The sequence below is a fragment of the Chanos chanos genome, chromosome 1, assembly GCF_902362185.1.
Source record: "Chanos chanos chromosome 1, fChaCha1.1, whole genome shotgun sequence".
Taxonomy (NCBI): Eukaryota; Metazoa; Chordata; class Actinopteri; order Gonorynchiformes; family Chanidae; genus Chanos; species Chanos chanos.
This window is the reverse complement of record NC_044495.1, coordinates 15,492,208-15,563,301: the sequence shown is the minus strand read 5'-3', so window position 1 is coordinate 15,563,301 and position 71,094 is coordinate 15,492,208. Positions and strand designations below refer to the sequence as shown.

General features: G+C 41.1%; 1 protein-coding gene and 1 pseudogene across 1 annotated transcript; both read right to left on the bottom strand.

The window, feature by feature from the left end:
- Positions 1-11,750: 11,750 nt before the first annotated feature.
- On the bottom strand, positions 11,751-11,996 carry LOC115827060 (uncharacterized; annotated as a pseudogene).
- A 16,259-nt stretch (positions 11,997-28,255) lies between these two features.
- On the bottom strand, positions 28,256-41,631 carry mtpn (myotrophin). Its single transcript, XM_030774091.1, has 4 exons — positions 41,298-41,631; positions 37,224-37,337; positions 35,115-35,198; positions 28,256-28,634 (listed from the first exon to the last, which is right to left on the bottom strand). The coding sequence occupies exons 1-4, from the start codon at positions 41,367-41,369 to the stop codon at positions 28,548-28,550; spliced, it is 357 nt and encodes a 118-aa protein (XP_030629951.1). The 5' UTR covers positions 41,370-41,631; the 3' UTR covers positions 28,256-28,547.
- Between the last annotated feature and the right edge of the window lie 29,463 nt (positions 41,632-71,094).

Here is a 71,094-nt window from a genome sequence, read left to right as displayed (position 1 = left end):
GACTTAGAAAGTAATAATTTGCTAATATTGTAATATAAATGCTCAAAAAATTACCCACTAACTTTTTTTTACACAACTGACATTTCAGTTTGTGACATTTACTGGTCTTTAAAATTTTACAGCGAATTGCAACTTTTAATGATTAATGTAATAACCAGTAGGCGATTTCTAGGGGGATGAAGGGAGATGCCATCCCCCTTGTTACCAAAATGACCAAAATACATCCCCCTTGTTAACCTGCCATCCCCCTATATACTCTATAGAGTAGTGTCAGTGACCACTGGGCCATCCCTCCTGCTGGCCATTGGGCCGTCCCCCATATTAAAAAATAACAAATCACACACTGGTCATAACTAACAAAAAATTCAAAACGAGGTATACACACAATCTGAGCCGAGTGTCTTTGCAGTTAACTGCAAATTCTTTTAGAAAAAGGTTGTCATTATCAGCTTGGGCAACAGGTTCTGGAACCAAATAAAAATTGAAATGAAGGACTGCAAATGGCAATGCATTTTCCACAGATGCAATAATGAAAAAACTTAAATAAACTTTCTTGAAAATTAAACATTTCTGTTTAAAAAGCTTCCATTTGAGGGGACTTTAGTAGTCAGCCTGAAGTAATGGCAGAAAACTACTTGATATCTGGGGTACCTCTCTGTGTGAAGCAAGAAAGGAGGCAAACTGTCCCAGTCTCAGCGTGACAGACACAAATGTACAGTAGCATACACTTCAGAAACACACTAAATCTACCTACCAAGTGACCAAACTGTCCAAGCCTCAGCTGTGGGAGATAGAAACAGTCTTAATGACCTTCATGCAAAACTCAGAATGCAGTTACCTCATGAGCTTGGAGCTGCAATTTGTCCCCTGGTCCATGATGATCTCATCTGATATCCCAATTTGTGTGAAAAAATACGATGAGTTTTGAAGCCTCTGGGAACCTGTTTCTGTATGTACATATGTAGTGGTGCACTGCTGCCCTAATTGGTCTATAAAAAGCTGTTGGAAAGTGGTAATGGAAAAGGCTGAAATTGCATTACATTAGACTTGTATAACTTACATTGGAATGCTAACCTATGCTTGGCTATATAGCAATCCCCATTTGGACCAGCATGCACATTCCCTTGACAAAGTTTAGTTCCTAAGAACCTCTATTAGCAGTGTTGTCTTCTGGTTTTCCAAGGACCCTTAAAACACACTGTACAAAGAATAAAGGATGGGTAACGGCTCAAGACTGGCTGTAGCTTTGGATCTACTTTGTATTAGCTACAATTCTAAAATTTGCTTTTCCTGCAACAGTGAGTACGTCCGTCATCCAAACCTTTAACTGGAAGACATGGTAAAACATTTCAAATCTTAACTCAACCATAGGGTAACACTTGGTCACCGTGGACTCACTGCACATGTGCCCGATTGACATATTTGATATCTAATTGTCTAATCATGGAAAGAAATCTACCCACCCAGAAAGATTCACTTGACTGTGAGGGGGACATATGGATAAGGTGACCCAGCAGGGGGCCAGTCCTGCTCAGTCACTTGTCCCTGATAGGTTACATTACAAAAATTTCAATTCTCAGTTGTAGGTTTAGATAGCCCTGGTCTGGATTGAATGAGGGAATGAGGGAATGTATGTAAGGTTGTTATTATTATAGGTGGTCAGTTACAACATTGCTTGTAAAAAAAAAAAAAAAAGAGAAAAGAAAAAGAGGCTGTATTGAGCAAGCCTTGATCCACCCCCTGGGGTTATGGAGTCAGACAGCCTGGCTAGCTAGAGGCTTAAACTGTCAGGATGTGTTGTTAGGGAGAGAGGCTTGCCCATGGGCATGTCCCTCGATTGGTACATTTCCACTACATGAGAACCTGTGAGGCAAGAATAGAGCCTGGAGACATTAGGCCTCCTTCAAGAACACTATTCTTAGCTTAACTTTCTTTTTTTGTGTGTTTTTTTTGTGAGTTTTTTTTGTGACTCATATGAATGGAGTGCCATGTCACATACAACATTCACTCATAGCTTTGTGAAACTGCTGTAAATGACCTGCAGAAACATGATGAATACCGTATTTTTTGTAAAAGAGCATGCATTCAAGAGAACTGAAGAGACACCTATGGCAAGATAGCTTGCCCCATTTGTACAGCAGTATCATTCATAAAAATGGCATTCAAGAGTAAAAAAGAAGAACTTTATGAGTTCAAAGTTTGAAGCGCTGCTTTTGGAGATTAGTAAAAGAAAACACATAATTTTTAATGACGTCAGCAGGGGAACTGAACTCATGGAACAAGACAAATGCTGAAATTAGATTGAGGGGAAGCCCATGTATGAGAATATGAGGAGAATATATATGTGACAGGTGATGCTTCTAGTCAGTTTGAGATTTTGATATTGTAATATTATATGCTAGCTTCAATAGCCAATTTAATGTTAATAATACCATTATATTTAACAAAATTTGGATTACAATATGATTCAAGCAGCTGAGTAAAAGAGTCTAATACCACTGTCAGGCAGGATAACCTCAACATGATTATTCATTATGAAGTCAAATATATTCAATCTCAAAATTCCTTCAAAACTATGAATAAAATACAATTAAGTGGTCTGAAAGTTTCTTAGCCCAAGGGAATCGCAGACAGTACATGACTCAATTGACAGGTCAGGGTGACCTGTAAATTTTGTTCCTGCCTAATAGAAAATTCTAAATTTCTGAAAATTGGTGAACACAAAATTGGTGAATGTGACGAGTTATCTGAAATTGCTTGTATGAACCATTTAAAAAGAAAATATTCATAATAGTGAGTCTTGCACTAGGCCCATTGTGTAGAGAGAGAATAGTAGGGGAGCTCCAGCTGAGAGTGTGCATGGAGATGTTACTGAGCTTCTCTATGTGACCTTGTGAGAGCAGTCTTTCAGATAGGAAGCAAACCATGAGAGGACAGAGCCTGAAATTAGTATATCTGAGAGAGTGGAGTGAAATATAAGATGACTGACAACACTGAACGTCACAAAGAAGTCCATGGAGATAAGCACCGATGAGAGGAAGGCAGTTCTGGTAGAATGGTCTGCCTCTGTTACTGCATGGACAGCAGTCTCTGTTGATTACGCAGCTTTGAGACCTGACTGGCATGGATCCAGGAGGTAGTTCTGGGATAAGCAAGTAGAGGACTGACAGAAGACATCACGCTCCAAAGTCTTACAGAGTACTAAGAAAGGACAGGAGACTTTCTGGCCTGTAGTTTTTAAAGACAGTTTGATGTAAGGCTGGCTTCTTGAGGAGGGGCATGACTCTTTTTGAAGAGACAAGGGAAGATGCACAAGATTAGTAAAAAGTTTATAATAGCTGTGATGCAAGGGAGAATATGATTGAACGTGTGGAGGGGAGACAACAGCAGTGTTTTCAGAGGGCGGGTTTTGGGTCTGTTGGAACTTATGAGTTGCAGGACAGTATGAGGCGTGGGTAGAGAGGGTACAGCAAGATCAAGAAGTTGGTTAGTATGCTCAGTAGGGGAGTAATGGTACGCAAAAGTCACTGTGCGGTACGTAACTCGGTTTTGAAGTCACAGTTCGGTATGGTTTCGGTACAGTGAAAAAAGACTTGCAAAACATGAAAATTCTTTTCATTTATTATAAATTTACTTGTAAACGTATAAACTTGTACAAACTTGTAAACAATGGCAAACCGGCCACAATTTCCAGTTTGCTCCCCACTCTTTTTTCCTTGTACCAGTGATATTCACATTTGGATGATGCTGTCTCAAATGAGTAATCATGTTTGATGCACTGCCATCAACATACCTGATTTCAGCTGAACAATGCCGGCACACTGCCTTCGTCTTATCCACTTGTCTTTTCCCATTGCTATTGTAGTTCACTGGAAAAGCAACATGTTCCCAAACAGGAGACCTGAAGGATATGGGAGAGTCCAGCAGCTTCTCCTGGAACTGTGACACGAGACCGTGGACGTCTGTATCGCGGTCTCGGTTTCAGCCTCGGTCTCAGTTTCAGAACCATTACACCTTTAATGCTTAGTCTGTAATCTTGGGAGTGTGGGCAGAGCTGTGGATCTTGTCAACCTTCTGCTTGAGCAAAAGTGGCAAAATCTTCGGGAGGAAGGCTGGAGCAGATGCAGGAGGTGTCAGAAATTGGAAAAGTCAACATAAATTAGATGCAGAGGACTGGACTTTAGAAATGAGGGAATTAGACATTGCTTATGAAGATAGCAGAGGAGAAGGTCATAAGCAGACTGAAGAAAGAGGAGGTGTTCCGGCTCTGGCAGTGTAATGCACACAATGTGCACTGTCCTCTTTTTGTTCAGGAATTTTTTGCTCTTATTGGCTGAGTCACTGAGAACAGACAGAGAAGAAGCCAAGAGTTTCACTCTGATTTAAAAAAGCCGAACTTGTGCAAAACAGTTTTGAAGCACACACAGTAGTCTGGCTGTTCAAAATCAGAGACAAACTTTCAAATCAACCATGAAGAGTGTCCTCCAGTGATTGTTTTTGGGTCTTCAAACTTATGATGGCTTCAGGGTCTATGTCTCCAGAGTCCAATTCATTGAGGCAAAATTTTATTGCTTCTGGGTGGTTTATAAATTAACAAAAAAAACTATGCAGATGGTGAAAGTAGGTTTGAACAGCTGTTACAATTAGGCTTGAGTATTTTCCAACTGTGAAAAACTTCATTAGGTCACATACATTGATTTATACAGCTAACTGCTTAAAGGACTGATGCGTTTCATGCACAGTAAATACACCTAACTCACACCATACTATATTGTTCAACCTTGTTTTGCCATTTACACTCAATTGCACCAGTTGTTCATGAAAAACATTTTTCAGAAGCATATGGGAAACCTAGCTATGCTGATGCAGGTTTAACTCGGGCGCATACAGTGTTTTTAAATGAAGATTGAAATGTAGAAGTTCCCTCAGGCCGTGCACTGGCGCGCCTCCCAGTTGGTACCGTCACTGGCATTGAAGACAACAGATGGCTCTCAGAGAAAGTGAACAAATGTCCCACATGCACTTGGGGGCAGTTTCCATAAGGGTCAGAGTTCATGTTTACACCCATATACCTCAGACACTCTTCAGTACACTGACAGTCAATGGTTGTGTAAATCTTTTTTCTCTGCCAACAGAGGGCAGTGTTAGAACATAAATATTTGTTGTCCTTAAATTTTTATTCAGATACAGTTCAGTTCATTCACAGATTTGAAGCTTTTTGAATTTTGAATTTGATTGCTGAAAATGGGCTCAAGTTTTTAAAGGCTATTTTTGTTTGGATCCAGGTGGCAGCCCTTGAGAGCATTTTACTTTAAATCTAATATTCTTGACATTTTATGCCTCAGTGGTCTAAAGTGGTATGTCGTGATGCATCATTCTATCAAAGTAAACATTCATTTCTCCCTATTTTCAGCAGAAGCAAAGACTAAGAGGGAAGGAGGAAATGAACAGTAAATACAGAGAAGGAAAAAGAAGGACAGTGAAAAAAGAAAGAAAGAAAGAAAGAAAGAAAGAAAGAAAGAAAGAAAGAAAGAAAGAAGGAGTGTTTGAGAGCAGATGGCCAGCTAATTACATGACATCCTGTAGAAGCCTTTAAATGCATTAAAAATGAGTTCTGATCTACCTCTAGTCCTTGCGTACCTGATTCTCAGTCTCAGAGGTACAATCACTTCATTTACAACACCAGATACTTCCTCTATTCTCTGTCTGAACATGTTTATCAGATACCCCTTGAGCTCTTTGGGGTTTTAGACCTTGTATAGCCAACTGTGCAATAATACTGCATTGCTGGCAAAATGCCCAAATTGCATAATCAAATGTCAATGGCATGAACACTCTCAAGAGTTGAACAACAGTGTTAGATCATTCATCATTGTGTGACCATGGAAAGGGAGACAAGTTGCCCGGAATGGGAATTTCCACAGAGCATGCTTTAAAGCCTGAAAAAGTAGAAGTGATGTACCACTTACCATGAGCCACATACTTGAACTAATACATGGAACAACATAAAACACATTCTCTGAGTCTCTCTAGCTATGCTCTAAATGCACCAGCTACACAGCAACAAGCAATTAAACTTATTTCCAAACAGAACAAACACTGGCATTCCTGAGACTAAAAGAAACTTACATTACAGTAACTAGCCATTTTAACAAGAGTTGGTTTGTTATGCAAAGACTGCCAATACCCCTGCCAAAGAGATGTTTACAGTAAACTAGAGTGATCCTCAATCAATTTTAAATCCACCGAGTGGAAATGTGTTTTAAAGGTAGGGATGTCAGGATTTACCGAACAGTTCAGATACAACTAAAGGAAACACAATTGCATTTGTCTAGGCACATTTAACTCCACTTTGAGCATGGTTAAGGTTCTGAATGATATTGACAGTTCTCTGAATTGGGTCTGAGAGCAAGAGAATGAGACAGGAAGAGAGGGAGAAAGAGAGAGAGAGAGAGAGAGAGAGAGAGAGAGAGAGAGAGAGAGAGAGGGAGAGGGCGGGGGACGGAAAGAGAGGGAGAGGGAGAGAGAGAGACTAGAAGAGAGAGAGAGAAAGAGAGAGAGAGAAAGAGAGAGCGAGAGAGAGAGTGGGGGAGGGAGAGAGAGGGAGAGGGAGAGAGAGAGACTAGGAGAGAGAGAGAGAGAGGGAAAGAGAGAGAGCAGTAGGAGACTAATCATCTCCATCAGTATGATCAGGCATGTGCATATTTATCAATCTCAGCACAGTATGAATAATGAGAGTGGTGGAGGTCAGTGCCCTTTCTCTTTGTCTCACAAACACCTTTGTTGACACATAGACCCAACACAGAGAGACCCCCAGCCGGCAGAGACACACGCACACGTAAATCTGTACACAAAGGAAGACAGACACACACACACACTGAGCTGTCCATGCTAGGGCTCCAGAAAGACAGTTTGAAGTCTCTAAGCCTATGTAAGCCTCCCATACCAACATCCACCAAACTTATGTTCACTGTTAGACAAGCTGTGAGACTTTTCTGTTTAAAATTTCATACCAAAACTTTTACTTGAGAAAAAGTTTTTTTTTTTTTGCCTGAGATGTGCCATCCTCTCTGTTCTACTGTCAGCCCAACAGTGCATGTACCTACAAGGACTATCTGTTCTGTTTCTCTGTCACAGAGCGCGATAGGACATTTACAGTAAAAAATAAACATAATTCATTTTTCTTCTTATTTTGTATAATTTATGAGGCAGTATTTGCTCAGAGAATTGCCAGAAGGATTGAGAGATGAAGGAGATATTGAAATGCACACACCTGTTCAGGTGAGAATAGGCAAGATGGTCTCGCTGATGGGGTATCTAAGGTGGAAGAGAGTGTAGAATGACGTTTAATAGTTGGAGAAGCACTCAGGGGAGTGAACTGCGGTTATTGCTCGCTCACTGAAGAGATGAGAGAACACATCAAAGCAAAGGGAGAGCAGCCAGTACCGCAGGTGTCTAATGACAGAATCATCTCTGAATCCCTGTTTCGGTCATGAGAATGAAGCACATACTCATCCTATAGAGAAAGAAGCAGTGTGCACCGTATTCAGAGAGGAAATGAGAAAACTGGAGTGAAAAACTCCTCTCCGTGTCCTTTTCTGAAAAGAGGGGGAAAAAAGAACAGATAAGTTGGCAGATAAGTTGGCAGATACGTTGGCTATTCACTATGTCCTCAAAGACCAAGGCAAACATACTGCATTTAAAGAGTCTCAACAAACCACACTCCAAAATAAGACTGTCACCAACAAGATGGATGCCGAAAACTTGAAAATAACGTGAACATATTGCTGAAATCTTTCGGGGAAAGAGTTGATGCCATATTGAGTGTGGCATCTTTGTAGTTGTTCCTCTCACATATCACCCGTTCAGATTTTAAGTTTGGACACTTCAGTCTTGAATGAATTACAGAAATGTTTTGCATTACTCAATGGCAAGCAAGGCCTTTGATTCACTATCCTTTTTTGTGGCGACATTTTATGAAAGCAGCCCTCAGCTGTAAACTCATCTTTTTTGCACGTTCTCTCTACACAAACACATCAACTAAACATTCACAGCTTACATTTATCATTTTCTTCAATTCACACCAAGCTTTGTACAGCTGAGCCAAAAAGCCTATTATATCTCTCTTGCTGTCAGCCTGCATGAAACTCCTTTCATACAAAATACCTTGGACATCACCTCTTTGGATGAAGTACTGCACTGTACAAATATAAACAAACAGTTAAAAGCAAAAAAAGAAAGTTTGGGTCTTTGTCCAAGTGGGTTTTCAAAAACACACAACATGTTGGCAGATGCAATATGGCGTGACTCCGTTGGCCACCTCTGTGTCTTGTTGTCTACTAGCAGCCCCCCCCTCCCCCCTTTCCGCTCCCCGACCCCCGACCCCCGACCCCCAGTCATCTCATCATATAGTATGCTTCAAAAGCCTCTGTCATTGTTTAGTTACAGGGCTCAGTCTTTTTTAGATGCACTCTTGGCCAAACTCCACCTGTAGCTAGAACAAATGAACCAACAAAGCTACTATCTGAAGCCCCAGAAAAGACCTTTAGCAGATCAGAGTATAGGATTCCATTGATGGCATGTGTCCACACCAGCCTGTCTTTGTTACAGATGATAACTAGTATTTACACAACCTGCTGCTTTCGCTCCAGTCTTCACCTTCAAAACTCCATGGTGGGCTGGCGGGGTGTATGTTCTGAAGGGCTGTGCTAATCAGAAAACCTGTTTTGGGCTAAGATCAGTCTACTGTCAGAGTAAACTGGACTACTGGGTGCACTGAGTATAAGATCAATTGGACAGATGGATTGATGCAAACACAAAGTGGGCCAAATTGAGGGTCTAGCTTTGGTATTTGTGTTTGTGTTTCAGATTTGTATTTCTAAGATGTGACATTATCACCAGTGTTAGAGAGTCAGTGTTTGTGTATCCGTGTTATCAGTCCAGATGCACAGGCACATCTGGCTGGTGTTGCCGTCCTTTGCGCCAGCCTCAGGTCAACAGAGAGATGTGAATAGAGAAAGAGGCAGGGGAAGACAGGGAATAAAAAAGAAAGGTAGTAGTTTCTGTAGTTTTCTGTCTTTTCTCAGCTGAGAACTGGCATTCTATGGAAGTCTATATACTTACCATGCAGATAAGCAGTCCTCTGGATTGTACATACATACATACACATGCACACACACAAACACGCATGCACTCACACAAGCACGCACACACGCACACATGCACACATGCATGGACGCACACAGATTGTTGGTCTGTGGAGTTTTTGAATGGGGTGAATGACAGGAGTTTGGGAACAGGCAAGAACTGCTGATAGATACAATTTCTCTCTCTCTCTTTTACCTTTGACACTCCAGTTTTCAATGTCGTGCAAGGTTAGTTGAAGTAGAATTGTGGTTTGAGGTGGAAACAGCAGAAAATTTAAAAGCCATGTTATCCAGTTAAAATTTAACACTGTGATTACCAGTGTTGGGATAGTTACTCAAAAAAAGTAATTAGTTATACGTTACCAGTTACTTATTTAAATTGTAATGGGATTACTTTACTCGTTACTCCTTTTGAAAAGTAATTACACTACTCATTACTTTACTTTTGAGTTTCTCTCTAAAACTACAAATTCCCCAATTTACCACATAAAAATACAAGGACAAACACCATAATCCTTTCATTACTTTATTTTCAATGCAATAGCTTGCCGTCGTGCCTAAGAATGCCCCTGAGCTGCTCTAAAATATCTATAAAGCGCGGCCTCATTCATGAGTTCATATTTTTGACCAGTAAAAAAAAATAGAAACACACAAGCTCAGCCATCCAATGATAACTATAGTGTATCTACATCAATTGGGATGTTGTTTTTAGCTTGAGTGGTTAACTACTGGTAGTTTCTGAGGTAGTTAATAATACATTTTGGTATCATCATAAGCCGAAAGCTGCATTATCTATATTCTGAGATTAAAAGTAGCATTAAAGCTCTCAATATTATTGTCCTGGTTGGCGACACCATATTTTCGGGTTTTCTCAAATGTATTAGATGTCGCTAGCCAGCTATCTAACCAGTTGTCGGTCTTGTCCCATTTAACGGAAGCTGCTGTTAAGGACCCAATCTCTCCTTAGTGACAGTGGGTAGTCATATTATAAATACACAATTAAAGGTGAACAGGTGTGTGTTGGATCATAGCTGCCTCTATAATCATGTATTTGTATTGGAACACTGTATTGACCAACTAGCACCCAGTACGAAAAACATTCTTTTGAAAAGGTGTGTGTAATGCAGGAAAGGACGCTGTGATAATCCAGGAACTGTAATGCTTTACTTTGTCATGGAGGAAAGTAACATAATTACAGTAACATGTTACTTTGTAACTCGTTACCCCCAACACTGGTGATTACCCATATTATCCAGGTACCAAATTATGACTTTGACAAGACGAAGACAAAGGCAAAAGTTATAAATGAACTAAGACAAAACTATTTATTCGACCTTTAGATGCTATGCTTAAAATTGTGTAAGCGCACAGGATCACAATTTTTCATTTAAGGTGCAAGAGAAAGACCTGGTCCTCATCTATTTTACCTAGGTGGGATTACAAAGTCCCTGACCATCACTGACCTCACTCCGACCACAAACACAGCACAAATGAATACGAAAACAGATGGAAAAATGTCACCAGCAGGATTTATGGATTTTTCATCTGGCCTGCAAGCAAAAACCCAACCCCATGGGAGAGGAGGAGAGATGGGGCAAATTGATTACCTCTTCAGGTGCACAAACACAAATCAAAACACTGTTTGAATCTGTCTCTCTCATATTTCTTATATATAGCTCAGAGGAATATGAAGTACCTGTCCAACACACACCTGGGGTGGATGTTTGGGTGACTGACTTACAGAAATGCAGTCCAGTGCAATTTCAAATGACAATATAGACACAGGTATGGTGGAAAGAAACTTGCCTGTGGCAAGCAGAACCAAAATGTAAACATCCACCAAAAAACTGATGTAACATCTGTTCCGAATGTTTGCTTTAGTTTCCCAATCAGCTCACTTTCTTCTCCACAGGTCCATAGATTTTCTGGAATGATCGCTTTGGATTAAGCCAGAGATCTGTATAATTCCTGTTGTGGTCTCATAGCAGTCAGGTAAATATGAATTTATGGACTTTATCCAGTTTGTGTTGGAGAGGAAAGGAACCTGCTGCTGGTCCACAACTGATGTATGAACTTTTGGAGTTTTGGGAAAGTGAGGAAGAGCTGGAGGTTTTCTGGGTCCATTAAAGTCTTATGAGAAGCTCTCTGGCTCATGGAGTGCTACCTGTTAAGTCGTGAAGTTCTCTAGCCCACAACATGTTTACCAGCTTCCACTCACACCTTTACTCCCCTCAGATTCTTGCCAGCCCCAAAGCCTGTATAATTCATATACAGTGGATCGATGTATTGTGTGTCATGAACTTCTGCTCTTCGTAAACTTATTTCAAATTAGGGAACATTTTGGTGGGAGTTATTGTCGGAACTTCACTGCACTCCACACCAAAGATTTTCATAGAATAGAATCTACATGATCATACACACACTTTGAGCAGTGAGCAGTAAATTTAACCTCTGCATTTAACCCATGTTATATACCCAGTAGCAAGCACACACACACACACACATCAGACGCAGGAGCAGTGGGCAGCATGCCTGCGGCGCAGTTGGGGGTTAAGTGCCTTGTTCAAGGGCACATCAGCTGTGGACATTGAGGGAGGGGAAAGCGCTGTTCACCCACTCCCCCCACCCCCATTTCTTCCTGCCAGTCTAGGGGACTGAACCGGCAACCTTCCAGTCACATGCCCACTTCTCTAACCATTAGGCTACGGCTGTCCCCAAGTCACTTCTCTCTACTCGCTTCGCGCTCAGAGGGGAATATCGAACATCTTCATCGCAGCTAGGGAGACACAACACTTTCGAAACACATTTCCTAGTTAGGTACTATAGAAATGATCCCTGAAATTATCTCTTGACATTACGCTGAATGATGCTCCCTGGAAACTCAGTTGTAAGATCAGTAAGGTCCAAACTAATAATGGACAAAATAGTGTAAATTACAGATGTAGTGGCATCTTTTCCATTCATAAGTTTGAGCCAGTCATATGCACTAAGCACAACCACTCCCCCTCAAAAAAAAAAAAAAAATACTTAGAGAAGTACACAGTTGAGCAAATTAAGAAGAAGGAAAAAAACCCTCTCTGCCCTCTGAAATAAGTAAGAGCCTCCTCATCAAAGACTGAAATAAGACTTATTGTCACTTCCTCTAGTCTCTGTAAAGGAGCAGTTGCATTTGTATGCTTAGTTAGCCCTCACATTGGGTTATTTTTGGCTCTGTGAAAAATGTCACCGTTGACTTGGGATGTAACAGGGAGAGAGAGAGACAGAGAGAGGGAACGAGAGAAACATGTTTTGCCTTAATTCCTCTCCTGCCTCTATCTGTTTGACAGCTTAATTGCTGGAGCTGGGGCACCCTGTGCAATTAAAGCTGGAGGGAGGCAGAGGGGGATGCTTTTCAGATGCAGGTAGGGGGAAGATTGGAGGAACGGATGTCACAGCAAACAATCCCTCTCTTCAGGGATTCTCTCAGCATTTTTTCTGATGTGCAGACAAGAAGCAGTGAAGATAACAGATGTGAATCCCTGATAAAAAGTGGAAGAAATTACAGGCTTTTCCAAAAACAGCAGCAGGATCTAGAGGAACGGGAGGAAACGATTGGGTTGAGAGAGGGCTATTGGATGCTGACAGACACAGACAGTGAGAAAATGAGAGAACGTAAGAGAATTTTGATTCATGTTCACCTACAGAGGGGTTTGGGCACAAACCCTCAGCTGTGAATAATTGGTCTGAACAGTGAAGACAATGACCTGTTCTATCTGGACAGGTAGTTAATACCCCTGAGCCACTGTAGAAATGACCATGAAAGTAGACCCAGAGTAAGAATGACTGAATGTGTCTAAGCTCGGGTCATGTTGGGCCCAAAGGCACAGTGTAATGAGATGCCGGTGGAAGGATAGCTGACCTAGGTCAGCTCAGTGACAAACAGCATACTTGTAGTTACTCAGACGAGCCATAATGTGATGAATCCCTAACCCGACTTACTGGCGAAATGTTTTATATATATACACATGCACATACATACATACAGTGTGTGTGTATCTATCTATCTATATATGTGTGTGTATATAGTGAATTTGATTACTGTGTATTTCAAGAGAGAAAGAGAGTGGTGTGTATGCATGTAGGTGTGTGTGTGTGTGTGTGTATTTGTATATACACACACACACACACACACACACACACACACACACACCCACACACACACACATATATGGTAGTATTTAAAGTTTTGGAGTCAGTCAAAACGCACGAAAACCAAAATGGCTAACCTGCTGTGGTGCGGAGTTAATGAATGTGATTGGGAAAGATGTTCGTATTGAGTAGACTAATAATTTTGGCAGCTTGATTTTTAATTATCTTATTTAATCTGCTGTTGTGAATCGTTGGTGGGGTAGGTTTTACACGAACCCATGCGGTTAATCGCGATTAATTATTTCAATTGTTTGACAGCTGTAATATATGTGTGTGTGTGTGTGTGTGTACACACCACTCTATACACACACCATATATATATATATATATATATATATATATATATGTTGCTCTTTGCTAATCTGACAGAGAAGGGGAGCACTCTAATTGTTCCTAACTAATAGTTAGATACCCCTTTACTGAGTGATAGCCAATAAGCCTTCAGCAGAAAATCCCATCTTCTCAAAGATTCTCAAGTATTGTGTGTGTCTTCATACAAAACAAGCACAAATTTTGTTTCTTTTTCAGTGCTCAGGAAGGCATTTGGTTTCTAAAAAACTGAGCTCCTGATCATTCCTGTGATCTCCTCCATCCCACAAGACATCTCTGCCAAGACAGGTTTATCAGAAGTAAGACCCTCCAAAGAAGGTAATAACCTTTGGATGTACACTAGATAGCAATCTGACATTCACTGACCACATCACAGTGGTCATATGATCAGGCAGATATGCTTTCTACAACACCAAGGAGATTGGGCCACGCTTGTCAGAACATGCAGCATAGCCTCTGGTCCAATCATTGATCATTTCTTGTCCATGCTACTGCAATGCTCTCCTGGCCGGCCTCCCTGCATGCTCAGTCAATCCATTGCAAAGGATTCAAATGAAGCAGCTGATTTAGCTGATTTAGTTTTTAACCTGGCAAAATGCTTAGATGCCACTCATCTTTTTTTTCCCTCCCCTGGCTTCCTGTTGCCACCAGCATCAGGTTCAAGACCTTAATGCTGGCTTTCAGAGTGGCCAGTGGAACCACCCCTTTTTGCTTCTAAACCAAAACTTGTAAGGTAAATGAGCCATTAAAAAGTGAAATATTACATGTGAGCCAAAATACAGCAGAGAATGTGTCTTTGTGTGGTAAGATCTGAATCCTTCCCAGAACTTACCTTTTTTACTTAATTGCTGTTCTTATCATGTGCCTAATTGGGGCCCCTTTGGTGTAATTTATATTTGAACCTTCAGAGAGTGCTGGGGCATGACAAATAGGATATCCAATAGAATTGCAGGTTAACTGTTAGCTTAGCTCACTGAAAACCACACAAAGGTAGCTCATTTAGGAATCAGCAGACACTCTGTGGCCTATATGCTGAAGAGCTCCCATGGTCATAATGAACCACAGAGGACTATTAAAGCGTACTCTTGGCAACTTCAACAATCAGACCTGTTCTGCTTTTAATAGCAGCCACTAGAGCCAAATTGAAAAGTTGGCAGCAATAACTTCAGGAAGAACAGTGAACAGAGCTCCAGGAATCCAGACCTCCAAAGACCAACTAGCCAGTACTTTGCACAACAAGAAGGGAACGTGCTCTGAATCATAAAACATGGGAGAGCTTTACTAGTACATTATGCTTGTTCTGTTTTCCACTCCAGTAGAAATCAAGGTCAGTCAAAAGGACATGTGTTCACACCACTACAGCTATGTTTTTTTCTCCTCTCCTACTCATTAAATCTCACTCATTTTGCTTGCTGTCCCCTCAGGTTTATGTCCCCTTTACATTTCTTATCCCTTGAAAACCATGACCTTCCATGCATAGCTTTATTTTTTCATTCATCTGGTTGAGGAGACCAAATCCGTTCATTGTGTACAGCGCTAAGGTCTCAGAGTTTTTGCCCTGCCCTCTACACCCTGCTTAACATTCTACCAGTGCCTCAGCCCCAGGACACATTAATTCAGTGGCCTTTTCTTTAATAACTGCTGATTAGCTTCCCAATGACTTTATAATCTTCCTTCCAGGCAGATGCCTCAAATTCAGACACCATCAGACTATGTGTTAGCGCCAATCCTGCTCACTCAAGTCCTCTGGTCATAATGACGCCATCAAAGGCGTTTGAAGGCCACCTACGCTTCCCCAACCGACCCCTCCTGCCTCCGTACCTATTTGTGTGGTGTGATCAGAGGTTGGCTTGCAAGGATGATGTGAATTGGGCCACAGGGATTGTGTGAGGATGATGAGAATAGTAATGATTTTCGAATGGGCACACTTTGGAGCAATAGAGATTTTCTGCCGGAAGCTAATACATTGCACCAAAAAGTAAAAGAAGCAGTGAATAATTTTTACATCCAAAAAACGCCAGAGTGATCATCAAATATGGAGAAGTGCCAAAAAGTAGAGAAATTTAAACTGTCATCTCCTTCCTGACCATGAAACTTTTATAAAGTCAATTGTGAATATTTAATAACATTGGTTGCTATATCTCAGCAGGACCAACAGACTGGATATATGTATGTGTATATGTACATATATATATAAAATGAAGTACCATGTCTTTTTCTGGTTACTTTACTTTCAAGATAAATGTGCATTTTTTCTTGTTTTCAAGTTACACATGCAAAATGTCCTGTGGTGTGACTGTAATAGGTCTGATACAGAAAATGTAATCATCAGTAAAATAAATAATTATGCCTGAAATGGATTAAAAGGCCATTGGCATTATTTTACAGGGATTTTCCTGCATTATGCTCTCTGGTATCACGGAGGTCATAAGACATTTATCGCAGTTCATTACATTTTGTAATCAAAATCTAGTCCTGAAGTATGACCCATTTTCTTCTGTCCTGATGCATCTACATCATGAATATGAAAAGATTAACTGAAAAAATAATAGAATTACATAGAATGGGGCATATATAGCTAGCTACATACAGATGAACTGTTAGGAACAAGGTCTCAAAATGGCCACAAAGCTTTCAGTGAATGTCTTGAAGACGGACAGCCAGTAAAAATAACAAATGGACAAACTGTATTCTCCTTAATGACTTATTGATTGAAAAATTAAAATGAATAGGTCTGACCCCGAGACTGAAACTCAGAGCCCAGATGAAAAATGGCTGTGATTTTCAGTCACTAGATACATGCAGTAATCCCCAAACCCCAGAGCTTTACCCGCTGTGTTTTACAGACTCTTGAGAGCTGCCATCGTAATATTGGCTTTTTAATCTCTGTCTATTTCTGTTTTCCCTCCCTCTGTTCATTTCGTGCTCTCTGTCTTTAATGATAAGCTAAATTATCTTCTCCACCCACCCAAAGAGCTAGAAGTCAACTACAGCAGGCATTGGCTTCTGCTGACAGCCTGTCTGTCCATCTGTTTCCAGACAAGCAGAAATGTCAACACAGATTTGTTTGTTCCAGGAGAAGTGATAACGAGTGAAGGAAATAAAAATCCTCTGGAAGAATTTGGGGAGAGACTAAATCCTAATCAGAATTCTGATCAATGTACCCTGCGTATTCAAGTGTCTACTATATATACATATAACACCATGGACACACACACACACACACACACACACACACACACATATATATATATATATATATATATATATATATAGAGAGAGAGAGAGAGAGAGAGAGAGAGAGAGAGAGAGCGAGAGAGAGAGACAGAGAGAGAGAGACAGAGGGAGAGAAAATTTCCCACTCGCCTCTGTGGGTGGTCTTCTCTCTCCTTGAAGCTCAGGTCCTCAGGGTCCTGCACAGTATCTTAGCTGTTCCTAGGACTGCGATCTTCTAGACAGAGATCTTGAATGTTCTTCCTGGGATCTGCTGGAGCCACTCTCGCAGTTTGGTGGTCACAGCTCCGAGTGTTCTGATTACCAGGGGGACCACTGTTACCTTCACCTTCCACATCTTTTCTAGCTCTTCTTTATTTCTTGAGCTTCTCGTGTTCCTTCTTCCTGATGTTCCTGTCACTTGGGACTGCTATGTCTACCACTATGGCTTTCTTCTTCTGCTTGTCCACCACTACTATGTCTGGTTGATTAACCATAATTAGCTTGCCAGTCTGTATCTGGAAGTCCCACAGGATCGTAACCTGTTGTTCTCCACCACCTTCGGGGGTGTTTCCCATTTTGACCTTGGGACTTTCAGTTCATACTCAGCACAGATGATTTTGTATACTATGCCAGCCACTTGGTTATGGCGTTCCTTATACACCCTGCCTGCTAGTGTCTTACACCCTGCTGTTATGTGCTGGATTGTCTCAGGGGTGTCTTTGCACAGTCTGCACCTGGGGTCCTGCCTGGTATGGTAGACCTTGGCCTCTATTGATATTGTACTCAGGGCCTGTTCCTGTGCTGCCATGATCAGTGCCTCTGTGCTGTACTTCAATCCAGCCTTGTCCAGCCATCGGTAGGATTTCTCAATGTCAGCCACTTCCTCTATTTGACGGTGGTACATGCTGTGCAGGGGCTTGTCCTTCCATGATGGTTCCTGCTCCTGTTCTTCTTCCTTCAGAGGTTTCTGCTGCCTGAGGTGCTCACTAAGTACTTCATCGCTTGGGGCCATCTTCCTGATGTAGTCTTGGATCTTTGACGTCTCATCCTGGATAGTGGCTCTGACGCTAACTAGTCCGCGGCCTCCTTCACTCCGCTTAGTGTACAGTCTCAGGATGCTGGATTTGGGGTGAAATCCTCCATGCATTGTAAGGAGTTTTCTTGTTTTGATGTCAGTGGCTTATATATACTCCTTAGGCCAGCTTATTACTCCAGTGGGGTATCTGATAACCCGGCAGGGCATAGGTGTTGATAGCCCAGACCTAGTTTTTCCCATTCAGCTGACATCTCAGGACTTGCCTTACTCTCTGCAGGTATTTGGCAGTTGCTCTTCGTCATTCCTGTTTGCCTTTGGTACTTGTAGCTTTCCTCGACATCTGCTATGTTGCCCTCTGGTAGTACAATCCCCTCAGTTCTGACTACCTTTCCTCTCTCTCTCTCTCTCTCTCTCTCTCTATATATATATATATGTATACACACACACACACACACACACACACACACACATATATATATATGTATATATATATATATATATCATTCATAACTGTTCAGCCAGAACACTACCCCCCGCTGTCGGTTAACTTGCTATTTGATTTATGAGCACCATGACATCATCCTCATCATCAGTTTAACGAAGTCTATGCTGAGTTTTCATATGTCTCCAAGTGGCCCGGGAATGATGAATGAATCTTCAAAAAAATTCATCTGAAAAACTTGATCATGCTCACTGTCTGGAACTTTTGTAGTAGTTACTCCATTAAGCATTGATCAGAGGTGTCAGCAAAACAACATTCATTCATTCCTTCATTTTCTAAGCCACTTATCCTAACTAGGATTCAGGGAGGTGGGGATACTGGAGCCTATCCCAGTGCTCATTGGGCGAAAGGTGGGGAAACACCCTGGACGGGTTGCCAGTCCATCGCAGAGCAAAGCAGCATGCAGGCCAGAACTCCAAAAATCAATTGGACGAGTTGCCAACATCATGGAGAAACAAAAAGGACCAAGCAGAAAAAAAAAAAGAAACAAATCCACGGCTTGTTTAAATTTCTTGAATGTCATCATGACTGGAGATCTAAACAGGCAGGAAGATATACAGAAATAATTGCACTTATTAATAGTGTAGAGTCATACTCGGTAATGAAAAGTTTGTTACAACAATCATAAATAAGTTCCTCTCCATGCCTGTTTTACATTGATTCCTATACAGACCTAATACAGACGTAATAAAAATGACAGTGGTGGAGACCCATTGTATAAGGTACTCCGAGCTATTCTTGGATTGTCTTCACTTACTCCGTCCATTAAAAGATAAGGATACCTACAATGCATACCGCAGAGTCAAGGGCAATATAATTTGTGTTACATCAGACATCAAAGCAGTGAGTTACCTCAGAAGACCTTGTGTCTGATGCTGCTGCACTGATGAGGGAAAAAATCCTGCAGAGGAGCAGCTGATTAAACAGGGGATGCATGTGTCTACTAAAACCTCCAGAACTACCCAGTGAATGTCCGTCATTCTTTCATTAAAATTAACTAAAGGGCCTATCTCTGATTATCCTGCTCCGTCTTCCTGTTGCGACAGCGACGTCAGTCACAACAGCAGGGGATTAGATTAGGTGGTAGAGGTTTTTGTAAGAGGAATGTGGAAGAGAAGCAGCAGATGCTTACTTACCCTACACTTAAAATATCTGAGAAGCACTAGAATTCAGCCCAAACACCACACCTAGAAGGAATTCATCATCAGCTCACAGTGACTGAACCAGCGACAATAACTTGCTCTAAATTACGTTTCAGAGACATTTAAAATCCTTAAAGCATTCCTCAAGTTTTGATTTAGGATGGCTTCCATCATTTTCTTTTTCTTTTTTCTTTCGTTGTAATAGAAAAAAAAAAGGTAAAATAATTAGCTCCTGTAAAGTCAGAAAATATGAGAAAAGAAGATGAAATCAAGGTTAGTCTTGAACTGAGAGGACATAATGTCCCTGCACTGCATCCATTTGCAGATTGTCAGTAAATCAGTGAAATCCAGTCTGTTTGGTTTGGGTATTTTCCCTCTCTGAGCCAGAGCAAACACAGCTCTAGTGTTACCGCCTCTGCTGGTCCAAGCCAGAATGCCTAACAGATGCATGAGGACTGACAGTGTTGTTTTGACTTTGGCTGTTTGGCGGAGCAATTAATATCCTGTTTCTCAGTGCAGGGCTGGCCAAAATTCTCAGGTGTTTTGATAGTTTAAAACTCAATTGCAACAGAGGATTCAGAATGATGCATATGCACAAATAACAGCTTTGTTTGTTACTTTGCTGCTGGTGTGAACTCAAAGGCTAAAGATTTTAGTTCACTGTTGATCTTCACATATTGTCGAAGGTCATGAAAAGGTTAATTGAGGGCACATGATCCCATAACTTCAGGAAAATCAATTAAATTGCCCCCAGAGCTAAGATCAATATTGTAAACTCTAAGACAACAAAAAAAAAAAGGAGGCCGGGCATTTTGTTATTGCAGCATAATTTTTAAATTGAGTAATTAATAATTAATAATTGAGTATTTAATAGTTCTTAAGTTGAATTCACAAAGTAGGCAATAAATTCATTCCTCCCTCAACAATCTAACCTGTCTTGTGTGCAATGAGAGAGAGCAGTATTTTCGATCCTGTGTGCTTTCACTCATCATATTTGGACTGTCCTGTCCTTTGAATCAGTGGTCCAGCAGAGACAGACAGATGCAAACTCACATCAATGGCTCCCACAATACAGCTATTCCTGATCATATAAACAAGCAGTTTGGCTGTGAAATGCCATCAGTGTACACTACATGACCACTGAAAAAATGGAGAGGACACAAGACCTAGTAGTCATTTGGACCAAAGACAAATACATATAATTAGGCCTCTTTTGGCTTGTGCTACAATATTAGCATTCAGGGAGCAGAAACAAACAAGTCTTCGGGGTAAGACTCTTATCATCTCTTCAAAGCTGCTGCACTTGACGTTTCTCAATTATAGGACAGTTGGGGGAAAAAAGAAAGGGTGGTTTTAACAGTTGAAAGGCTGCCTAATTCAGATACTCCGCTCTCTTCCAGGGAACGTTGGGGCTGAAATGGAGAGAAGAGCAGAGACGGGCTACAAAATGTTAGGACTGGCTGCAGCAGGGGAGAGAAAAATCACACTGATTCTGTTATTACATTCTCCTTTAATAAAGTAAATGGGGAAATGATAAAAATCTTTACTATTCTTTCTTCACCGGGATGTTAAATGGAATGCGTGGTGTGACACCTCGTCTCACAGACAGTTCTGACCATTAAAATGCATCTCTCTTTATTAAAACAATACTAAACCAGGAAGCTGGCTCTCTACTGACCACTTAATGGAACGATCAATGAGGTGATGTATAGCTTCTCACTGTCTGTTTAGTATTCAGCCAATACAAAACACAGCCACCCGCAGACTACAGTCATTTCACATACCAATGAACTTAAAAATGACAATCAATGCACACACACACACACACACACACACACACATACCAAGATGTCCCGCTGTGGAGAGGCCAGAGTGGAGGGGGTAAGAAAGGAAGCAGCTCAATGGTATTCAATATGAACTATAACGATTCATCACTACGTCCATGTCTGGCTGTTTGGATTTGTTAGAGTGCACATTAATTAAGGGTGGCACAAAGAGCCTACACTAACTTATGACATCTTGAGGATACTTGACTCATTGGCAACCAGAACAGGCCTCAGGCTTTGACTGCACCTCAGTATCCCTGACCGTGACTCCGCCACATTCTGGATTTGACCAGCTGATATATGATTTGTTCTCTATATATTACTTAATGTACAGTCCACAAACCTTAACTGTGTCATAAAGAAAAAAGGAGCTCATATTTATTGATTAAATACTATATCTGAAGGACTATTTCTGTAATAGTTTTGTTATGTGGAGCATGCTATTGAAGTGGTCAGAAAGAAACGCAAAAAGCAGACAGTCAGTTAAATAGACAGTCTGGTGACATATGACTGTTGTGTGTCACAGACACAAGCACTGGGGACATCAATACTGTTTTATACGTTGTTTAGCTCAGAGGATCAGCCATCTCTTGTTTCTCATCATCTTTCTTTTCCTCTCTCTCCATTCCATTCTGTCAGCTTTGGTGGGAGTACACACTGCCTTCAGAAAATAAACAAACTGACAGAAAAAGAGAGAAAATCATAACAGACTTCAGACCACCACAGGCAACACTCAGTCACAATGATTTCTCAGAGCTTTCATCACCATTCATTTTGATGCCAGAAAGACAGTTTGGTTTAAATGGTTCAGGCTTGTAGCTCTTAAATTTCCCTACTTTCACACATTCATAGATAACCACAGCTAAAAAAATTTCTCCAAAACTTACTGAAAAGCAGTTCACCACTCACAACTGTCAGAGACATACGGGCACTTTCTTGCATTATATCTGTCTGTCTTTAAATTTTAATGAAATGCTTGCTGACTAGTGATCTGGATCAATCTTTCTCATTTAGTAAATTCAAAAAGAGCCTCCTCTTCCTGGCAAACTGACAATAATTAGCTGTGCTGCTTGGATGTTGACATTTACAAGAAATGACCTGCAAGGACGACCATTTCAAGGCTTCACACTCTGATCACTTCAGTGTTTGGAATGCATATTTGTTCTTAAATGGAATCTTGTGTGATTTGATGTTCAAAAGGTGAGCAAATCATAATGATTGACCTTTCCTGCACCTATGTCTCCTGTACCTGTGGCACAGACTCTTAATGATTAAGAGGATTAAGAGTTAGACTGACAGAGAGACTGAGTTACAGCTTGAGAAATATTAACATAATCATGTTATTCAAAATCATTCATCACAATGCAATAATAATCCCCCCAAACACACACACACAGACACACACGTACACACAAGTGTGCACCGCGCGCGCACACACACACACTAACAACTTAAGTCCTCTGAACAACAATAAAGCAAACTGATTTCCTTACAAGTGTTCTTTACATGTTGCAGAACATTTGTGTTTGTTCTGCAGGCATGCTAGCTCACAGAAAAAAACAAAAACAAAAGAAATGCCAAGTAAACAGCTTATAGGAAATTTACTGGATGACATTGTCCTGACACCCTGCTCAGATCCACATCAAGGTGCTGCTATGTCCGACAGGCCACCAGTCCCCTGTCAAATTTCTGCTTGAGTTACTCCGAAGTAGTGCAAAGAGAGGGAGAGAGAGAGGGAAAGAGAGAGGGAGAGAGAAACAGAGTCCTGACAGTCTATAATCCAGCCTCCCCCCTTCACTTTCTCTCCACAACCCCAGTTTTCCCTCCCACATTAGGCCCACTGCGCCTCTCAGTGACTGCTGGACTGAATCTTAATTAAAGTCTAGCACTGAAAATTCTCAGCGCTTATATGATTAGCCTTGATATGCCACCACCTATTCCTTATTCACGTCTCTACTTTCACCCAGACTGCTTTACAAATCAAATCTGCAGAGGACCGTCAAGAAATCACACACATGCCCACACATCCTCATGAAGGAACAAGGAGATGGACACAAAAGCCTGGAGAACTCTGAACTTGTGTGACACTACATATCAGCATTTATGCCATTGTTTTAGCTCAATGGTCTCCATGACATTTGCACTTAAATGCAAGATCAATGTAAAAGGCGACGGGTTTCCCTCGGGCAATGCATCTTTTCAGCTCCAGCCACCACAAATAATTTCTTAAAATTAAAAGGACAAACATGAACCCGTGGCTTTCGATATATGGGGCTTTGATTTAATGGTTGATTTCACGGCTGACTGAATGGCAGGCCAGGCAGTTAAATGAAGTACAACCAACGAAATAACTCATAGATTGGCTCAAAATTACTCACACAACTGTTCTAAGCTAATCAAATAGTGACACAAATCTAAAAAGACAGAGAGAAGGATAGAGAAAATGAGAAGAAAAGAAAACGAGAAAGAGGGACAGGAAGTAAGAAAGAGAAGGGGTGAAGTTCCTCCAAAGGCAATCACAGGCACAAAGACAAACAGTAATTTTTGTAATAATTTGGATTTGATACTTCATTAAACACAATTTCAGGCCGGCTGATCACAAGCCTTTATCAGCATGGGGTCGCTGTAGCAACTGTAAGCAGGGAAAAAAAACCAAAAAAAAAAAAAAAACGACAGGATGAGGCAGGAGTTGGGGAGTGTGTGCTTTATAATTACTACAGCTGGCAATTATGTCGGTAATATGGACACTTAGCAATCAATCTGTCATTGTTCTGTGGTCTGTCTGAGGGTGACCATGCATTTAGGTAGATTTTTTTTTATTAATCGTGAGGTTTTCAGATAGTATTAAAAAAAAAAGAAAAAAATTGGAATGCAAGTGTAACACCGGGGCAGGGACAGCGTATACTCACCTTCCCTGGGCCTCCAAGCTATGCAAGTTTAAGTTTAAACACTGTTTAGGAAACTATGGGGGTGGGGGGGGGGGGGGGGGGGGGGGGGTGATGTTCCCGCATAGGTTCTTTTTATCTGAGTTGAGCTGAAGATCCGTCATAGTGTTCATGAATCTCAGACAAATGTTTGGATACACCAAATCGTATTTTTTAGCACGAACGTAAAAGCAACATGTCGCTGTTGTTTTCAAAGGCAGAGGCACAGAGTGGTAGGGTGTGAAGCTGCCGCTGATTCTGCAGCGCTCTTTAGTCAAAAGCAGATGGCAGTAGAGTTCAAGGCAACGTCTCGAAGACTAAAGCGTCTTCTCCAAACTTAATAAAAATAGCCAATACGCTTTATTATTTTATTTTATTTTTTTTAAAAAGAGAACACGCAACTTCAAAGACGTGATTCATTAATCTTGCAGTGACAAAAAGAGAAAATAGGACTGAAGATAAGAAGACACCAAAATAAAACACAGCACTCACGCAGATTCATATGACCAGTCCTCTGAAATATTTTTGTTCACACACTGTTCATCAGAGCTGTTGCATAAATCTTTATTTTCAGTGAAAATGAGAGAAAAATAGGCCTACATAACATTTCACATACTCATTCCATGCCAAACACTGTCACAATCATTCTCAATATAAGGAATAATACTTGTGAGAGAGAGATGTACAGCAGAGAGGGAAAACGTCTGCACAAGCAGACAGAACGTACTTCAAAGCGGAGGAGACGCCTGTTAGTGCACACGCACACACACACACACACACACACACGCTGTACTCCAGCTGAGTGAACCAATCGAAGGGGGCAAATGAAAATATGCAGACGATGAATCATTTCTTGTTTATCATCAGCCTAAATCACAGGCTTTTCCCCGACGACATCAAGCGTATTTGCTGGCTCGGCAAAGACAAAAGAAAATGAGGCGCTTTAAATTCACAGAACGTCGGTGCCAATCAAGAAAGGCCTACCACTCGCCAGTGCGCTTTAAACTTTTTAATCGCGCGGGTGCCAATTGAGAGTGAGGCGAGCGTTAAGCAAACTTTGCCATTTGCGTTTATCTCGATGTTTCACAGCTCTTGAATAATTGATTTCTTTTTATTCTCTGAATGATGCAAACAGGTTTTAGAAGAACATTAGAGGAGTGACTCAGAGATCCTTACAAACTGCCCCGTTAAAATAAAGGTGGGGAGAATCTGTACCTCTGCACACAATACAACCTGACTCTGTCTTTACGCCTCATGCAACAGTTCCCTATTCACTGCTACAAGTCATTCTATTGACAGCAGAACAATGACATTCTCCACTATGTCTAAGATTCTACTTCAGCTGTAGAAAAAGGCAACATGTAATCACTAGATAGTCCTCTCAATCATATGAGCAGAGCCAGTTTTACTGGATAAGAGCAGTGTATAACAAATGATATGTATAAGAGGAAGCCATTTTCCTGTCTGTCACAATTTGAAAGGCCCCAATGGAAAAGATAGTATGGTGAACAACCCAGAGAACATACACACATCATCAAGCTTCACAGTATCAAGCGTTCAATACCTAGAAGCCCTCGTTCCACCATGCTCACCTCTTCTCTGTATCTGTGGGTGTGCTGCATAGCATACATCAAACAGCTGAGTCTTACCAAGCACTGCACCAGGACAGAGCATCTCTGTAACTCATCCTGGTGTTAGGGTAAACACTGCAGGATGCCGGTATAAAAGCTTGCAGAAGGGAATTTATGAGGTCATGCATAGGAACTAAAATGAGGGAACTATCAATTAGTGTTCTCATTTAGAAAAAAAAAAGATGAGGCAGATCACCTTTGAAGATGCTGTAGAAACTTGCCTGTCATAACAGATGTAAAACCTTAATGTAATGTTACAGCGTCCAAGAGTGCAAAATAATTTGAGCACTCCAAACAGAATGAAAAGAGTCACAGATTACAACCGAAAAAACTTTTGGAAACAGCTTATTATGCCAATTCAACTTTCCCAAAATCAAGCCTGAGTTTTGTCTGGGAACAAAACTGAACGAGGATGATCCAGCAGATCTGGGTTTTTGGCATGCCTGTCGGTTATTTTGGATCTATGTTTTAGTGATGGACTGGGATGAAGGGCTTGGTTGAGGGAGAGGTTGAGTCCAAGTCTCTCTGGTAGAGAGGCTACACAAAGCATTCTCCCACAGCTGGTGCCATCCGCTCTCATTACATTAGTCTTCCAGTTTTTCATAAGACAAACAGACTCAAATCTCCCTCTGGCATCTCTCTTTTTCACTCACTGTCCGCCAACACAACACTATGCCTGGTGATTACACAGATGTAAAGGGCATTTCCGTCTGTAGAAGAATTCAAACCAACCTACATTACAGCGAGGCTCTGGCTGGAGGCATAATAATGGTATGTGCTGAAGGAGCCAACGCATTAACCACAGAGAAGCTGAGAATATAACGGAACATAATGCAGGAGAGTGACTGCTGGGGGCTCTTGACACTCAGAAACATCCAGACAATATAATGAGGTATCAGTGGAGCCGGCCTGCTGTGTGCTGCAGAGTTGATGAAGCCATGGAGATCCACACTCAGGTTTGGCGAGGCTGTAGAGTCAATAACTCTTCACCATTAAAATGAGGGATGAGGCATTTTTCAGGGACGCAACTCTGAACAGGTAAGAGTGTGTTGTCAGGACAGAACTGGGTGACTGACGTTTACTGACAGTGCAAGGACTTGAACGATGAATTAAACCATCACACTGTTGTACTGGATATCAGTGACATGGAAAAAAAATCAGTCCACAAACGCTTTCAAATTTTGATTCAGCTTTTAATAACGTTTCTTCACAATAATGCCAGATACAAAGCCTTTAATTGTTCTTTTTTGTTGTTGTTGTTTGTTTCATTGCGTTTCATCAACTATTTCAAAGCAACCAATAAAAGGAAAGCGACGGTTCTGAAGAGCATTAAGCAGAGAAGCAGTTCTGTCATGCAGTGGAGACAGTGGTTGAGTCAATCCAACTCTGAATGAGGGAGGAGCACTCCACTCCTACAGGCAAAACTCTAACCCAAAAAAGCCACAGGTTTGAGCCCCAAACTGCTTCTAAACATACTGGCTGCAACATTGAGGATTTTATAGCAAAGAGAAAAAAAAAGCCCAACTCAAATAATGCAATTCACTGGCTTGTTAGACAAAGTATTTAACACTTCAAACATCACTGTTACGGGCTAACATGGAGACTGATCAGAGAGAATGCTATTGTGTGTTATTTTTTCATGTGTATGCCCAGTCTTAGTGTGATATGTGGTCCTCAGCAAAGACTAGTCTGGGGGAGTGAGTACTCAGCATACGTGATCCCAAAGCCTCTCACTCTAGAACATTCCATACTTACAAATGCAACTAAGAACTGGAGCCCTAGCAGTCAGCTTCAGAGTGGCCCATTCAGTTAGAGGAAATGGCCATCTTCTGTAACAGTGCACACAACTACTCATTGCAAACTTTCTTCTTTTAGTCAGCATCACTGCTGCTGGTATCAAAAAAATCAAAACTGTTACCTTATGGCCTTACAGTACTTCAAGTAGAAACAAATACACACACTATTATTATTATTATCATCATCATCATCATCATCATTTTCTACCCATTCCACATAACTAAGGATTGTTTGGTAGATTTGAAAAGCCATTTAATATAAGCGCTAATCTCATTACCATTTTGGTATGTCCTATAAAAGTCCTTTGTTAGGGGAGAGATGTATAAGCTAGATTTGAGGGCTCTCCCTCTGCTATTGGTCCTTAAGGGATACATGATTGATTGACAGTTCTGTCCATCCAAGGGCTAATTCAAAGAGGCTAGAAGAAAGTAATCAACCACTTCCCACCAAAGGAAAAAAAAGAGGAAGAAAAAAAAGAAAAGAAAAAAAAAGAAAAGGAAAAGGGGAAAAAGAATAAGATAACAATAATAAAAATAAAAAGTACTGAAAATCAAGAGAATAAAACAGAAACAAAAACTAGAAACAGACAAGGCCGCACCCGGACAGAAACAAAGAGGGGCGTGTGTGTGTGTGTGTGCGCGTGTGTGTGTGTGTGTGTGTGTGTGTGTGTGTCTGTTACAAGAATACATGTGCGCGTGTGTGTGTGTGCGTGTGTGTGTGTGTGAGATAGAGAGAAAGTCCATCTCGTCTGTCCAGGGACCACCGTGTCTGTGCGTAGGACTGTATCCATCCTGCCCTCAGTGCCACATTCACTTGAGAAGCGCTTTGATGGCCTCGCTCTCGGCTGCTTCGAAAGCACTCAAGCCGTCTGGTCCTTTCCGATCCTTATCTGCTCCCTGTGAGAACACAAACACACAAAGTTACACACAAACACACAGACAATTGCATTTGATTTCCGTCTCTTTCTCTCAAAGACACACGTGGATATGAAATCACTCACTGATAAACACACACACACACGACAAAGGATCTTATTACCACACTGTCACTTTCAGCACCCAGAGTGTGAAATAAAAATGAACTCTCACAACTCAAAACACACTGTAGATCACTAGACTTCCACTGCTCCATGAAAGCGGCCTCATGAAACACAAAGTGTGACTCTATCAATGTATGTATATAGTTACAGTGCTTGAGAATGCTTTAGTAACTTTGACAAGCTGAGGCCATACAGAATAAATGTGAATGGCTACAGCTACAAAGAACAAAGACTGCCAGTAGGATGGGGGAGAGGCACGAGAGAGTAAGAGAAAGAAGAGAAAAGAGAGAGAGAATGCCTCTCTGTCCGCTCTGCCAGCCTTAGCCTCTTAGCGTTGGCTTAGAGTTTGAGTGCAGACAGGCTCCACTGTTGCATAGAGAAGCTGGGAGTCTGGATAAACAGGGCCTGACCCAGTTTGGATGCCAGGGAACGTGGGTTAGCTGTGCCATGCAGGCACTGGAGCAAAGACTGGGGCAGGGGGATTACCAGAGGCCAAGCGAACCCATACTTCGCACGCATGAGTTTTATTAGAGTGGCTGAATCAGACAACTGTGCATATTCCTAAGGGTTCGGGGCCTGTCTTACTGCAAAGGCACACGCTGAACACAAAGCTTTTTTTTTTTTTTTTTGGTGTCATAATAAGATTATCTCCCTGAAATTTTTCAAAACTTGATTTTATTTTGGCCAAACTTTAAACATACCAACTGTTATAAGCAGATTACAAAATAAATTCAACTGAGACAAATCCTCATAAGAAAGTTAAGGCTAAAGTGCTGTTGGGGAATCTATGGGCCCTAAGAGGTAATGTTATGTATGTAATAGGCCTATTTGTTGGTTTCATGGAGACTCGGTGCTGTTTTCTGGGGGAAGGGCGTAAACAGCTCGTGTGAGGTCGATACCTGGTGTTTTGACCTGTTTGGTAGTAGCAAGAGCATTCTATTTAAAACTCCAAAGGCCTTATTGATAGTCTATCATCATCACTACACTAACCCATCCTTCTCAGATCTCATCACACTCTACCACCACATACATACCCTCTTCCATAATCAAGGCACACAGGAGAGATTCACAACCACATGCATATACAGCTGTTGCTCAGTTTGCTCTTAACCCTACATCAATATTACCGCTCCCTCATTGCAGACCCCCAAGTACTGCTCCGGACTAGTCCCAGGATTAGGTTGAAAGGTGATAAAAGGGCCTGGTTTCAATCTCATTAAAATGGCATTACCAAATCTCTACGTCAGTTATGTTGACTTATAAATATGGCATTGATAAACCCCTATTTCTGCTGTTTCATCTCTGAACACGACAGCACTACACACTTGTCACAGACCCAGTGAGTTGTTTGGTCAAAGATTTAGACTTCTTGACATAAGCCAAAAATGGATTTTAACACATCTTTCTGTTCCTCTGTACATTCCTTAAAGCCATTAAGCAGTACCAAAATACCATAACGAGTTCACACACTCATATGACATTCAACATCCAAATATAGTTAATTCCCATTATTATGGCACTGATAGGGCAGTGTGACTCCTAGCTCAGGGCCATTATGTCATCCATCTCAAACTGATTAAGTACAAATAAGTGCTCTTGACCAACCACCAACCCTGGACATCGTGGTATACGATTAAACATTACATACAGTAATGAGTGGGGGGAAAAAACAACAACAACAAAAAACCCTTTGTGTACATTCAGGTCTAATGCAGTTAACACACATCACGGCCCTGGTGAATACTGAGAGCCATAATCAGGGTAATGTAAGCCCACTGCTCTGTGCGGTGTCCATTAAGTCTTCATTATGGCATTAGTGAGAGGGAAAGAGAGACTCTCATACATAATGTACCAGTTGGTCTACACCCTAAGGACTGCTCTTTAACATGATGCTTACAGGAGGCTATTGACCTGCTGGCTCTTCCTTATGCTCCGGGCTGTGAACAGGCATATTTTACACCGCAGACTTGACCAGGGATCGATAGCTACTTTGAAGTAGGCTGTGTCCGAATTGCTGTGCTTATAGTGGAGTTTATATAGAGTAGAGGACGCGATGAGGATATCAGACTCTACAAAGAAACTGCCAACGTGCGCACACGCACAGCCTCCTTACACAAGGGAAATTCAAAAAGCTGGGGCACATCTTAATACATCACATTTCCTGAGTTTGTAGCAATTTCTAGGATATGTCAATGATATAAATCTTGGTAAGAACAAAAAATATCCACCAAATACATTTTTTTCTGGCAAACAGAGCTGGCTAAAGCTGGGTATCAAATGCCACAAAGAGCATTTTTCTTCCACATTCGCTAAACAGATCAAAGGCATAAAAGAAGGTGGAGGGGAAATGGTTCTCTGCCCCATCTCATAACCCATTTCCTGCTGGCGGAGTCCACCACTTACCCAACAGATAAATGTCTTCACACACATTCTTAAAATAGACATGCCACAAACCTCAGAGCAAGTATATCTTGTATATGTATATGAGTAATGTGTAACACAAACTTTAGCCAAATGGCCAGTTTATGACAGAGCTTGAATGGCTACTTTGGGACAGAACTTTAAGTGCATTTTAAAAAACCTCAAAATATCCCAAATACATTCAGTATAAAGTCTGCTAGATATCACTGACCTGTGACAGCCAAAAAGGACTAAAAATATGTTTTGGAAGAGAAATGATTAATTTTTCTTTTTTTAAATGAAAGAAAAATGATAAATGTAATATTCTACAGTTCACCACACAGTGGAAAATTGCACAATATTTCAGATATTTTTCAGGCGCTCTACCAACTGCTTGAAACTAGCTATTTGTAACTTTGGGGAAGAGTCTCTGAGTGGACACTCATAAACGGCCTCTCTCGGTCTCACTGCTTAAGAGTTCGTATTTCATTTATTAACGTTGAGCTAAAACCAGAGCGTACAGTTCAATATGTTTTCTTGGTCTGGTGCTTTGAGAACAGATGAGTAAAGTCCTGTCATCCAAACCGTGCCCTGTCATGCTACACTGAGAATATGGATAGGAGAGCACCGCTCCTCTGATTCATAATTAACACTGGAGCTCACTCTCCTCTTGCTCTCTGGGGAGGAGTAAGGGAAACATCTCCCTCTACAGGCAGTGCAGGGTCAGATGGAGGGTTAAAAGAGCCATTCATTATTCAAAACCAACCACAGCGCAAGGCTTGTTCAAAGGTCTTCTCCCACGGCACACCGACTCAGTCAAGTGGACTGAGGATCTGGAGAGGTCTGTAATAAGACTAAACTCTGCTATCTTTTTAAACTTTCTCATTTCATTGTTGTCATTACCATATTTATAGATGGTAGTGGAGTTGAGGAGGTGAACTGAGGTGGTCTGAATTTGAAAATGAAGGCTAAGGGACCCAGGAGGAGACTGTGATGCTGGTGTTTTTGTGTCTACACTGGGATAGTTAAGACAGAGAGCCTGCTGGGAGGTTTTGGCCTTTCTGATGTTTTTTAAGGCTTGATCCTCTGTTATAGTGGATGTATGAAACCACCCATCAGGATTCGCTGGGGCTTCACATTACCTCCGCCCGTGCCGTAATCTCCTCTGAAGCCCTGGCTGATTTAATGGCCGCCACCACCTTTTCAATATCCACCAGAGTGCTTTCCGTTTTTCACTGGGGCATGCAATGGGCCAATGTTTCTAGCACGTAACGGAGTGTGTGTCGGCATGCGTGTGTGTTTGTGTGTGTGTGTGTGTAGTGGCGCTCAAGAAGACTGCTATGCAGATGAGAAATGCGCTATTGGACACGCACGAGCAACCCTGGAAACTGTCGTCACGGCAGCCTGGTTTTACTGCCTTTGCATCTGTGGAAGCTGCGGCAGAGCGCCCCGCCCCTCACAGAGAAGTGATGACTACCCCGTCTCATTTAGCCAGCGTCTGACAGGCAGCTAGCGGCTAACTCACCAAAACCATCACTGCACACACACAAACACATGCATGCTCTCTCTAGCACACACACACACACACACACACACACATCCTCTCTCTCTCTCTCTCTCAGACTGCCACACATAAACACCTCTATTCACTTTACTCCAGCAGTTTGTAATTTTAACAAGGTCTGAGACTCGTGCAGGCTGAAAAATGAACACATGAATCTATAAGGGGAATCAGTAAAGAAGCAGTGTAAAAGTGGAGGAGCTGTGGATTGATTTTTCCTTTCGGTCGAGGGACTGGTTTATTATCCCATAACAATGTGTCTCTGGACACTTATCACTTCATCTGGGGGGAATGGAGGAGTCTCACTTTCAATCACTGGCCATTCCCTTACACTCTCACGCTGCACACAAGCAGCAGGACACACATGTCTGCATAACAAAATGTTTCCCCATCAACACCAAATGATTGTAAATATGATATCTGACAGCATTTTCTCCTCATGTCTGGTCTTACCTGCAGTGATTTCATGATTAGTGATTTAGCAACATGGTTCATAGTATCCATGCTGGTTTATGAACCACTACTTAGAAGCAATGTAAAAAAAAAAAAAAAAAACACAAATTGCATCTACCCTGTAGCAGATGACTTTCAAACAACCTGCTGACTATTTCATTTACTGCTTTCTTTTCAATGTCTTGCAAACTCTTTTCTTCTTAATGCTGTGCTATTTCCTTGTGAAGCTAAGTTATATGAATTCCATTTGTTAAAACATAATCTTTGATGAAGACAGGTTAAATTAGTTTAAATCTCTTGGAAAAGAAAAAGACAAGTGTTTCATAGTTTTCAACTGGAGGTTGTATGTGACTTTCCAACATTAAACACTTATTATTTTGAAAGGAGGGTGTACTTAAATTTTCAGTTCCTTGTATATTTAGCCCTCTGTTACTTTGGCAGGTAATTTTGTATTACTTAATTCTCTTATTTGTGATTCAAACTCTATTCCTCAAAGCTTAATTACATTAGCTTTGAACTCCATAATACACTGTTCAGTTCCTGGGACTTGGACTATTCTGTATTACTGCTACTTTCACCCAGGCAGATCAACAGTGGTTAACTTAGAGATCTGCTCGACTGGACTCTACAGCTCTGAATGCATATTACAGTGCAGGTAATGTTTAGTCAGTCGTGCTGAATTTTTAGTTCAGCTCTTGGCCGAGCAGTTCTGATATTTAAGACACTGTGTATACATTCTGTAAAGTGAAGCATGGGATAAGAGCTCTCTGAGGGGAGAAAGTGCTTTTCTATTAGTACTCTGTTTTGACCAAACACTACACATCACACCCTTGTCACAAGTCTGAAATCTTTACAACAATGTCCACATACTGATCTTTTTACTGCTCTTTTCTCCAGCATGCCACTATTGGTACACGTAAATGGGCAGGAAAACAATTCTACTTGCTAATTCAAGTTGCATTCTTAACATGATTGTAAGAAAAGTGACCAGGAGAAGCTCAGTCTTTCCATGGATTGTTGTGTTTTGCTCAGTTGGGATGCACTCTCCCAACCACATGGAAATGACACACTCCAGTGCTCGCACAATGGCCCTGTTTGAACTGCTTTTCATCTCTCTGACTGTACCAGATGAGAGCATGCTGCCCGGTGGCAATGTTTGATAACTGGACTGTGTAATTTACATGTGGCTGTTTGATGGCATCCCAACTCAGCAAAACACAAATATCCATGGAAAGATAGAGCTCTATTTAGGCTAAGAGGGAAAGAGAAGATACAGTAGCAATACACACTTAAGCTGCCAAAACCTACTCAACTACCATCACCAATCTAGTCTCAGGCTAGTTTACAGGAGGAATTCCCTTGTAAGCCTGGGCAGCAGTGAATCACCCCAGTCCTCCTGGAAAACCATATTTCATAACTATGGATGTGCCTGTTGCTGGTGAAAAGGAGACAGCACGTGGCAGACTGCCCATTTGTGAGTCTCAGTGGGCCTCTGGGTCTGTGGTTGTGTGAGTGTGTGTGTGTCATTGCGTGCACACATGCTCTGTTGACAGCAACAGTCTCAGAGACAGGCACTCAGGGAATATTCTGGAACAGACTCGGCCACTGGCCCTGAAGATATAACGTGCTACCATGAAAGAGAGAGAGAGAGAGAGAGAAACAGAGAGGGGCTAAAATAAACAAAAGAAATGCTGTCTGCTCTTTGAGAATGTTCTCTGCAGTACATACAGAAGGCAGACTGCATTCACACACAGAACACCTCATCAGCAATCAATTGACACTCTGTTACATGCTCTGTTGTGAACTGCCACAATGCTGACGCCCTAACTAACCCAAAGACCGACCGACCGACCGACCAACCAACCAACCCCCTTTTGTGTGTGTGTGTGTGTTCATTTTAGGTCAGGGGCTGGACAAGCTTACCTTTTCTAGTAGGATCTTGACACAGGCGAGGTGACCCTCATAAGTGGCAGAGAGCAGGGGAGTGATGCCATGTTTGTCAGGTGCCTGACGAAAGAGTGATAGAGATAGAGATAGAGATAGAGACAGAGACAGAGACAGAGACAGAGAGAGAGAGAGAGAGAGAGAGAGAGAGAGAGAGAGAGAGAGAGAGAGAGAGAGAAAACCAAAAAGATAACAGGTCTGCAAAGACAGGTTTCATATATCAACGGATCATGGGTGTACAGTGCCTCCTACACAAGGGCACATCAGTCTCATTATCTGGAAAAATTACTCCCTCTCTAACCACCTCCCTCTCTCCTTTTCCCCTGCTTATCTCATCAATGAAATACCCGGGGAGAAGAGCTACTCTGGCATGGGATTTATCAGGCTGTTTCTGAAACCCAACTCTTATCTACGGAGCAGGGGACACAGGCGCTCACCGAGCACTCTGTTTGGGGGCAAACTTTTTCTTTTGGGGGCCCAGCAGAGTGATGTTCACTCCCATGGCGTGCAGACTGATGAATGGTTGATTGGATGAATGAATAGCAAACGAGGCTGCAGTGCAACAGATAGAGGAAGGTTGAGGGGACACTGGAGAACTGCAGAGACTTATGAAACCCCTAAAATTGCTCATGCATGTCAAATGGACTGGGACAGAAATGATATCACTGGGTAAACTCTCCAAATCTGACAGAGGGTGCTAGGAATAACTAGCAGGATAACTAGCAGGATTAATACTGTGATTTTGCAACTCCCACAGGTGTAGTTTGGTGTGTAAACACTGAGAATATAAATAATTTTCAAAACATATTTGGCTGTGAAACCTTTGGACTCATGGAGTTTTCACAATGTTTAATAGGTCTCACTATTCCACCAACCTCTGCTTTTAACAGCTTCATGCTTTCTAGAAGCTCTACTAAGTTTGCAAATACACATTACAGGTGTTGTTATGAAACCAAGGGTGCTGGAGTTCATGAGAAGATGGGGGGAAAAACAATACAATTCACCTGCTGTTTCCATGTGGTCAGAAAGCCTGGATTTGTGCTTAAGGCCAACAGTCAATCTATATTTTATGAGTGCATTATGTAAAACTGAAATATACACAGATCCATTTGAAGTCGTGGAAAGGGAGTCATGTGGGTATAATTTCAGAAATGTTCAGAATTAGAAAAATTGAAAACAGTCAGAATGACCGCCTCAGGCCTCTAGTGATAAAACTGAATATTGATATAACTGTGGGGTGTGCTAAGCTTTTGCTGTCAAGAGATATAACAGATTACACAGTATTTTTGAAAAATGAGATTCTCAATAAAAGCAGACAGAACAAAACTAATTCGAGCTGTATGGACACAGCTGATTGTCAAATCGCCCTCTGGTATCAATACCTGATAACTGTAATGAGTAAACCATGGTTTATTGCTCAGGTCTTGAAAACAGAAACAGAGAGCTAGTGTCTAGATTCCACCACTTGCCTCTAAACACTACCTAACAGATATTTGTGTTAGAGGTTAACTGTACAGCCATCCTTTGCTCCTTTAGCAAGTAGTGACATTAATGTAATAGAAATTTATACAACCTTTTCTCAAAGGTGGTCTGAAAAACCAGACTCTCTGTTTGTGGAAGACTCAATGATCAGCAGACTTTGTTTAAAAAATTAAAAAAAACAAACAAACAAAAAAAAACCAGAGAGTTGCCTGAGTGGTTAGGTGCAAAGTTAAACTGAGTCAGCACTTTAGTACATCAGCCCTGTGACACAGAGATGTTAAAGTAAATGACAGATATACTCAATGTTTCTGTCAGCTGATTGCATTAACACACTGGTTCAGCATAAGACACAGGGATTCAGCTCAATTTGACCAAATTTTATATATTGCACTTTTGCAAAGACTCTTTTGTCGATACAAGAATGTGCCTCTGCTCTGACTGAAAGATCTAGTCTTGCTAAACTCCGTAATGAAATTCTAACTGCAGCATCTATGCTGTACATTTTTGATAATGGGTGACTGCGAGTTTGACTAAGCCTACCAGACCACTGAGCAGTAGGCAAATACATGCAAACATGTGTAGTAGTGAGGGAGGTGTTGTTCTTACATTGACGTCTGCTCCCTTAGAGAGGAGGAACTCCAGCATCTCTGCCTGACCACAATCTGCTGCGTAGTGCAGGGGTTTCCTCCCTCCCTCCAGGGTCCGGTTAACATCCTCATCCTGCATAGGAAGCGCGCACGCACGCACGCACACACACGCACGCACGCACACACACACACACACACACACACTCAAGGTGTTTAATCTCCTTTGAGTTCAGCATACAATAACAATCTCTTTTTATGGTCCCTGGGCTCTTCCTCAAGCCCTACAGCTCTGCTCTCATTTAGAGGAGGAACACAGAACTGTTAACATACAGCAGTTCCCAAAACACTGCTCCCAACTCCACGGCTCCTCATGTGGCTCTTTAAAAGCCCAGAAATGTCAACATGTGGCCCAGAGGAAACACAGACTGACACTCATGTTCTCTCTCTGAAACATACATACGAACACGCACTCACACACACTCACATGTGCACACACACACACACACTCACACTCATACGGGCACACAAACACAGTACGGTGTGTTAATGCTCACATCAATTGTACAATAAGCGCTAAATTACCTAAGGATACCTAAATGCAGAAAAAAATGCATGCTACTTCAAAGTTAATTGACTGCGTCCATTAGAATACCAGCTATTTTTGTAATGTTTACACTATTATTAAAATTTCCTATTCAGAATCAAACAAACAATTTTTTCAGACTAACATTTCCCCAAAATACCTATTTGCATGAGAAGAATTCAAAACATGAGATTAGGCAAATTCTTTGTGGTAATCAGGTGGCAAGTTAGTTCCTATCTATCAATGCTAAGTAGGAACTACAATGATGAAACACACACACACACACACACACACACATACACACACACACAAAAGAACAGAAGAGTCCAACTGTCTCTCTGTGGACACAGGTAGAGTGTTGCAGAGCTTAACCAAAAACTACGGCAGTGGAGCCTCCTCTCAGACCTCACTGAGCTGTGTGGGATAATTACGAGTTGCTGTGCGTGACCGCTGTGGTGGCAGCTGTACCCTTTACTCTGCTTGCACTCATATACACCCAAACCCACAGACAACACAAGCTCTACACGGACAAGCAACAGCATAGGCTAAATATTGTTAAACATGAAACTATGGGGATGTTTATAGTTGTCAGCAGGGTTGTGTCAGGGAAAGACAAGAAAGGCAAGTTTTACAAGACTAGACTTTATTTTAAATAGCTGATTTGAATTCAAATGAAAAATAAAACTCCCAAATGTTTATTTGATGTATAGACAAACAAAGACAGTTTCGTTATATCTGTACACTTTATTTTAACAGCTGATTTGAATTCAAAAGTAAAAAAAAACAGAACTCCTACTGATATTGTACAAACAAAGCTGTGTTATATCCGTAACATTTCTTCCATACTCTGTCACTTGAGGTATGTGTTTGTGTGTGTCTGTGTGTAAGCCACAGCCTGGTGGATAGGATTACCCCAGGCTGTGGTGTGATATTGTGACACAGGATCTACTGCTGACAGATGAGGCAGAGCTTCTGTTGTCCCTGTGTTAGCCATCGGCATGTCTGATCAGACTAAATAAGCTGCTCACAGCGAGGGAGATCATTGAGTTAGGTCTGAGATCTGGTGCCTTCGTAATAAATCCAGATTAAAAAGGGTAACAGATCACGCCTGCTCTAGCCGACTTCACAGAGTGGCAGTGGCTTGAAACTGGCAATTCATTGATGAATACAGTGATGAACTAGAAATTTCTTTTCCTCCATTTGGCCTAGTCTCATGAAGGCTCAGGACATTCTCAGAATACAAATGTGACTGCCTGTTAGTCTAGGCTGAGTTATTCAGTGAGACAGAATGCCATGAACTGCATGGTGCTGGACCATATCAGACAGCCACAATCATGGTGAGCAGTCGTGGAATATTGGCCTCACAGGTGCAGTAAAGCCGTTACATTAGCAGTGTATTAACAGATGCCAGATCTCTAAATATATCTGCAGGCCCTGTCCGTATTGTATTGACAACAGGTGCCAGTGAGCATATTTAGCCAGCCCAAAGACTCCTAGTGCCCAGCCTGCATCAGGACCTGTCTTACGGCCAATATCACGATAGAAGGAGGAGTGCCCAAGTGTATGACGTTAACGTTACAGTCTCTGGCAGTTCTGAAGTCTTATCGGAAAAAAGGCATACCAAATAAATTCAGGCCAGTTTGCAATATCAGACTGATTAGTTTGGTTGGTAGTTTAATTGGGTTGGGTCTGAGGAACATTACAACATGGATCATTTCTAGGGATTAGCTAATTTGGGTGAATCATAAGTAAATGATAGGCTGAAAGACGCTAGCTACATGACCAGTGTTTGTGGACAGAAGACACATCTTTATCTTTTCATATTTCCAGGAATTCAGTCACATACTCATTTTCCCACACATTTTGAAAAACACCCAGCACGAATACCAATGTCTCCAGCACATAAATGTGTAAAAATTTTGAAATATCAAATCCTCGCAAGAGATGTAAAAATATTACAAGCCTGTTTATGTAGCCGCCTGCCATAGACCTCAAACAGTAAGAGGAAGTCTAAAAATAGCGCCAACAACCTGTTGCTCTGAATGAAAGATCATGTAGTGGAAAACTGTTCTGAAATCAAAAGAGCTTCTTTGGGAACTGTTTACAATAACAGCTTAATTTTGAAATGCGCCAAAATAAACTGCCTTTATTCTTAAGCCTGTGGGTCAAGAGGGCAAGCTGAAAGCACTGGGAACTCCTGATGGTAGGCCTAGTCTTTTCATGCTTGTATTTGACCCACCCACTGCAACACAATGATTCTCAATTCAGAATAAAAATGTGCATGGTTTGTTACGCATTAAGAGCTGTCAAATGGATACAGGGTATGTCACAATGTGTGAATGGGTGTTGTGTACAGCGATTCGACAGTGATAACAAAACGTCTGCACACTGAGTCTGCACACAAAGGGACTCGCTATATTGAGCACTGAACCTGACACAAAGGCCTGCAAATTTGGTTTTCGGCACAACCTAGCAGCTAGTAGGTCGCTCTAGGCAACTTTACTTCCTACATAGACCACTGACTTCCCCTCCCAACCAAAAGCCAACCTTCATTTAAACTGGACTAGTGACAAGGGGCGTTGCGTTCTCTCCAGTGTTACCTAGACGTAGCTTACTAGCTAACCAGCTAACGTAACTCAATAAAATGGGCATCTTATGACTAATGCTGTAAACATTTGTTAGTATAATGACAGAAAACGCAAGTGTAGTTTTTATATTTCCAAGTAAATCAAGGAACAAGTCCAAACAAGCCAATCCACTAAGTATTATCTTCCCTCTTGTTCCGCCGCTAGCCTCCCAAATTTCAGGCACAAAATAAAAAAAACGGTTGCTCGTCGTTCTGTATGTGGACAAGACAGCCATGGCTTCCTTTAAGCTGACGCTAAGGACTAACACAACAATAAGTGGGTCTGCTGCCCTAAAACTGTCATAGATCTCTCCATCTTCAGCAAGCCTTGCCCAGAACTAATTACTATAAGCTTTCAAAGATCCTACGTGTGCAAGCAACAAGCTGCTGCCATTAGCCTGTCAAAGCTTGCGTTAACAACATAGAGCTCTAACCAAGCGAGAACGACTTACATTACAGTTAATCTGAATGATTTTTCTCCCTTCCACTACTGGCTTTAACACGCCCACGTAAACAGTAATGCAGGTATAGCTCCTAAACTCGGATATAATGATTAAGATTCCAACTAGCACAGAGTTAGACTAAAATGACAGAGTTTAGCTATCACTTAGCTAGCTAGCTAGTCAGCCAGCCAGCCAGCCAGAAGTGTAGGTTAAGCTACCCTGGGATAGCTATCCTACAGTAGAACAGGTCAGGATACAATGGCTTGAAGTGTGAGCTAGTTTATGCTATGCTAGGATTGGTACTGAACATTCCAGTAGCCAGGCAAGTAACCCAACGCTAGCTGATGCTAACTATCCTAGCCAGTTAGATACGACTAAGCTATGATAGCAAAGTTATGTACAACGTAGGTTACAAACGGACACTGGGTAAACGAAGCTTACCTTTACCAATAAAGCCTTAACCTCGTCCAGGTCTCCATTTTTCAAGGCCCACATCAGCTCCTTGTCCCCCATTTCTTAATCTTTTGGTATACTGCGGCGTCTCTTACAGGGAATACCCACCTAGCTGGCGAGCTAACTTTGTCAAGTCAGACAGTAAGTGGGATCTTAAAACCAGTTGACCTTTCACTGTCTTTTTGCCGTAGACTGTCAGACTACAGGCTTATAAATTATTCCGTGAATACAGTTTGTGAAGGCAGTAGTTGCTTGTTAGAAACTGCATAAATTGCTTAAAACAAAGTTTCAAAGAAATGAGACAGGGGATCCGCCTTTACGATCTGTGAATCTAACGGCCGCTTTAACTTCCGGTTACGGCAGTTAGATCAAAATAAAAGCCCCCAAAAGTCATTGAGTGCAAGTTATGTCCGGCAACAGCTAGCAGTATATTTAAAATAGACAAGCGCATTCGAATGTATGTACTACTAGGGACATATTGCATAAATTTATATTAAAATTACTTTATTACTTTATAAAGTATTTTAACATTTCTTTGTTACAAGGTGACACTAATCACTTGGGTATGTTGTACTCACAAGTCTGTTGTGTGAAGTAAAACACCAGTTGACTGTGCGAAATTGAATGTATTTGTTTATTTTGCTGTGCTATGCAGAGTGACAGAATAGTGGAGAGATAACATCAGTGCTATATAAAATAACAGACATAGAATATAAATACATAATCCATTTCAGTGGAACCATGGACAGTTTCCTCTGTGGGTAGCCTCCAACACAGGTGAAATCAGACATGATTAGTCATGGGATCTGCATCCAATAAGGACAGCTGAGGTGAAAACATCGTCTTAACCAGAATTTTTTATCTTAATACATATAAACAGCTGCCTCCTTAGCTGTTAGGAGAAGCTAAGAGGGAACTTCCACTTCCTCTAGTCAAGAAGGGTGCAGAGAACATCCCCAGTCCTCCTCATTCATCACTGCTTCTCCCCACTCTTACTTTTTTTTTTTAACAGTGACTGAAGAGAATATACCCTGCATCAATAGAAATACAGGCATGTTTTGAAACATTTAGGGTTCAGGGGCAAAATGTAAGTCTCGCTATCAGAGTGGTCTACGGTGCGTATTTATTACAAAACAGTTCAGGCATGATGCACAACATTTGAAAAAAAAAATCCACTGGCAGGCAATATGGGATTAAACTGAAAAAGAAACTGCCATGAAGGTCACATCCGTACAGAGGCATGTGAAAGATGGGATGGACAGCATTTATTCAGTATGGTATGGTGAAACTTTATTTTGGGGCATTGTTACGCTGATATAATACTGGTCTGTGGAGGACTGATTTGAGTTCCTGTTTTCTGTTGTAATATAAAGACCTGGAGACAGGGCTATTTTTCTTTCGGTGTTAGACAATGGCAGTAAGGGCTGCATGTTTTGTAAGCCTGTATGAGTGCCTCATTACTCAGCCAGCTCCAAATGTGTGACACAGACACAGAATAACTATTCTCTCTTCCCCTCTCTCTTTCACATTCTCTCTCACTCCTCATATCCTCCTATCTGTACCTCCCTCACTCCCATTACCATTTTCATTACCTTCTGCTTGTTTTTTTTTTGTTTTTTTTTTTGCTGTGGGACACCATCATGACAAACAGGTATTTAAGGACACTAATTCACAATGTGACAGGAGGGAGAAACCAAAAAGGGTGTGTGTGTGTTTATGTGTGTGTGTGTGTGTGTGTGTGTGTGTGTGGGGAGGGTGGGGGTAGGGTTGCTGACAGAATCAGATTAAAAGGTGTCAGTCAATGATGTCAAGGGTGTATCAAGATGCGGAAACCTCTGGTCTATCTAATCCTTCCATCACTGGTATCCTACTCCTACAGTGAGAAAACATCTTTATTCCCTCTCTCCTGTATCCTTAGTGAAATATGGCTGATGACAAAGCTGCTTGTAGCACTATTATTACATGAAATAAGCACTCCTGAGGAAAAAAACAATCCGACCACAGGACGAAAGGAACCATAAAAGTCACCATTTGGAGAAAATTCAATACAAGTTTGTGCAAAGAATAAGAATGAAGGTAATGAGATTCTTCCCTCCACCTTCCCCAATCACTACCTGTTCCCCATCCCACTTCTATTTCTTTCCCTCTCATGCCTGAAGGAAATACACCAAGCCTGCCTGAGGGCTGAGAGGCACAGTAGGAGACTATTAACACTGTTTTATGAGACTGTAATATGCTGCCAACTGAGTGCAGGAGAGGGTCATGTCATGAGGAAGAGGACACCGCAGTATTACAACACAGCTCCCTGCACCTCAAACTAATTTATTATACATAGATAATATGAAGGTGATCATGATAACGTGTGATGTCCACATGTGTTCTGATTAATAGATGCTGAACTGAGTCAGGGTCTGCAGTTTTTATATGCTACTGCCAAAGGTTACAAGCAGCTGTGAACCTTTATTAGTACCAATCCACTTCTAACAGCAAACCATGAGACTTTATGGCTATAGCTCAGACTAGCTTCTATCCCTATAGTGTCTTATGGTATGCAAACCATTCTAGATACCACTAATCCAATTCCATTTGCTGCACTGCAAATATGCTGTATCTTAAGTGTCTGGAGCAACATACACAATAAACTCATGCATAACAATTCCTGCATAACTGTAACACATTGGTAACATGCTAAAGTAGATGTGGCTGTAAAATGCTTTATTGTCTGGGGTATGTGGTTCTTAAACCATTCTTAACTAAAAAGAACATTGTTTTCAGTGGTTTCAGTGGCTTAAATACTTGCTATTGCTATTAATTGCGCAGGTCTGTTGCCCTTGCACAGAGATGGTGGGAAACTAGGGCATACACATTACTGAGGTCTCCAGCTGCACTGCTGTTCCTGAGGTATGGGGGTGTTGTCAGAAAACAATGCAGCCTTAAGCTCCTGTGACAACTGATACATGGCACCTCCATTTTTCATTTCCACATAGGAATCCCTCTGCTGCAAGACAGCCTACTTTCAATGAAAGCAAAACTGATTGGTCCACACTTCATTGTAATGAATGTTATTGCCATTTAAATACTGCTTTGGCATTCTGTTTTTTTTTTTCTCCATGTGATTTTTCTAATATAGAAGACCCGCAGTGACCTGTAAATTCATTACTTTAATCCCTTGAAGAGTTCTGTTTTCTTCGTTTTTGTCTCGTGATTATCCCAATCGTAGTTTTTCTTTGTATCACAGTGTAAGAAAAATACACCAGCATCTAATAAATTCTGAGATCTATTTTCTCAGATCACAGCAAAAACTTTCCAGCAATTATACTACTTTGCCTTGACTTGTCTGAAGTCCTGGATAGCCTATGCATTCTTAATGCGAGTGTAGTAATTACAGGTGAGTGTGTACAGGATTGCATCATGACATACACTCCATTTCTATGGCAAGGATGGTTCTGGTTCACTTTGAGAGATGGCCTGTCGTAACGTGGCCGATTTCTCTTCATCAGGGACAACAACCTCCCTCCTGTCAGAAAGAAATCAATCCAGTGCATCATTTCAGAGTGAATCTAGAATGTGTCTCTGTAGTACTATGTATTACTAAGTTTTTGCAGCTTCCCTGCTTGTTCTTCCCTGCCCCTTCAGCCAGGGCATGTCAGATCTGTTCTGCGTTGATTGATAATCCACGCTGACCAAGACTTGGTAATCCATCACACTCACAGGGTGATGGTCTGGCATACATGATGACCATTACTATGCCTTCACCCACAGAGTTAGACCTGTTGCTCTGCTGCATTCATGGTCAGAAATGCTGATCTAGAAGACCAGTCTTGAAAGAGTTCTGGCAGCAGGTGTTACTTTCTTCAAGGTTTTTTTTCCCCTAGTGACAAGTGAGAATCTTAGTTGTATTGCAGAACAAAACCCACTTAGGAATTACAAAACATGAAGTACAGAAAAAGAGGTTGTACTTCATCTAGCCTATATATTTAGGGAAAGAACAGATGTTGCAGTTTTACAGTGTGTGTAGATATAAATTCTCTGGAGCAATTAAAATGAACACTCTCACATGCATCATTGTGTCTGGAGTGCAATTACTATATTTCAAAATGAAAAAAAAGTCACTCCCAATGTAATACATGTAGGCTAGGTCACTAAAGTGTGTTCAAAAACGTTGTCCAAAATGTACTATACCGACACACACAGTCCACCATGAGCAGTCCACCAAATCACTGAATCAGTCAACACACTTCATGCATTAATACATCAGTAAGGGCATGTAAGACTGACCACTGTGAATGATGAAAAATGAATGCTTCTGACTTTCAGATAATTCATCTGTGAACAGTACACACAAGAATGTGTGTTCACATGAACTGCATATCGTTTCTGGAAGCTCCTGTTTCCAAAAGAAGTAACTTAAATGTCAGAGAAGAGGAGCATCTGGTCTCACAATTCCATAATTTTAAAACTTTGATTATAATATTCTGAGATCCTATTTTCAGAGCAGCTGGATATCAAATACAAATAGGAATGCAGATTGGAACAGTAATAAAAGAACAAGAAAAAGGGAAGAGTCTTTGTGTGAAAGTGTAAAGGGGAAGTAAAATGATCTTTTTGGGGGGTTTTTGAGTGCTGAATCTTCCCCTCTGTACACTATAGCCTTTGTTTGTATTTATGACGCATAAGGAAACAACCGAGAGCTGCAACATATCTTCAAAATGTACTGAATGTTTAACAATTGAATTTTTGTATTTTTTGGAAGCTGCATTGCAATTTTTACTAATTGCTTGTGCAGTTAATATTCTTACTTAATATTCACTGATGGCCTGCTGTATTGGTTATTGTAAATCTGCCATCTGTCCATATCACATTCTTATTGATTTAATCTTACACTTATGCACTGACCCTGAAGCCTGATTGTTAAGGTGGAAAATTGTGTAATATGTACTGTCTATCATAATGGAAGTCTATTATTGCCCTTTGGTCCATAAGGTCACAGCTATTTTGTTAGAGTCATTCAGTAGTTTCAGAGTTTCAGTATCTGAAGCCCTAATGCTACGAAATGTATTTTATTGTATTTTATATTTGGTGTACAATACTGATTGCTGTCATAGTTCATGTGACGTATGCTTAGAAATACAACACATGCCCTGAGGTATTATGGTTCAATCTTAGCCTCACTGAAAGAAACACTGAGGCTCTATTGGCAGCATAGAGTCTGTTAATTTTTTTAAACATCAGATATGAGATTAACTGAGCAATGGGCTGAACAAGTATTTTATTCTGCTTGCCAGACTCAGGTTATTGGCACTGGCAAACTGGACTCAAAATACGGTTAGTTTCGCTATCTCTAATTTTCAAACTACTTGATGGTGACTTAGAGTTCTAGATGTTGACTTAGTGTGTCAGAGCAACATGGCTGAGTACATATTCATATCTACCAGCTCAAGGGGGTATCACTGCAGTAAACAATCACCATATTTTACTGGTGATGACTGATTCAGTTTGTTTAAAAAAACAGCCAATCTGTCTGGTATCACAGAAGAAGTGCTCCACACGAGTGGCTCTTTCTGCTCAAAACCCACTAACTAAAGGGGACCACAGGTCTCATTCAGGACATCAAAGAGCCAGATAGTACAAGCTGTAGTGGCCACCTGCTCTGAGGAGCCCAGCTGAGGCTGCTCATACGAAGGAGGGGAAGGGGGAGCTACGCTCCATGACTCCTGTTTCTGACTCCCTCTAGGGGTCAGTTGAGGGGTACTGTTGCTTTAGCACAGGATGTAGGTCTTGTGTGTAGGGGACTTGTATTATATGTGTGTTAGTTGATTCTCTCACCCTGGTGTCTGAGACAGGCTCATCTCAGACATGAGCACACATCCATACTGATTTTCCTCACTGAGCAGCCTCTTACAACAGCTTTACAAGATGCTTATCCCTGACCTCTGCTAACCTCATCACTGTCCATTATTCCTTGCTAAATCCCATCATGCTAAACTTACTCCCATCATCCATCACTGTACGGCCCTGTGTGGCTTTGAAAGGCCCTGACTGTGCTCTGCCATGGTGTATTGTAGATCTGAGTTCTGATAGGATGTGACAACTTCATTAGGTTCAAATCAACTGCCATATATTCATTTTTCCACGGACACAGGAGTAATGTGTGTTGAGTCTTAATATGTAAGCTTTCTTTCTCTCTCTCTCTCTCTCTCTCTCTCTCTCTCTCTCTCTCTCTCTCTCTCTCTCTCTCTTTCTCTCTCTTTTTATTCAGTCTTCTTTACATATCATGTCCATTATCTGTTCTTTCTGCTGCTGTCTGCTTGGCATGGATAAAGTCAAAAGGTCTTTGCCACTGGGAAATGCAGGCAACTCTTAAATCACACAGAATCAGTAGTCGTCTAGTCCACAGACACTAACTCATCATCCAGTTCTTTACTCCACATCTTGAAAGGAATAAAACATGATGGTGCTTTCAATTTATGTGATCTGATACACACTAAACAAATGTAGTTAGTTTCAAAAGATCTGAAGGAATATTTGATTTTGTCTTTCGTTTAATGAAATGTGAGCACATTAACTCTGTGTTAGAAACAGAAATTACTGCATCAGTATATCCCTTGGTGTGTTAAACAGAGGTAAGGCAATGGAGATTACATGTGCTGCAATCTAAAAGCTACTCAAAAATACAATCTGCAAACAATAAGGTAGACACTGAGAAAAGGACATAACTAACGTGATCAGGATTAAGAGAGGAAAAAAGTGCTTAATCCTGCTTACTACTGAGAGAAAGAGAGAGAGAGAGAGAGAGAGAGAGAGAGAGAGAGAGAGAGAGAGAGAGAATGGCCTACTGATGGTTTAGCATCAGTTAAGAGATGAAAAATTCACTTCTTTCAACACAGCCACAAAAATAACCATCAAACAAGTCATCACTCATTAACATTGGATATTACTCACAGACACCTAAAATAGCAACTGTATCCTCTTATCAATAATCAGTATTGCAAAGAGATGACTGCTGTGTATTAGACTTGTATGTCTGCATCTATTGTTGCTTGAATCAATAGGCCTTATGTACAATGAGCTCTTAACTTTGTTTTATAGCGATAAAACATTCAAAGGAAAGGAAAAAACTCAATAATGCATCAGCTCCGCTTTGCCTGCTCCTGCTGCACCAAGCACAGACAACACAACACAACACAGCATAAGTTCTGCTTTTCTGTTCTTAAGAGAAGAACCACGAACTTCAGACTTTTCTTGTGGAATAACCACTGAAATGTTTTATTAAAACAGTGCTAAAGGTCTCAGACACTCACGACATCTTCTCCCCAAACTTTTTTTTTTTAAATTCAAAAATATTTGCAGTATTGTTTATTCATTTCATACAGTCATTGCACTGCAAGGTGACCTCTCAGTTTGAGACAGGGGAATATTTTTTTTTCCTCTGCTGACTCCACGATAGCTTATCAATCTTAGGGGCAAGGCAACGCAAGAACCAAGAGCTCATAAGCGATAAGAATAATTATCATGAGATGAAGAGCATTTAAATTGGGAACAAACAATGAAAAAATATTGAAAATTTGAGTGAGGAGCCACTGTCAAAGCCTGGTGGTGAATTGAAATGGAGATAATGAGATTCTGATTCCAGAATTATTCATTAGTGATCTGCAGGTGTGTGTGTGTGAGTGTGTGTGTGTGTGTGTGTGTGTGTTAGAAACAAAGGGGGAGAGAGTATTGTGGTAATTATGGAGGACCCAGCTAAGAGTATGCTGAGCTGCAGAATTGTATATATGTCCATATTGTAACAGTCAAATTTATATTCTGCATCGTCAAAATCTATTACCTCAGCGTTCTAGGCTATGCGTATTTATAAGTTAACAGTAAAGTAAGATTTTGGCAGAGAAAATGCAGGTAGCTGAGAAATCAAAATAATTGTGCTCACTCCCTTAATTATCCTATGTCAATCTGACCAAGTCCCTATAGGTAGCACTGCACAATGCATCTGGCTCAGATGGCCAGCATGGCTAATAAAGTGAGTGCCTTCAAACTCTTTCGTCTGACCCCCTATTCTCAACGCTTCGGTGATTCCTGTGTACTTATGGCATGCTCCGTGTGTGTGTGTGTGTGTGTGTGTGTGTGTGTGAGAGAGAGACTTTGTGACTCGTGCATTATGATTGGTAATTCAGAATGATTTATAATCTTCTGGCAAATTTTACCTTCATTACTTGAGTTTCAAATTGAGTTTCAGTTGAGATAAGCCACAGAGAAAGAGCTTGAATATGAACTAGAACAGACATGTGTACAAGTGAAATTAATCAAAATTCACAAATCCTAAATGTAGAAACTACCAAAACAGTTCCTTGCATGTGGCCAAACTGTCGCATGTCGGAGTTTGCAATATCTGCATCATCTTCTCACATTTTTTTATGTGACAGCCAAGGTGTTCAGGCCAAAAAGGTGCCATTTGATTGACAAAACAATCCGAGGAGCTCATTAATAAACAGATGTAACCAGTTCCAATTAGAGTGTGCAACCACATAATCATATTACATCACGTCTGTTTTCTATGTTGCTTTGTAACTCAACTCAGATTCCAGTTTTCCAAATTGAATTTAAGTAAATTCCAAATCGACCTTAGCCCTGAGTATGCATATGGGAGACACACAGTGGTAAATGCAGGTGGCAGTGTTCATTGAGGCCATATTGCTGAATTCCTCCAAGGTTAATTATTCAGCAGCTGTAAGTGCACAGGCAGATGGAGGTTAAGCCTCATATATAAGCCGCGCTAAATTAAATTAATTCGGGATGAATTTATTAAGTCTAAGTTTGTTGTGTGGAGACTTGCTTATGCAGTAGGCTGGAGGAACTACGCTACCATCAATACTCACCAGGACAGACAACAGTCACTCAGCTAATGGAATCTCTACACCAGGACAATTCAAGTCCGATTTTAAAATCATGGGTTTTTTTTAATGTTTTTTTTTTTTTTTTTGCAAAACAGCAAAAAAACACCAAGCATTGGCTGGATGATGTACACTCTGCCTCCTCTGTAGGAGTCTATCCTTAACTGGAGGGGTAAAGGTCAAAAGCTAAAAATCTTTTTTTCGGTTCTTCAATCTCTGTTCTCTCTTCTGAGGTGTTCTTCTCCTGCAGTTTCATTTTTGATGCATGCTTGCGTGGTAAACCTCCAATGTTAGAGTCTCAGTTGGACTGTACGATTAAAGTTAGATATTGAACGTCGAATGGTGTCAGGGATGACTTTTAGCAAATGAAGTGACTGTGTATGTTCTCAGAGGGTATTCTTGTCTCACAGATAATCCCTTACTCCGGGTCTCCCTTGGAACATTACCAGGACAAATAATGTTTCACTGGCTCTTCCATTCTACACTCAGATCACTCTTGGAGCCCCAGCATCATTCATCATCAAGGCCTCAGAGGATGTCAATTCAAAAAACCCCCTTCCATCTTCTGTCTGCTCCTGCTCACCATCCTGGTTTCTTTTCTTTTCTTTCTTTCCTTCGCCCTTTCTACTCCTGTCATACACAAAGTGAAAGGAATGGGGAGAGAACAAGGCTGAATGATTTCCCATTCTTTTAGAACTCTCAGGGTTTGAGAGACCACTTTGTCTCCACTCCAACTTTCTTTATGCTCCTCAGATAGAGCACATACAGAATGCCCTTGATTGATTGTAAAATGTAGGTGTTTGTGTGATAATACACACATAGTGGTACATACAAGTGTGTGTGTGTGTGTGTGTATGCATATACACTGAACATTTGTTAATGGCATGCCTGATTAGCATAATTGCGATTACCTCAGCAAGCTGCTGTTCTCTCTGGCTCAGGTGAGAGTTGATGAAGTAGGTCCTTTACTCTCCTCTACGCCGTACGCTAAATGACTCAAAACGTCTAGCGTAAACACCTATGAGATTTGTCTCCCAGGTACTCCTCTCTTTATAATGATGTGTTTTTCTGAGCACGGGGGAGAGCGAGCGTGAGAGAGACAGTGAGAGTGGAGGTGGGGGTGGGGGTTAGCGCTGGTTTAATTTAACTTCACTAAAGTGCTGATTCAGTTGACTCAGATTCACGTATTCTTTTACCTTGCTTACACCTGTTCTCTTGCACTGACCCCTGATTAAGCTGTGGCAGCTGATCATTTAACAAACTTGATCCAGGCATCAAATGTGGGACTGAGACAGAACTATCAATCAACGCTGCAGTTCTTTGAAAAGAAAGATGAAATCTGCATTGCTTTTACATATTTTTTAGAAATGTGAGCAGTAATGGTGGCGTTCTCTCTTTCTCCTCTCTCTTTTGATATGTGCTGATGTACTTAATGAGATTCCACCATTAGCTGCTTTGTCCTTTTGATTGGATGCATTTGAAGGGGAATAATAATGCTCATCTTTTCCACTTGAAAGAGTCTGATTGATGGAATAACTCATCAGGCGGAGAGAGAGAGAGGGTATTTCTCTCTCATAATCATTTAGATTCTGAAGCTCTGTAGCTTTGTTTCACGGATACAGCCGACTCAGTGAGAAGAGCTCTGTAGCTTCGATGGTGCTCAACAAAGTTAAACATAGATGAAGTAGGATCAGTCAGAGAATGCAAAACAGAAGTTTTCTTTTAAGGAGGACTGTACAGAAGCATCACAAAAAGCACCTTCATCACCGTCAGCCCTGAGAGACTGAGAGATGTGGGAGGGCGAACTGTTTCATCAACGTATTTCAATATATTCAGTATATTCAGTATATTACTTTTGTAATGACGAAACATTCCCTGAACAGAATATTTATACCAGTAAATACATGTGACAGCATACCTAGGCGTGTGCGTATATCTGAAAGGAAAGAGAGAAATAAAGGGGGCGGCAGAGAGAGAAAGAAAGAGAAAGGTGCAAGTGTGTGAAGCAATTCTAATAAGGTTTTCACATATTAGCATAATTCAATTTGCTTGCACCATCCTGTCTCTCAATTCCCAAACAAATCAACATATAGAGACAATGTGAAATTTTTACACTAGGGATACTGAATATCTGGGATCAAATATCATACATGCACACATTTGTTGGTTTCAGAGAAGACCTTGTCATTACACTGAAGGGGATTTTTTGGCATGTTCAATGGAGGAGGCTCCTCTCTGCACAATCTTGCTGGGTACAAACGCATTCCCCAGAAGTCCAACAGCACGTCTGTGTGCTTGGTGGTTAAATTTAGCCATGCGAGCCTATGGCTCACACTGCCTGTATGTGGAGTTCTGAAGGGAAATGGCCTGCCTCACTCTGGCAATATAAACTCAATACACCTAGAGGAGCATCTAACACAGCCCTGCTCACTGCCACAGGCAAGCCCAGTCTCTACCTACTCTCTTTCTATATATACAACACCTTGAACTCAGATATAATCAAACACATTACCTCCCATAAACATACATGGCTCAACCAGGAGCAGATTTAGACAGATAGAGAGTTCTGTCTCACGGGCAGAGCTTGAAATGTGCAGTAGGGAATGCATTTTTTTGGGGAGTTGTTTTCAGTGTACATAACTTACATCTCTGGCATCAGGAGGTTTATGTTTTTTTTTTTCCCCAAGCATTTCAGGCGTCCCATTTCACCTCTACTGAGGGTGATTAATTCCTTACTTTTAATTAAGATCAATCAGTGGTCACGGACATATCATGTGTACATCAATACAGTTTGATTATTTAAAACCCATAGACAGTCGGGATATGTGTGAGATGTTGTGGTGCATATCAATTTGAGGTGCACTGGGAAAATTAAAAACATCTTAATTGACAAATAAATGTATAATTCAGTTATGTGGCTATGGTGGTAGGTTAAATGATGAATAACTGAGATGTTGCTATGACATTTGCAGGACTAAAAATGGAATGCAGGTCATGTGATGAAGAAAAACTGAACTCCCTGTCCATGTGTGTGGGATTTTCAATATTCAAGATTTAATGCAGATCTTGACACAGACTGCTGCCTAGAGACAGATGAGAAAGTTTATCTGGATCCCCTGAATACACCTGTTTTTCCCATGCAAAATCACACACATCTGGCACATGCATTACCGCTTCTCCTCAACATCTACACACATACACAGACACACACACTCTTGGAGATATTGAGCAGAATATTCCAACAGGATTGATAAGCATCTATGTCACCTTCCAAATAAAACATTTAAACAGCTCCAAAAATGAACACTTCAAGGCATTTTATAAAGCGCTCCACCATGGCCCTGTCAACACAATGAGAGAAAACCAGTAAGTCACTCTCTCACTCCCACCAGAACTTTAATTATAGTCTCTTTTGTAACTGAAGTCACAGAAAGAGTCCTTCAAGAACATCAGAAAAACAAGGAAATGACCAATTTAGCGAGTGAGAAAGTAAAATAATAGCAGGGGAAAAAAAGCCATTACCTGCTGTAAATGGATGGATACCGGCAAATGAGGGGAAATGACAGTAATTAGGTGAGGTGAGGCATTCGTACGCAGGACATTTCAGCCATGTAAATGGGGCTAATGTGCCTGAGGCAAATGGAAAGAGATGATGTCTGTTGTATTGACACACATCTCCTCTCTCTTTCTTTCTCGCTTTTGGTCATCCCCTCCCTTTGGTTTTCTGATCAATACTACTCACGCAGACCGCTAGAACATCTCTAGCTCAAGTGTTGAAGGGATTTAAATATCTTGGGTGCGTGATCACGTCTAGCAATTGTTTCAACAGAAAAGTTAGAAGGATCATAAGCGAACCCCTTGCATGCATAGATTCTATAGTTGACGTCATTCTGACATCAAGGGAATAAAACCATTTTGTGCAATATAGATTTGTATAGATTTGTAAAATATAGATTTCCTCTATACTGTCTATGTATTTAATAATTTTCAGAGGGAGATTTTTAAAATCTTTTCTTGAGTGAAGCTAAAACACTGTTTCTGTCAAGGGCTATGTGAGCTATTTTTTACAGTTTTATTTTTTTTGGAAAACACACTCCAGTAAATGAATTAGTCAATTGGCTGTGAGATAGCGATAGGCTTTTATGATGTATTTCTTTAAATGGACATCTGTATTCAATTAAAATAAAGTCTCCTGTTCCCCTCAACAAATCTCAGCCGTGCTTCCAAATGCTACACGTCCTCGCTTGAACAGTAATGTCATAATAACCAGATACTGCAACATGTCAACCACAACCGAATCCTACTACGGAAAGGCACATTAGATTCCTCATAGCACTTCTACCATTCAGCCCAGTCAAGAGGAGTAATAGTGCAATCTTGCTCGACCTCCCTCCCTCCCTCTCTCTCCCTCCTTCTCCCCCCTCTCTTTCTCTCTCTCTCTCTCTCTCTCTCTCTCTCTCCCTCACTCACTTTCTCTCTCTCAGTCTCTCTCTCGGCATACGCCATGGATTGATTGGACTCCTGAGTAGGGGAAAAAGAGTACGTTTCTCTGGGCCATGATTGTGGGGGCTCGGAGCAGGGTGAGGCCTACAGGGCTGATTGATTAATCTCATATTCATTTGGCTTCTGTCGCATCTGGGTGGCTGCTGGGGATAGTACGCTTACAGGCTAAAGAAGTCATCCCCTTCATGTTCACTGTCCAAGACCAGAGACCATTAATACCTGCACATGATCTATGGGGGCTGTTTGCCAGCCAAGGTGGGAGTGAGAGCATGTCCCTAGATACTGCTTACATTACAGATTGATGTGTCTCCTCTGTCACCCTCTTAAAGTAGTCCATCGAGTCTAAACAGGGAAAACACAAAAACAAGCGACTTCTAACAGACTCTTAAAATAATGAGGTGACGAATTGTCACTCAGAAAAAGAGGTGAGTGAACCAAGTAATCAAAAGCAGCCCTCAAAAGAAAAAAAAAAGTCTTGCTGATGTGAATACAAGTTAAAGTCAAATGGACTCCATTCTCTGTGCCCTCCTGAAAAACACAAACAGTTGTGGTGCCTTGGGCACAAGGGATCAACAGACATGGATGAGTGGTTGCTTGTCTCTCTCTCTCTCTCTCTCTCTCTCTCTCTCTCTCGGTTTCTCTCTCTGCCTAAGGTATCTCACTCTCTCCTTCTCTCTCTCTCTCTCTCTGCTCTCTTTCGCCTCAGGACCAGTCATGCCAAGATGAAACTCTATACCTGACAAGATTCCGGCCAAAAAAAAATAAATAAAAAAAAGGAAAAACGTGTATAGCATGTCCACACTACTGTCACCTGTGGAAAATGAATACACCGAGACCAAACAGCTGACCTCACATGACCTTACTCATTCAGATCAATGTCAAAACTATTGTCAAACACTCCCTTTGTTTAAAACTAGCTCTCAAGTTCCACTTCTCTCTCTCTCTCTCTCTCTCTCTCTCTGTCACCAGAATTTAATGTGAGATAGAATCAGTGTGAACACACTGATAAGCAGAATGGACAGCTGGGTCAAAAGATGAACACAAGTGTCAACCTGACAGGAACTAGATCTCAACCTGATAACATTCTTTTAATAAGTAGCTTCTTCCAATACCTAACCTAGAAAAAAATAGCCTGAATGCATGTTATGAAGATGCAGATGCAATAAAAACTAAAGAAAACGCTGTGCTTGTAATTCAAATCTCAGACAAACTTCAATCCTCACCATCCCAAAGCACTTCAGGTCATTTTAACATGCATACCAATTTTTAATAATCTACCCAGCCAACTGCAAACTTGTTAAACTGCTATGTGATATTTATGAGAAACATCTGAAGTAATTCTTTTACAGTCAAGCAGCGTGGAGTAATCCTGAGGCTGGTATTGATCAGAGACGGTCATGCACAGCATCTCACAGAAGATAGACACACAGACACAAGTCATGTGGAGCAGCAGCATTGATCTTTGTGTCAGGGCTCTCAGGTACTGAGTGAGCAGGGGTAGTGACCTTGTCTTACTTTAAACCACAAGGACACGGAGTGCCAACACAGTTCAGAGGCCTCCAGACATCACCACCCACTCACTCAAAGCAAGGGTTAAAGGCAAACCTTATTAGTTCAGAGGCTACACTCAGAAACTTTATGTTGTATCTCCATGCTGATTGCTTTATTGATCAGGACTGAAATTTCGCTGCATGAATAAACTCCCTTTCAGAGCTGAGCCAAACGAAGAAGACCATTGTTCCTTGAGTGAACTCATGGAACACAGGTAAGACCGAGGTGCTGGAGGTACCAGCTGTGATGGTTGTATTGTGAGCCGCACACATAGCCCTCTATACCAGTACAGCTTTCACCCCACTTATAATTTCGGAGCAAATATATATACATATATATATTTAATTTATCTATCGGTACTATCCGTAACAACTTAGAAGAACTCACGGCTTAGTTTAATGGTAGTTCACCACAATCAGTTTGGGCTGTTTTTTGTTTGTTACCTGCCAGCGAAGTTTCATCTTTGTAGGTGGGTCTGCTACAGAATGAGATGCAAATAGAAATAAACCTTATTTACCTTGCCCTTCAAGGGAGGGTTAAACAAACCATCACAGTTATTGTCTGAGGGACAGAGAACCAGTATTTCATCATGCAATTATTCTTTAATTATGTTTTTCTTAAGATTAATAGTTAACTAATATAACATAAACATCAACTGGTCTGTGTTTATGCTATTGTTATTTCATAAATGTATATAATATTTATCTCATATTATATTGTCACCTTCTGTGTGCGGTGCGGTTCACCGGACTGTATGTCTGTGTGTTGGAGCTCCACCTCCAATTTTGACATCAGTGTGGCACTTTAGTATCTGCGGGGACCGTAGGGTTAACACATTACTATTCTGCTTTCTGTATTTCAATTTTCAAGTATTATTTTCACCTATTTATTTATTTATTTATTTATTTATTTATTTTTGTGGTTTGGTTTTTCCCCTGTTGATTGAAGCTTTTTTTTTTTATTTTTCAACCTCTACATCATACCTGTGCCCCTAATTTCTGCACTGCCACTCCTGTCTCTGTGCCCTTCTCTTGACCTGTTCATTACACCAGGATATTCAGTGATCAACAATCATCAAGCTCTCTTGCTATAGGGTAGATTTTACAGCTATCAATGCCACATCAGAACAAGACTAAAAAGGATATCTAGTACTTGTTTAAATGGGGACCACATTTCCAGTGGGAATCCATACCTGTTCATTTTCACTGTCTGCCCAGTGGTAGTTAACACCACACCTTTAGTTTTTCCCATTTCTCATTAAGAAGGTTCAGTAAAGCTGCGTGTATTCGTATTTATACTTACATCACAGTTACATGTGGTTTTCTCACCCTTTGCATGATTTCAGTGTGAGTGTTTATGTGTGTGTTGGGGGAGGGGATGTAAGATGTGGACTGTGTGGAGGAGGGAAACTGTGTTGGGGACTTGTCTATAAATTGCGGCTGCAGGTTAGCCGCAGGTCACCAGTGAAGACGATTTGATCTTATATCTGAGATAGAGCCATTTTTCTCAGAAATGAAACTGTGAACCACACATCTTTTTTGGTTAAGTCACTGTGCATCGCCAGACTAAAGTAGATGTATCCCACGGCAGGAGAAAAACAAGATTATACACTGTGCAGTGTCAAAGGTGGACATGTGACGCGTCAGTCCCTCCGTCTCAAGGGTTTCCGTTTCACTTGTACACAGTGAATATATCCCCAGCTACATGTTAAAGATAATAGTGCATTGTTACTGCCACTGACTGAGTTACCATGAAGCGTATGAATAAGTACCTTCTAAAAGAAACCGAGTTCTCCATTGACATCAGTGCGTGAAGAGTGTTACAGGACTTGATGAACTGGTATTATGCTGCCCCTCTCAATGGCACTCAACACCCGGCAATGTGTATTTGAGTCCATTAATTAAAATTCTAAGTGCATTTGAGAAAAAGTTTGGCTACGTCTGACTGAGTCATTAAGTGAGACACGGTTCAAAATGAATCACTCCTTCATTGTTGAATCCATAAGAAGCTGGAACACAATAAACATGGGTGACTGACCTCATCATGTAAAAAGGACAGCTTTTCTAAAACAAGGCCATACTAAAGGACATGGTCTTTCAGAGGTCTGTACACTAATAGAATATTACGGCTGGGGTATTCAGCTATTGGTACAAAAATGAATCTGGTCATTAAATGCAGCCTATTCTTTCCCTTTCCCTCACTACCTCCTTCTATCTGTCTTTTCCCCTGTCACTCTCTCACTCTTATCCATCCATTAGCTTTCACAGAACCCCAAAAACTTTTAATAAGGAGGCACCAAGTCAGTAATATGTTCATTGATTAAATCCATTACTGTCAAAGAAACTGACTGCAGAACTTTTGAGGCCCCGGGAGACACTACTGACAAAGATTAATTGACAGCTCAAATCATCAAACCAGAATGCATGACTGTAAAGAGAGTGTGGCCAGTCATTAGTGATTTAGCTGAAGAATATCATAACCTCAACCAGATTCAGAGACGGAGAGTTAGTAGAGCAAGTGAAAGGGAATAATGGGTAAAAGAAGGAGGAATAAAAGTGGAATATCTAGGAGTAAATGAATGTCCTTTAGATGACCAAACATCTTTGTACAATATTACGACTGAGGCAAGAATCACAGATTCACCCTATTGTTCTGTGTTGTAACAAAATGATTTCTTATTCATTCATTTTGAAAGGCAAAGCTCTGTCCCAAAACACCCAATAATAGGCACGACTTCACTGAGTCTTGGGTCCCTTATCTTAGCAAAGGCAGAATCACGCAATATTCCAATCCAAATACAATAAAACCTAAAGTTACTTCGAACAAAAAAAAAAAAAGAAAAGAAAAAAAGACCTTGCGTCGCCCAGAGATAACAGAATTTGTGTATAAAAAAAGACAAAGAGAGAGGGACAAGAGAGAGAGAGAGAAAGAGAGAGAGAGAGAGAAAGAGAGCAGAGAGAGGAGTGAAGTTGTTGAGAGTAGAATTTAATTTTGAGCTGGATTAATGGCCACTGTAATGTGATGAGCAAGGGAAGTTGATAACTTTGTGGCTCTGGACTAAACTCCTGTGGATTGGAGGCATTCTGTACAGAAAGGCTGCTGACAGAGACATATGGGGAGAATTCACAAAACCTTACTACACTAAAATTGACATGAAAAATGCATGACTTTTGTCTCAGCAAGGCTGAGTCCGGTAGAGAGGGGGAATCCTGCAGGATATGTTCCACTACTTACTCTGCACAACTGGTTCTAATATCCAGGTACCCCCAAGATCTAACTTTGCTGAATCAGACATATTAGATTGTGGCTGAAGCAACCTTTCTGAGAGTGGCTCTCCAGGGTGCAGACCTGTTTCAGGGGGTGTATGTCATAAGCCAGTGCCATAGCAGAATATATGAACATATGGACAGAATTTTTAACATTGCATCATAACATCACACATGCATACAGTAGGAAACTATGTGCTGTTTGATGTTCATTGGGCATCTCAGCATTAATAACAGATGTCAGTGTATCAGTGTTTTTCTGCACCTTTTCTTGTGTGTTGGATTGGGTCTGCCATAATCACAGAGTGGTTCATTTTTTTCTGAACAAAACCTCACTAAAATATATGTTTTTAACAAATTATTGGGGATAGTCACATTTTAACTTTGAAAACAACGTTCCCATTCTCTTCTGTGATTCTTTACCTAGACAGACAATAGATTTCATGATGAACCAATAGGTAATTGGAGTGGGGGTGGGGTGGTTAACACCTTTTGGATGGGAGCAACCACCATTACTGTCAAATATAGGGAGCGATATGAGTCCTGCTTTGTACTGCTTATTATTTGTTGTTCAATACCCATATTCTTACTTCTCTCTTGATTTTGACAATGGGTAGTGTCAGTGGAGGTCCCAGGGGAAATGGCGACTGCTTTATAACAATCTATGACAGACTGGGTGTTTCTGAAAGCTCAGTTTTTTGCCTATAAGGTTTTCAAGGTTTTGTTTTATTGTGCTTTGTTTGTATTTTTTTTTCTTTTTTTGTGTGCCAAAATCAATGTTATTCCCTGCATTGTCACTCAGATATAAATATCACCTATAAATAAATGTTACTGATGAACATCAAGCATGGCTCTCCTGTGCTGCCTCCCACCACCAGCGCATCATCTTAACAAGGCATGTCTGCACAGATGAAATGCAGTATTGGCCATTCATGGAGCCACAAGGTTTTTCAACTTTTGCTTACTCCAGCCCTAAACAAGGACGCCTAAGTGTGCTATTCACATCCTCTTTGGTGCACTGATTAGCTGAATCAGATGTGTTTGAGAACGACTGCAGCTGAGGGCTGCTTGTGCTTTGGCTCTGCTAGAGAGGGGTTGCTTTCTCTTGCTATAGACAGAAGTAGGAGAGGTGATTAATACATGGAGAGTAGGTCCTAAACCATTTGAACCATTTAATAGCCACTTCAGCCTCTATCCTCAAGTATAGTAGTATAGTCCCCACTGTAGAGTTTATATGTTTTTTGGAAAATATTGTTTTGTGTGTTTGGTACAATTGTATAATTGTAAAAGCCTTGAATCTGCTTCAGAATTTCTGTAGTTGATTAATTTCTCATCTAATTTCTCCTTCTCTTAGGGAGGAGGATCAGTTCTTCTCTCTCCTACCCTCTTTACATGTACATTTATTCATTTAGGAGATGCTTTTATCTGAAGTGACTTCCCAGTGAGGCAAAATGCTCATATGCAGTTAAGTACTGCTTGATGCCATCCCCATCTTCAAGAAAAGGTAAAGGTGCCTGACTACAACCTTCCGCTCCTATGACAGCAGTGTCAGCCTCAAAATATGGAATGACCATTGTTGGTTGGGAAATGCTGGGACTGGTGCAGGCACTATGGCTGGGGCAGTTACTGGGCTCAGCAGGGTTGGTGGGGCTCTGGACTCTTTTATCGTCTCTCCTTCTCCATCTCATCAGGGAACTGACTGAGCTGGTCCCGCACACTTGTATATCTCTGCTCCTGTCGATAGGCCTCTCTTTCGTGTTGCTTCATGCAGTGATTCATGAGGTTGCAGAGAGCCACCAGATCCTCCCCCAGACTTCTTCCAGCCAGCTCCTCCTCCCTGTGGGCCCTGATGCAAGCTTCACCGCTTTGAGTGAACTCTTGGGCAGCATGGATGACCTTTGCAGATGTATGTGCTCTTCTTGTCTTGTCCAGTGTCTTCTTCAGCAAAACGTCCCACTTGCACGGTTATTGTTGGAACCACCACTCAACAGGGGGTGATGCTGAGCACAAAATTGATGGTGATGGAGGTGCAGAGTTAAGATGGGGGGAAAACTGTTTTACAACCAGATGCAAGTGCAAGACTAGTTGAAGGAAGTACATAAGTAAAATACTAAGACAGGTAGCAACAGTGCTAATGAACAGGGGGTCATAAAATTACAAGAGAAGAAGCTATCATTCAGTGTGGGGGGGTGAAGCTATGTTAGTAGTTGGGATCCCATGAATAATAATTAGCAAAACAGCTCTACCACTGCAGTAACAACAAAGCAGGTCTGTTTCACCATAATCTGAAGTTATAAAGTATCATTTGAAATAGAGTATCTCAAAAGTAAATGCTGAGTAATACCCACCATAGAGTGTCAAGAAATCTACATCATACAAAGTAAATGGACACAGCTCAGCTTAAGCCTCAGCACAGACTATTCACAAGGGTATGCAGAACAGATGAGAACTGTGGGTTGTAGGTCCTCTGTGATGGACAAAGCACAATACAGAACAACTATTTCAAGACTCTGCCAGAACAGGCGGTAGGCTATTATAATTCACCTATCGCAAACTCAGAGTAGACGCTGATTAAGAGCAGCTATGTAACAGCTCTCCTTACACCCCACATACCACTGGAAGAGATTTCTGTTTCTAAACAGTGATCTGACTGCTTCAATGCCCAATAAAACACAAACACAGACACTCATAGCGTGCTCTCCAGTCACTGGCAATTAGAGCCAGTGTGTTGATCTCACAGTCCATTCAAACACACACACACAGCTCCATGTGTAAGACAGTAATTGTGAAATAAACAACTAAATTAGCCTAGATAACACCACAATTACTAAGCCAAGAGATGTGATACAAAAGAGGAGAAGCAGTATCACATCAAAGTCTGTCTCTTCACTTCATCCCAAACTCTGTCTGCTCCCCCCTCACTCTCACTGTCTGTCTTTTTCACTCTGCCTCTCCACAAGAGGACACCATTAAAGTTCTCTTAATTAAAGGTCTGGCTTGCTGGAGCGTGCCATACAGGACATTGTTTCTGAACTATCTGTATGTGAGGGGCTCTGGAGAAATTAATCAACGAAAGAGGAGAGTCACTTCTGTCTCTGGAACTCAGTAGTAACAGAGAAAAACAGCCTGACTCTTCTCTGCACCCATCATAAATCAGAAGGCACTAACCGTGGACTACACACAATAGGGATCAACACTATAATTACACTCCTCCTTCTTGCCCTCACAAACAGATCTCTTGTCACTTCAGCAGGCTAACTGAAAAAAAAAAATCACTAAAACTATGCAAATGTTATGCTCAAAAGACATTTGAAAAGACATGTCTGCGTTCTCTTTCGGTTTGATGAATTGCTGCAGGGCAACATTATTTCATTCAACATGATTAATGGAGAGTTAAATAAATAATCTGCTTGCCTTGTGTTGGGTTTCTACATTGCTCTTCTAGCTTTTAACAGGCCTGAAATACAAAATTATCTCTAACACTGGAAAACTATCTGGATTAAAGGGCCATTCTGACACAACAGTGAATTCTCTGGGCTCTTCTTAAGTAATTGGAATTCATTCAGTGCTGAACATGATGCATGAAACTGATGGTGAATTAGATAACAACAATGAACCACTAATGGCAGAAGAAGCAAGACTCCCAGAGAATAAACCACACACTAACCCCCCACCTCCATGAAATTAACTCCAAAAGGATGAGAATCTGTCCATCCTCCACCTTTTCCACCTCCATTGATTATTACGTTTACATATATTCTACTTTACTCTGACATCAGACATTAAAAAAAGTTGCACAAGAAAACATAATGTTCTGTATAACACTGTAAGAAACATCAGGAAAAACACTGCCAAACATGAGATATGAATCAGTAATGTGTAGCCGGATGCAGCCTGACCTCACATGTGTGTTATTGCTAATGCCACTAATTATGAATACTGTTAGCTAATGAGCAGAAGAAGTCAGAGAGTTACAATTCACACTAATGAGTTCACCTAATTAGACCATTAATTACATCCCCAACAGCTCGGATGAGGGAGAAACACTTGCTGCATCTGCAGGATGACTAAATGAGATGGTCCAGGAACACACAACTTACAGAGAGAGCATCGGAAAGCAGACAAATCATAGAGAATTCATCCCTTTTCTTTTTTTTTTTTTTCCTATACCGCACCTCCAGAACCTGAGGGATGGATGTAAAATGGATGAGGGGTAAAACATCACGTCATCCCTCTCCAGTTTTAATTATCAAGGCGAAACCCCAGATGCACAGGCAATTATGCATTCAATTTCCTTTTAAATTAAGGAGTGTGTAAACAATGCAGCAGGAGCTAGGACGGCACAGCCCCTCTGTTTCTCAATTAAGTCTCACTGATTGGCCTGGCAAAATGTTCAGGCATCTATTGTGTGTGTGTGTGTGGCCTGAGTGTGGAGGGGATTATGATAAGGTGAGCCTGGGTCTTCAACTCTCTCCACCTATCTGTGTTTGTCTCCTTGTGATACATGTAAAACAATTAAAAATGAACAAAAAAACCCTAAAACAGACAAACAAAACCCCCCCCAAAACAGTTGGACAATACCGAAGTCTCCGAAACAGTAAAGGCCACACACCATGTCTTTGAGCAACTGCACTGACTGCTGCTTCCATTCTTCATACTGGATCATGGTAGTGAAATTATATTTCACACACTGGTGTTGCCTTGAGATGAAGTTGGGCGAACTCTTGTATTTTCACTTTGAAGTTCAGATAGATTCATTCTTGAACACAAAGGAAAGTTTGAAAAAGAAAGAGATGAATATTTCTGAGTGAGAGGTGAAGCTCCAACACAGAGCCAGAAGCCGTTGTCAAAATACTGGCAAATGTTCCATGACTTCATGGTTAAAACAGTTCTTACCAGTCTTAGCACACAGTATCAATCATGTGCAATGTAATAATACATCTGGAAATGAAACAAACAACACTAATCAATAAAAATAAAAAAGCATACCTAAAAAAGATCTCCAACACTACTGCTACTACTACTACAACTACGACTACAACTAAAATAAATAAATCAATAAATACATACATAGATACATAAGTGAATAAATAAGTAATGAAAAATGTATTCAGATTGAGAGAGAGCAGAGGGACTAATTATAACCAGTATGTCTATTTAAGAATTCATGGGAAAAAGGAAATTAATATAAATTCAGTTTAATGCTGTTTAACATGTTGTGAGTGAGGTTGTCGGAACAGAATGTGACTCTTACAGGACAACAAAGCCCTGTGACATGTCCAGAGATGTTTACTACTATGGACAGTTCCTTTGTTCTGGCCCTGCTCACCACACGCACATCACAGCAGCCTCCTGGCCATCACTCTCTTTACCTGGTGGCTGCTGCTCTCCTCTTCTCAGCCACTCCATGATAATGAGTGGAACTGCTCACCTAAAGCTGCTCACAGTGATTACAAGCCACCTACAAAAAAGCTCTCCTTCCTCTCCTTGGATCTCATTATGTTTATGTGGAGTAAAGATGCAGTTTGTGTAAAAAGTCTGTGTTTACAGCAGGATTGAAAGGTTCAAGTAATTCAGTATAGCCCAGTGGTTTATTATTATTATACATAGAGACTGAATGTCATATTTTATTATGGGAGTTCTCATGCACTATGTGCATGGTTCTAAGCCTCAAGTATAAAAATGTTTTTATTAATCCAGTTTTTCCATTTTATGAAAATCATACTTTCTTCAGTTAATCCAATTACAATGTGTAGTAAGCCTTAAAAAAAGGGCTAAAGAAAAGCTGATGAATATTGTGGGAAAAATGAGTGAACGTTAAATCTTTCTATATCTCACACACAACTTCAAACATACACATTTTCAAACGTAAAAGCACTGCCAAACATGTATTAGCCATTTACTGTCTAGGCAGTTTCATTCACTGATAACTTTCATTTAAATAAAGAATAGTGTGAGCTATTTTTCCCTCACACACACAGTTTTGTAGTCATTTTCTTTTCACTCTATAGGACACACAGTGAGCAAACTGGTTGGCTGTCAGGGGACCGGGTCTTACCTCTAGGGTCAATTCTGCGACATGTTCCGAACGCAATCTCAGGTTTTAATTGAATTGAATTGCAGGGCAAGCTCTTCATTAAGTGACAGAGGCAGGGAGGCAGGGGGGGTATTAAGGATCTTATAAAGGCCCTTTGGTGCCAGACAAAGCCCTGATTGACCTCCGCTGGGGCTTTCTGTTTCCACAATGTTAGCAGTCCTCAGTCTAAATGTGTTGGCAACTCTGCCGATAAGAGCCACAGCTTTCAGGAGTCAGAGCTCTAGGAGCTGTATAAAAAAAAACACACCTACTGAGATTACAGCGAACCGAACTGAATACTGTTGAAAAGGACGAGCAGGCAATAACAGATGTTTGGCGGGCAGTGTGTGCGAGTATTTTGTAGAGGGGCCGGGGGGGGGGGGGGGGTCCTGTCAGGAAGTGTGAAAGAGAATGGAATCTCCAGTGTTAGTCAGAGAATTGATATTCATGGCTCCTCTCACACTGTTATGGAAAAGAAGAAAGAGAAAACCTCGGGGATGATCCTTCATCTCCATGTCAAAGCCAGACACACTGGACCCCCCTGGACATCAGGAGAACACTACATGGCCTAATGCTCTCGACCGTATGTTAGAAAAAGAGAGGGAGAGAAAGAACAAGAGAGAAAGGAAAAAAAAAGTGTGACTCCTTTTTTTGTCTGATGTCTGTCATCATAACGAACGTTGTGGAATGACCGTCAATATCACGGATAGAAAGATTTGAGGAGGAGGAGGTGAAGAAGCAAAGAAAAGAACAGAGGGCGTGATGAGAGGAGAGGTGAATGACAGATGAGGCTTAGAGGTGGGGGGGGTTATAGGTCGGTATAGATAGTACCCTGTCAGTACAGCTTATCACCAAATGACCAAAAGATTACTTCTGAACTGACACACACCCACCTCTGCATTGGGGGATACTGGCAGCTTGCCCACCTTCCAGTCACATCCATAAAAAAGGTTGTGAAAATCAATTGGATGAGAGAGTGTCACTCATCATTCTGGAGATGCACAAATATAGACATAAAAGCACAACCCCTCACTCAAAAAATACATAGGAAAGCACATGGCATCATTTCAGACATCTACCACATATCTTAAGCACGTCTACCCCAGGAAAAAAAAAACCAAATAAACATTTTTTTTTTAAATGTCATCATCCAGTCTTGTATGAATTAGGAAGGCTGTGTCCGGCTATTTACCCTATAACAGATGTGAAGGCTAAAATAGACTGCACTTTAAAGCAATATCTTTGGCAAATATTTTGAATGTATTAGAAAATATTTGAAGGCACATCCCTTTTAAATGCGGTTAAGGTTATGCAATGTGGATCACCATGTTCTATTTCAGCTCCTTCAACAGATACTCTTCAAACGCAATCCATCCCCTCCCTACCCTCGTTGTGCAGTTCTAACTGCACTTAGATGGTGACTGATAATATTTACTGAGCGGTTGACTGTAATTTCATAACTGATATTTGTGTCTTAAGTAAATGATATTTCTCATAGTGTCACCTACCTTCATTTACAGTGGAGTGAGGGAGACTAGCAGTGATTGCTGGAGCACTGTGGTACCAGTTTGAGTGACACATATATCTCTCAGCAGCCATTCCAGCGCATAATCACACTTTGCCACACGTATAATTAATCAGAACGGGTTCCACAGCCCCTGGCCCTACAGGTAATCAATTAGAGCTCGCATCGCTCTCTTTCTCTCTCTGTGCTTGTCAGGGGGAAAAAGCAGTTAGGAAGAGCCACGCTCACATTAGACTGAAATGAATGGAACTGGGCCGAGCGCTCCGTGTCCCAGTGGTGTGACCCAAAGGTGAGGGCTTCTCCGAGAGACCATTGTTCTAAATGATCCCTATTATGCCGAGGCTTCCTATTGTTTGTCCTTGGAGTTCCCTCACTGAGGCTGCTGATTAGAAGTGAAATGGATTAGTCTCTTACATTCTCTTTCTCTGCTGACGTTCATCTAACAGTTTGCTAACTTGCTCCCATGCTTATGAATGTATTAAATAGTTGAAATGGTTGACTGTGAGACTCTTTCCTCTGTAATTAGAGTGGGAGTCTCACTGGAGGTCTTTCTGACAATAATCAGGATAACAGATATTAGGCTCTATCTTTATTCTATGAACGGAATGTGGATACTGAACTATGGGTTTGTTTCAAAACAGTTAGGTGTGATACAGTGTAATTACTATATAATATATTGCAAATTTACAGAATGCATCAGTAAAAGCCTAGTATTCGTCTGTTGTTATTTTCACCGATAGTAATCTAAGAAGAAAATACTACCTCTACCTTTCAATAGACAAGTAGCATAGGTAACTGTGAGAATATTCTTTACAAGGGAGATTTTGAAGATGTTTAAAATGTCTCGGGTTGTGTTTCTTAAGTAACCTGACAGCAAAAGAAAAAGAAAAAAAAAAAAAACACTGCTCAAGACACTGGCTGACTTGTAAGAGAAAAGAGAAAGGGGAAAACTAAAGAAAAGAAGCAACCAAATAGAAAAAAAAACTAACTTAATAAGTCAGACAAAAATAAATAAATGAACTGCAAGAAATGTGTTTTGTATTCTATCGCATTATAGACTTATTATACTGAATTCAACTCTCTAATCTTCTCTGTGAGTGACCTGATCAATATCTGCATAAACTCCGCTATTTATTCTACCGATAGCTGGTTTTACAAATCTGATATTGATAGCAGCATGCTCAGAGCAGGCTTTCTGAGGGCTGGAAACAAAATAACAATGATAAATACACATTTAGACAAATGAGGACTCTCAATTTTTGTCTTTTTTTCTGATGATGTACTTTGTCCCTGTACATCTTTGTCCAGGAATTTGAGTTAAAACTCATTGTAGGATCTGATTTAACACTGATTTGACACTCTGCTCTGCTTAGACACTCGATGCTGTGATGCTGTTATTGAGACCTGAGGCAAGGTTTAACCCAACCAAGTATTATCACACAGCCAATACACTGTTTCTGTGAAGAAAAAGACAATTAACAATTCCTTTCAAGGCAAGGAGGCTTTTTAGGAAAATTGCCTAATATTACAAATGGAGATTACAAACTGTCATTGAATCAAGAACAGCATAAATATTAAAATAAAAAACACAGAATCTTTTGATGTTTGTTCACAGTACTTTTTCCACAAAACACCTGCTATTAAAATGAATGATTCATCTGTCTCTCTCTCTCTCTCTCTTCCTCTCTCTCTCTCTCTCTCTGGGAAACAAAGAATAGCTCCAAGGATCAGACAGTACTGCAACACTGAGCAAGTATTGGCAAAATGGACCATATGCTGTGGCAACACAAGCACACTTACACTCATATGTCTCACTACAAATTACGACACAAAAAGACACAGAATTATACGGTAAATAAAAAATGGCTTGTAATAGATGCACAGGCAGGCAAGGAAGGGCCAGGTCTTAAATTGAAAGCTCTGCGGCAGTAGGCTGGCGTGTTTATAACACGTGTTACTCATCTCTGAGTGCTTGACATAAATTGCTGTTTTAACCCAAATTACCCTAATGCCTTAGATCTGTTTGTTGCCTAATTAATGCCAGCTGAGGTTGATGTCTTTCATCTGCCCCTCTCCACATACTAAGCGGATTGTGGGAGTACTACATTGGAGTCCAATAAAAAACCTGATCTTGTGTGCGGAGAGCAATGAGGAATGGCTGTTGTAGATGGTGGTAGGTGCGGTGTGGGAATCTTTAAAGAGAAGCTGATACTTCTTCAGAAATGGGGCAGTTATGCTCTTGAGCATGTTTGCATATCACATGAAAGAGAGAGAATTTGTGTGTGCAATGTGTATGGATGTCGACGTGTGTGTGTGTGTTTGTGGCCACTGCAGTGCAGATACCTTATCATGCTGACAAGAGGAGAGAACGTTATGCTTCTTAGATTAAAAGAGAAATGTGTGTGTGTGTGTGTGTGGGAGGAGAGGGTCTTGCAGCTACTGAAGATGTGCAAACTTCAATGTCAGTTTCACTATTGCTCTCTTTCTCTCCTGCTCCATCCTGTGCATCCCTGGTCTGCTGTAAAGAGAGGTGGAGGTGGAGGTGGAGAATCTCACTGTAGCTTTGGTGTGAAACGCCTGCTTATGCCTCAGAGAGGATGGAGAGTAGAGGAGGAAAGGAAAAGAAGGGAAAGAAAGATAAAAGGAGGAATCTTTTAATAAAGCACAAACAACCGTGGATTTCACAAGACAGACCACAAAAAGAAAAGAAACGGAGAGAAAAGAAACGGAGAGAAAAGAAAAGCAAAGAAATAGAACCTCGGATAATGCAATGCACATGCATATGTATGTGTATGTATAGCACCTGCCGCTCAGATGATGTGATGGGACTCTGGGAGGAAGGGCTGGGAGTGACAGCTCATCTCCGCAATCTCTCCATTTCTCCATCCGTCTCTCTTTCCATCGGCCGCTACATCTCTCTCTATCCCTTCATCGCCAGAATCCATAAGCAAAACAGCAGAGTGCAAAGCCATTTTCAGCTGTCACCATCATTTTATTCCCCTGTTAATATTTCGCTTTCTCTGGTTCCTGTTGACACATATGCTCCGTGAGCACAATCTCTCAGTGCGCCGTCATCTTACCTGTAATGCAACTGATACAGATTCTAAATTGGCTTTCTATGCATACATGTATGGCATTGCATGTGTGTATTTTCACATGAGCAAACAGATGTGCTTCTGTTTGTTTATGAGAGAGAGAGAGAAAGAGAGAGAGAGAGTGAGAGAGATTGGGTTGTTCTGAAATTCACAGTCTTACGGCAAGTAGACTTTCATGACAAGCTGGTTGGAATGTGTGGAAATAAATATAGCCACAGAAAGCTGAAGCCACAGACAGTCTGTAATGAGGGGCAGTGTAGGAGGAAAACTGGCCATGTCCATCACTATACAAAGCAAGTGAGAGAGAAAGAGACAGAGAGACAAAGATAGAGAGATAGATAAAGACAGACTAAGCAAGAGGGAGAGAGAGAGAGAGAGAGAGAGAGAAATATCCTGACATCAGAAATGATAGACATGAGTTGTAAATGGTCATAAACAGACTGTAAACTGTAGATTCGCTCATTCGTCCTGCGGCCCTAAAGGTGACACCCCCTCAAGGGAAAATGGAAAGGAGTAAATACACTTTAAACTATGCTATAATGTATCATGCCCTTCACACATCATCTGTAGGTAGGATTAATGGCTCTAGTGTCAGAATCAACACACACAAACACACACACACACACACACACACAAACACAGCGTCAAAGGCATCTGCATCAAGGTGGCACATCTGTGGATTTTAAAAGGTTTCACATTTCGAGGGGTGTGTGTGTGTAGGTGTGTACGCACGTGTGCCACGTCTGACCTTGGAGCCATTAACGCTTAAATTTGACTGATAGGGGCTGAGGTATTATCTCCTATATTAGTTTATCAAGGCTATTATTTTACAGCATGACTGCATGCTGGGCAGCACTCGAGGTGATACAGAGGAGAAGCTT

Bases quoted from the DNA above. Each gene is read 5' to 3' on its own strand.
- mtpn (XM_030774091.1), bottom strand. From the start codon at position 41,369: ATGGGGGACAAGGAGCTGATGTGGGCCTTGAAAAATGGAGACCTGGAC. The intron at 37,338-41,297 runs GTAAGCTTCGTT...CTTCCTATGCAG, and splicing joins TTAAGGCTTTATTGGTAAAG to GATGAGGATGTTAACCGGAC. The intron at 35,199-37,223 runs GTAAGAACAACA...CTCTTTCGTCAG, and splicing joins CTAAGGGAGCAGACGTCAAT to GCACCTGACAAACATGGCAT.